The sequence below is a fragment of the Diabrotica virgifera genome, chromosome 3, assembly GCF_917563875.1.
Source record: "Diabrotica virgifera virgifera chromosome 3, PGI_DIABVI_V3a".
Classification (NCBI taxonomy): Eukaryota; Metazoa; Arthropoda; class Insecta; order Coleoptera; family Chrysomelidae; genus Diabrotica; species Diabrotica virgifera.
In genome coordinates, this window is record NC_065445.1 from 272,932,816 (window position 1) to 273,004,904 (window position 72,089).

Below are 72,089 nucleotides of genomic sequence, written 5' to 3' on the forward strand. Positions count from 1 at the left end.
CTACCGACAAACGAAGACAGGAGATTCCTCAGATAATTTTAAGACAATTTAACTCAATTCACCTAGTCCAAAAATGCTTCTTAAGGGAGCTAGAGCTCTTTGAAGATGGCGACATGAAATTAGTTTTTCTTAAATACCTCCAGAAAGCTTCTATTTAGAAAAACGAAAATTGGTATGCATATTTACTTTTTAGAGATAAATCGATTCCATCCATTGCAAATTTCTAGAACCGGTCATAGGCGTCCGTTTTGGGTAGAGCAACGGGTGTTTTATCGCATAACTTTTTTGTCCTTATCTTTTATGCATTTTTGACACCGGATTATTAAATTGTGCGGCATTCTAGTACTAAAAGGTACTCTTGCTTTAAGTCGGTAGGACACACCGTTTTCTATAAAAATCGATTTGAAAGTTTTTGTTTTTGGAATTTGAAAAAAAATTGAAAGAACTTTTCAACAACAAACGAAATATTTTACCAACATAAAGTAAGAGTAACTTTTAGTACTCGAATACCTCATAATTTAATAATCTAGTGTCAAGAATGCTCAAAAATTCAAGACAAAAAGGTTATGCTATAAAATAACTGTTTACCTACCCAAAACGGACGCCTATGACCAGTACTAGAAATTCGCAATTAATGAAATCGATTTATCTCTGGAATATAAATAAATGTACCAGTTTTCGTCTTTCTAAACAGTTTTTTTTTGAAATTTTTTTTTTAATTCAAAACGCGAAAAATTTTCAAATCGATTTTTCTAGAAAACGGTGTGTCCTACCGATTTAAAACAAGAGTACCATTTTAGTACTAGAATACTTCACAATTTAATGATCCAGTGTCAGAAATGCATAAAAGTTAAAGCTAAAAAATATATGCGATAAAATAATCTTTGCTCTTCCCAAAACGGACGCCGATGATCGGTACTAGAAATTTGCAATGGATGGATTAGATTTATATCTTGAAGATAAATACGCGTACCAATTTTTGTTTTTCTAAATAAAAGCGTTTTGGAGGTATTTAAGAAAAACTAATTATAAGACGCCATCATCAAAGAGCTCTAGCTCCCTTAGGAAGTATTTTCGGACTAAGTGAATTGAGTTAAATTATCTTAAAATTATCTGAAGAATCTCCTGTCTTCGTTTGTCGGTAGAGTTTCTGGACACCCTGTATATGTAAAAAGACAAAACTGACCGACAAACAAGGGCATAAACAAACGAAGAAATGCTTAGCCACCTGAGGTTTGCAGATGATATGGTTATAATAGCTGATAGGATAAATGAGGTCAAAGAATTTTTAAATCAGCTCTACCTTTCCTCGCTGGAAGGGGAATTGAAAATAAATATATCTAAAACACAGATGATGACAAATCTTGTAGTCAACGAAGAGATATATGTATGTATAGGAACAAGATCCATAGACCAGGTCTCTCTCTCTCTCTCTTGTCGTTTCCCCATTACTGAGGATCGTGATTTCTTCCAATATTCCTATCAATGTTTCTCCATTGGTCTCTATCTTCAGCTGCTCTAAGAGCTTCGCAGAATGAGTTTCCAGCTGAATGCTTTATTTGGTCTGACCATCTAGTTGGTGATCGTCTTCTTGATCTTCTCCCCGGAACGTTTCCAGAAACAATTAATCTCTCTAAACTGTCGTCACCTCTACGAACCACGTGACCAAAGAATTGCAGAATTCGTTGCAGACATATTGTGGACAGCCTTTTTTAATATTGAGTTGGTTTAGAATGGAAACGTTTGTCCTATGAGCTATCCAAGGTATGCGTAGCATTCTTCTCCAGCACCACATCTCAAAAGCATCAATTTTTTGACGCTCGCATGCGCGAAGATTCCCTGCTCCGTATAGAAATATTGAGAATACAAGGGCATTCACCAGTGTCATCTTGATATTTTGAGAGATAGATCTGTCTTTCCAAACTTTAGTTAGGTGACTCGTCGCATTTTTTGCCATACCAATACGTCTCCGAACTTCTGCTTCACAGTTACCATCGTTAGTTATACTACACCCGAGATAGACAAAGATGTTTACTATCTGGTATTCCTGTAATATGTTAGTCAGTTCAATAGTGTCGAATCTTTATTGCTTTTGTACTCAACTCTTCGCAGAAGATCAACCATTTCTTGCTCATTTGCTGTTATAAATGTAGTGCCATCAGCAAATTTTAAATTGGAGATTTCCCTACCAGCTACTGTTAATCCACCGGCCCATCCTTCTAAAACCATCCTCATGACATGTTCACCATAAATGTTAAATAAGTCAGGTGACAACACGCATCCTTGTCTAACGCCTCTCTCGGTCTTGAATTGGTTTGAGAACTTCTGATCTAGTCATACTGTCGCTATATTAGACTGGTACAGATTTTTAATCAGGCCTACCAGGTAATGGCCTATAAATACCTAGGTCATGAGATTCGCTTTGGAAGAGAAAACCAAACCGTTGAGCTTCTCCGTCATATAAGACTGACTTAGGCAGCCTTCGGCAAGCTAAACCATATTTTCAAATTCAGTGTGTTCTGCCAGTGTTAACCTACCGAGCGGAAACGTTGACCATGACAAAGAGTACAGTGCAACATATCCGTGTGTCTCAAAGAGCGATGGAGCGTGCTATGTTGGGCGTTTCCCTACGAGACAAGATCCCAAACCGTCAGCTAAGACAAAGATCAGGAGTTGCTAATTCAGCAGAGAGAATAGCAAAATTGAAATGAAACTGGGCAGGTCACGTACCTCGAATGACAGATACCAGATGGACAAAGCAGATACTGGAATGGAGACCAAGAGATGATGCCTACCGAAGTAGAGGTCGTCCACCAACACGTTGGACTGATGATCTAAAGCGTTGTCATAGGAATTGGATGGAAAAGTCAAAAGATCGAAATATATAGAAAATTATGAGAGAGGTCTATGTCCAGCAGTGGACAAGCGAAGGTTGAATGATGAATGAATAACCTTTGACAGTCTTACGAACGATGTCATACGACAGTCATAAGTTCCAGAGATTAACGAGTCTAGTGTGAACTAAGAAGAAGAACTCTGCACTGTTTTATTTCCGAATTACTCACATTTACTGTTAATTCAACTAAATTGTGTTTTGACTAGGAAAGCTTTGGGGTAGTTCTGATTTATTTCATTATACAAGTATTTTGAGCCTCTGAATCCGAAAATGTGGTTTGCGGACAAAATTTCGTGACGGAACATTGAAAAAATCGCGAGAAAAGCGAAAAATTTCAGCTTTTTCCCGCTTTTTTGGTTAAAACTCGAAAACTATTAACTTTTAGTAAATGGTTTGTTAACAGAAATTAAAATACTTAAAATTCTCTACAAATATCACTACTTACTTTTTTCTTCAGACGAACCGTTCGGTCTAAAATGCAAGTTGAAAATTGCCAATTTTTAACGGTCTCTACAAAACCCACTTTTTACATTTCAAAACTTTATATTTTATTATAATGCTGTCATTTGATAAATTTACAACCTTCATCCTGTGAAGAATGCTGATATCCTAACTATCACAACAGCTCTTGAGATGGCACCGTCAAATGAACATGTGACAGTGGTGGGGGAAGATATCGACCTTCTGGTCATTTTGATTGGCCTATGTAGTACTAACACAAAAAATGTATTTTTTCTGAAACCAGGAATAGGAAAGGTTTCGCAGATAGTCCTGTCGCCAGGGGGGGTACAACGGCCTCCTTAATTCAGATGGAGTTACCCAAGTTTTTTTTATTTATTTTGACCCGTAGAATATGAATTTTTTGGGTAACAGTTGATCCGGATGTCGATAAGATTGTTATAGACAAAGAACTTGAGGAATTACATAACAGTGATTTCTCGCAAAACAAAACATCTTTTTGTATTTTTTGGGTCATTGTAGGCAAAAAATGCTCTGACAAGTTTTTTCGTAGGATGCATAGTTTTCGAGATAACCGCGGTTGAACTTTCAAAAAATCGAAAAATTGCAATTTTTGAACCCGAATAACTTTTGATTAAAAAATAAAGTCGCAATTCTGCTTACCGCATTTGAAAGTTTAAGTCAAATTATATCGGTTTTGATTATTTGCATTGCTAAAAATGTATTATTTTATTGGTAAACAAAGCTATAAACACCTAGTGCGTGAGTGATGTTTTCAATGATTTCTCATTTAAAATCTAACGAGTAGGTAGAGTAGCTACAAGTGCAAGCGAGGCAATTTCTACGTAGCATGCGTTAAAACGCATGTATTAGGCACGGGAAACACTATGTGTTTATAGCTTTGTTCAGCAGTAAAAAAATTAATTTTTAGCAATGCAAATAATCAAAACCGATATAATTTGACTCAAACTTTCAAATGCGGTAAGCAGAATTGCTACTTTATTTTTTAATCAAAAGTTATTCGGGTTCAAAAATTGCCATTTTTCGATTTTTTGAAAGTTCAACCGCGGTTATCTCGAAAACTATGCATTCTACGAAAAAACTTGTAGGAATATTTTTTGTTTAAAATGACCCAAAAAATACAAAAATATGTTTTGTTTTGCGACAAATCGCTTTTATGTAATTCCTCAAGTTCTTTGTCTATAACAATCTTATCGACATCCGGATCAACTGTTACCCAAAAAATTCGTGTTGTACGGGTCAAAATACATAAAATAAACTTGGGTAAGTCCATCTGAATTAAGGAGGCCGTTGTACCCCCCCTGGCGACAGGACTAAGAGCTTCTACAACCCTCATCTGGCTGCTGAAAAAATTCTAATGATCCATATCTTATTCCTGCATGCGATGAGTCGTTGTGATACTACTTCTGCATTGTTTAATCAAGGGAAACTGAAATTTCTTAAAGTCCTGCAGAAGAACACAAACTTGCAACCAACCATTGAGGTTTTATTGACCCTAATGCACATCAGGATGAGGTTGCCACAGCAGGAAACATGTTTCTCATGGCTCTATATATAAGAAAAAGAGACCAGTCTGAACGATTTGAGATACAAACAATACATATCTTCATCATATTAAAATATGACCAACATTGCCTTATTACCACCTCTCCTACCCCAAGGCGGGTCTACATTGTTCCCCAATTTGCACATCATGCGAAGGACTGTGTGACAACGTTGAGCCTCCGAAAGATAGTTCTGCTATAGACGTAGAAGAGACTGAAGAAAGAGACAGAGGTATGTAGAATCTCACAATTTATTTTGTAATCATTAACCTCTCCTTAATATGTGATCACAAGTCAGTATCTCACTACCTCTTGTATTTTCCAGAAGAACGACCCCTGACGCTGACGATGGAGCAATCAGACCCTGAGCCAGGACATGATGCCATCGAAGAACCTCAGCACAATGCGGAAGATATGTTTAATCTCACAATATATTTTGCAATCGTCATCTCTCCTTCAGAACTGAAACCATCTCTTTTATTTTCCAGAACGAGCAGAATAAATTGGGACCCATCGCCACCGGAAAACCACTCACAGCCAGGATCTTCTAAAAGACAACGGCCCATATAATTTTATATTATAAAACATTTTGTCTTTTAATTTGTTTTGTATTTTAATTTGTAATATTAATAATCACGATATATTAAGTTTTATTTTGTTAGGGCCCTACCTTTTGTGATACGGAATTTGTACAATTTCAACCTTTTATTTATTTTTAATTATTTGTACAGAAAACTAGGGGAAATTTATTAAATGACAGTATTCTAATAAAAAATAAAGTTTTGAAATGTAAAAAGTGTGTTTTACAGAGACCGTTAAAAATTGGCAATTTTCAACTTGCACTTTATACCGAAAGGATCGTCTGAAAAAAAAAGTAAATAGTGATATTTGTAGAGAATTTTATTTACTTTAATTTCTGTTAAGAGACCATTTACTAAAATTTAATAAAATCAACAAATGAAATAGAGAATGTGGAAAAATCCCCTTACGAATAACTCACACATCCACTATTTCGGGCTGGGAAAAATTTTCTGAATAGAATCAAAGATCCAAACACCAGTTCTCAGAAATGTGTTTCGCCCTCTTCAACCTCCCTGGGCTCATCAGTAAAATTTAATAGTTTTCGAGATTTAAGCAAAAAAGCGGTAAAAGGCAAACATTTTTCGCTTTTTTCGCGATTTACTCAATGTTCCGTCACGAAATTTTGTCCGCAAACCTCATATTCGGATTCAGCAGCCCAAAAAACATATATGATGAAAAAAAAAATCAGACTACCCCAAAAACTACCCCAAAACTTTCCCACTAGGGGGCTCGTAGAGTACAAATTGACTGAATTATGTTACTAATTCTTGTACTCGTAAATGATGCCTGTGTGGCCTGCTATTCTAGGGGCCAGATTTCGGAGGTGTAAACGTTGTGAATCTCTCTCAGTTGGCGCACCTGAGATTTTCATCATTAGAGTTTACTCGCCCTCTCATCCGTAATTACTTTATTTAATTTTGTCGCTCAGGGCTCTTTCTCCATGTCTGTCATTAATTCGATGAGATTTATTTCTGCAGGAATTTAAATAAATGTTGCCCAACGGTAGACGGTAGAATCCAACTTTCCGGATTGTTTTCTCATGGTTGATTCGAGTGTTTCGTTTCGTTTAGATTTTTTCTTTTTTTTTAGGCGGAAGTTGAACTCATTAGCGTACGGAAAGTTGGACGATTGTTAAGTACTGAAAACAAACTTAGGAAGATTATGAATTAAATTTTTTACTCGAATAGGGCAATTGGTTTTATTTCGGATTTATTAATAGTCCAAGTAATGAAGATTAAAATAGGACAAAACCTCGCAATTTTTACAGAATGGATCGATTTGCTTAAAAATGTGAGAATAAGTAGTGGATAGTCCAAGAATCAAAATCTATATGATGCCGAAAGGCGCTTTTACCATGGGGGTAGTTGCCACCCCATTTGGGGGTGTACAGTGCCGGTAAAAAAATCTTGACATTGCCAAATAAATCACCAAATTTGAAGACAATTTGCATGCATTCTGTCTGCGCTTGGAGGGGAAGGTAGGGGAGGGGGGATAGCATACTTGCGATGGCAATTATCTGTAGTTTACGAACCGCTTGGCTTATTTAGGGTATTCTGCGCGTTTGCACTGTAAACAGTTGGCTTTGTGTGGGTAGTCAGTGTTAAACTTCTTCTCATTTACCGCGTAAAGTTTGAGATCGTCAAATTCTAAATCGAACTGGCAAATATGGGTCGAAAGAGACTCACAAAAGAGGAGAAGGTTCGTGCTTTAACATGACTGGGGAAAGGAGACCCTGTAATTACCGTAGCACGTAATATTGGTGCTTCAAGAGGGGCTATTTATCAACTGAAACGTTGCAGCCGAACGTTTCAGTTGATAAATAGCCCCTCTTGAAGCACCAATATCACGTGCTACGGTAATTACAGAGTCTCCTTTCTCCAGTAATGTTAAAGCACGAACCTTTGTCCTATTTTGTGAGTTTCTTTCGACCCATATTTGTCAGTTCAATTTAGAATTTGACGATCTCAAACTTTGCGTAGTAAATGAGAAAAAGTTTAACACTGACTACCCACACAAAGCCAACTGTTTAAAGTGCAAACGCGCAGAGTACCCTAAATAAGCCAAGCGGTCCGTAAACTACAGATAATTGCCGTCGCAAGCACACTATCCCCCCTCCCCTACCCTCCCCTCCAAGGCCAGACAGAACGCATGCAAATTGTCTTCAAATTTGGTGATTTATTTGGCAATGTAAAGATTTTTTGCCGGCACTGTAAATTTTTTATTATATTTTGACCGCAAAAGTTGGTAAAACCGTTAATTTTAAGCAAAAAACGTTCTATAAAATTTTTTGATAAAATTAACAGTTTTTGATTTATTCGCCATCGCCATTCGCCATAACTCCAAAATTTGTCGTTTTATCAAAACAACTTGACTTAACAAAAATGTACCTTTTGAAAAAATAAACAAAACTGTTTTTTAATTTTCTTTAAGACCAATAGCAATCGAGCTATACTTTATTATATGTTGGCTCTTCTTCTTCAAATGCTAAATATTGTAGTTTCAAAGTCAAAAGACGGGAAAACTATACATTTTTCGAGGTCAACTTGTTTAAACTAATTAAAAGTACTTAAAAATATCTATCTCCAGAAATAAAAGAAAAGTCTCTAGCTCAAAAAGTAAGTCACTTATAATGAAAAGAATGCCAGTCCCAATTTTTTCAACGAAAAAGTGATCGGAAGCAACCCTCTAATCACCGCCCTTATTAAAATTAGGCATTGACCTTATTTGGTATTTTTTATTTATGTATTTTTAACAAGCTCTAGAAGTTTGACCGGTTTATAATGATTAGTTTAAAAAAATGGAGTTAAAAGCGAATAACAAATTTTTGTAGTTTATAAAAAGTGGCTTTCTTCAGAGTAGAAAGATTAGCATCAGAGCTACGAATAAATATTTCAATACGGAAATTGTATCTTATTTAATTCCCAAGAACTTGGTTTGAAAAAATTTTTTGTGTGGCAAAAATTGAGTGAGCTATTGACAATTAAACTTGTAATAGCATGTAAAAACCACCTTTACCAACCCTTTCAAAGTACCTCTTTTTGCTACTGAGGATTGTAAAGAGATTGTATATTAATATAGTTATAGATCTTGTCAAAAACTACAAAATTCTTTTTTACCAAACTTTGTAAGATTAAAAATAAAAAAGTTGTGATTAAAAAATCAATATATTTTTTTGAAAAAAAAAAGGAGAAATCCAATTGGAAGGATAATAATTTAAGTTAGCGGTGTTTTTACTCATTGGCCTTATTCATTCTTCTTTACTTATGTATTATTAATAGATTCTAGAAGTTTGACTGGCTTAGAATGACTAGTTTTTAAAAAAACTGGAGTTTAAAGCGAATAACGAATTTTTGTAGTTTGGTAAAAAATGCCATTTTCGTCAGAATAGAAAGATTAGCATCAGAGATACGAAAAAATGTTTAAGTATGAAATTGTAGGTTATTTAATTCCCAAGAACTTGGGTTGAAAAAAAAATTTCTACGGCAAACATTGAGTGGATCGTAAACGAGTATGTATCGAAAAACATTGATTTTTTCGATATAAAACTAACACTTTCAATAGGAAATAAATCGAATACATACTATTAATTTTATTAAAAAAATATATAGAACATTTTTTGCTTAGAATGAATGTTTTTATCAACTTTTGCGGTCAAAATATAATAAAAAATTTCCACCCCCGAGATGGGGTGGCAACCACTTCCATGGTAAAAGCGCCTTTCCGCATTATATAGATTTTGATTTTTTGACTATCCACTACTTATTCTCAAATTTTCAAGCAAATCGATCCATTCTGTAAAAATTGCGAGGTGAACAGCTTCGGTTCCTGGACTATATGTAAGTTTAGAGTCTGCATTTGTCATAAAATTTCTTATAAAAATTCGATAAGCATCTAATAGATGTCCACCAAGCTTATTGTCTACAATATGACAAATTTAACCTTTTCTTGATTTTTTTTAAGTTTTTTGGTTACATAATATGTCATATTTGATGAAGAAGGCTTATGCGGACCAATCCACCGCATGAAATGGATTAAAAGAGCTCATGAACCTGAGCGACCTATACTCTACTAGAGTGACCGGTCTATATATAGTCTGTTCGCTAAACTCAGACGCAACTTTCTAGATATTTTAGTCGGTAATTTTGCCAATTTTTTCAAAATTGGCAAAAAATAATTTTTAAATAGTTAATAATCACTAAATATTTAGTAATTTTGCCAATTTTTGCAAAATTGGCAAAAAACAATAAAAATATCGACTAAAATATCTAGCCAGTTGCGTCTGAGTTTAGCGAACCGACTATACATGTCATATTTAGACACACCAAAGAGCACAAGAAGTAACAAAATAATAAAAATTTAAGTGTTACAAGATTTCGTCCGTATAATGAGACATCATGAGACGTATAACCTTATAATTCAGGTCAAGATGGCAGAAGGAATCTGCTCAGGCCGAAGAAGAATATCTTGGCTTCGAAATCTCTCAGAGTGATATCAAGAGACATCCGAGCTGCCGTAGGCAAAGTTATTAGGGCCAATATGATCACAAATGTTCGATAATCGCTTAGGGTTTTGTTCGGACAATCAATGACAGAAGAAGACGAAGAGAAATCGGTAATATTATAATTCTCTCCATTGCTCCTTGCGAAACTTGTAGTTTATTCACTGTTATTTTTGTGAGTGTTACGAGTTTCGGCATCATAGGTCATCACTGGGAAGATGTAGCACTGCTTTTCTTTTCAGACATATTGAAATATTTGATCTCAAAATATCCTTCATCTTGTCAAAACCTAGGTTTATTCGTCTCTTTAACTCGTTGTTTCGGTGACTTATTCTGATCTCATCGCCTAAATATTTGTAGGAGTCAACTCACCCGATATCCCTATCTTCAACTGAAATATTTTTGATGTGGACTAAATAGGTCATAAATTATTTTGTTCTTGAAAAACTAATTTTACGATCCACTCTTTGTGTGGTTGGATGAAGCAACTCATCAAAGCTGTCCACAATGAGAACGATATCATTTACATACTTGTTCTCCTTATTTTTACCTTTCTATCATCCACACGGGCCTGTCCCAACTCGTTCCATCAACCTCTATCCTGAGCAACATGCTTCCAATTTATTTCGGATATTTCTCTGATGTCATCTACCCATCTCATCTTTGGTCTTGTCTTGGTCGTCTATCGTCTAGCTTTGTAAGGTTTTTAATTATATATTGTGTCGATCTAACATTGGTCATCGAAGCAGTGTCGCTTGCAAAGCTCCATTTAATTTAGGAAATTTGATGATTTTTGGTTTTGATCTTACGCAGTAGCCCAAATACAATCTTTCCACAACTTCTACACAACGAAGAGATTCGTCATCATTTTTGTTTTCTCTTAGATTATTTTTACAGGAAGGAAAGGTATTGCATTATTGAACACAGTCTTATGGATCATTATAACATATTATATCAGCGAAGTTTGGCCACTTACATAGAGAAAAATCCGAAAATATGCTCAGAACAACTGAAATGGACTCTTGAAAAAAAGCTGCTGGTATATAAAGAATAGATAAAATCGGAAATACAAGAATATTGGAGATAATGGATGTGAAGCATACTATAATTGACGATATAAAACAAAGCAACTAAGATGGTTTGGCCACATACAACATATGGAAGACGACAGATTACCCAAACCCAAGCAAGTACTACGATGGGCACCAGAAGGACGATGGAAAAGAGGAAGACCTAGGAAAAGCAGGATAGAGGGAATTCATAGGGAAATTAGAGGAAGAGGATTGAACGAAAACATGTGTTACGATGGAGAACAATGACGTTTTGGGAATCGGAAGACGTCGTAGAACCTTATGAACCGATTGTATATAAATATTATTTTTAAACCGACTCTGTGTTGCTTACTGCCCTTGTAGCATAACTTTGGTTCTCATGAGTGGTCTGTTATGAGGACGGTGTCAGCGGCATATTGAAGATTATTTAGTTTCCTTCCGTCGATATTATGTAATACCAACTGAGACATGGAAAAATATTTCAGAGAACTGTACAAAGGTGGAGATGTCAATGACGAACACGATTACAATACAGAATAAGGTATATCACTAGATAAACTGAAGTAGAAGCGAGAATGAAGATCTTAAAGAATAGACGATCGCCAGGTATTGATAGAATACCGGACGAACTGCTGAAATACGGCAGTCAGAAACTCACTAATTGTCTCACAACATTGTTTAACAAAATCTTAGACAGAGCAGAGATACCAAAAGATTGGCACACTAGTATCACAATACCGATTTTTAAGAAAGGGCAAAGCTCATGCCCGGACAACTACAGAGGAACACATCTCTTAAATACGACAATAAAGTTATTCACAGGCATACTCAAGGATAAATTGGAATCACAGATAAAGAACAGAGAAGAACAGCAAGGATTCAAGGTCGACGACGGACGCAATATTTGTCATGAAACAAGTGAAAGAGAAGTCGATAGAATATAACACACCTGCATATATTTGCTTCGTAGACCTTGTAGCGTTTATAAAACCAGTGAAAATATGATCTTTTAGATTTGTATAGTTTTTACAACCCCTCCCTAGGAAGTCCAAATTTTTTTATTCAGTTTTTTACTTAAATTCAAATTACATGGAATTTCCTGAAACCGCCCCTGTGTATATGTTTCAAACTGTTGCACAATATTGACCAATTTTAAGAAATGCTTAGAAGCACAAATTTTTGATGCGTAGATCTCTATTCGAACTTTCGAAAAGAAATATTAAAAATGAGTTGATTGGTTTGTTCGAATTTGGCACAAAAATCGAAGCTCTTGATTGGTCGTGAAGAACGGAAGTCGGAAATTACGTACGACAAGATCAGAGAATCTTGTCAAGATGCGAAGAAGAGATGCATTCAAGATGCATTCTTACAAAGGTAGTGAATCAATGAACATCGATAGTCAGTAATCGGCTTTTTTGCGACGCAAAACGAATTTCCAAGTAAAATGGGATCTATCAAAGTTCTTTTGTGTTGTTAGTTAGGTGTACCATCAGTTGATTATGTAGCAGTTCTTTTTTGATGGTAAAATAAGTGGATTATACGCATTGTAAAGTTACTGCGTATAAGTGAAAGCCGGCATGGTATGAATCATGGTACGAATATTGTGGTGATGATTTAAACCCAAGCCTCCTGTCTCCTGGATTAGAAAACCTATTTCCCGAGGTAAATAAGCAATTTTCCTTTTTTTATAGTATTTTCATGGTATGGTGCAATTTCCTGTAATCTGTAATTTTCCATGGACATCCTTCGAGTGACGTATGAACTACGTACGTTCTGTCAAGTGTCATGTCAAGTTTCACAATGGTGAATGTTTTGAATTTTAAGGTATAGTGACTTTTTATTATAAAATTTTCATAAACTATAACGTTAATTTTTTTTATCAACAGAAAATAATTTTTTTTTGGAACTTAAAATATAAAAATGACAAAAGTAAATTGTTGAACAGAACAGAGAATAATTTTTGCTTCCACCATTAAAGTAATATTGTAAAAGACATAATTGTGAGTTAGTATTAAAATCATTTTGAAACCTTTTGAAATATTTAAAAAATAAAATATTTGTGGAATGAGATTTGACAGGTGACCTAATTGACAGTTGATATTATTTCCAATAATTAAGTACTACGAGGAGTAGTCAATAATTCTTTAATGTGTAAACATTGTTCCCTGAATGAATATATTAATAAATTTTGTTTTAATTGTAAATGCTATAATGTATAAGTCATAATTACGTCAGATATCAAATCCTCAACGCAATAATTATTGTTTTTCTTTTGGTGCACCATAGCCTATGTTATAGAAAATTCGATGTATTTTTTTACAGGTAATTAAAATCACTTTATGTAATCTGAAAGTTTTGTTGTCTAAAGGAATAATTTTTTAATAAATGCCATAACTGTATTTTGTCCTGTTTATTTACCACTAACCTATTAGCAAAAATTTTAACCACAACTTTAAAAGCTTTTTAGAGTCAATTAACAAAAATATTTTTACCCAGTTGTTAAGATGTTGGATCATACAAAGTAAAACTCCTGGTAAGGCGCCCTAAGAAAATATAGCCAGGATTTCTATTTAACACCCCAGGATATCTGTAAGTACCCTTGTTTAAATTGCTGATAGTAGTAAATATTTCCTAATCCCTAACTTCTTCTTAATCGAACTCACAACTCAGCTCTCCAACCAAAACACGAGCCGCCGTAGCAAAGTAGTTTTTAGAAATATCCCCTAGTTTTCTTCAGACCCCCTTGTATTTAAGTATTCTCAACCTCATACCTTTTGAGAAGCAGTATCTAAACTTTCCAAGCTTTTATCTTCCCCCTAATTTCTAAACTCTACAACCTAACGAAAGCATTTGACAGAGTCAGACTTAGTGGTATAATAAAGAAAATTAAGCAAAAAAGGATACCGGCAAACACTGTTAAAGTCATAAAACAAATGAACAATAACAACACGACAAAAAATAAAACAAACGACACCACTACGGCCAACATACCAACACCAGGAGGAATCAATCAGGGAGACAGCCTCAGTCCATTTCAATATGCTAATGGATGAAATAATAGAAGATATGGAATTGCTACAACTAGGATACAGACTCGGCCACAGAAGAATCAGTATAGTGTGCTATGCTGATGACGCAGCCCTGATTGCAGAGGACTAGGATGACCTACAAAGACAACTTTATCGATTCTATCAAGCATGTCGACGACTCAACATGAACATTGAACATATCTACGCAGAGAATAAAATGCCTTACCATTGCGAAAGACCCAATTAGATGCAAGCTAGTGGTAGAGGGAAAACCCATAGAACAGCTAAACCAGTTCAAATATCTAGGTGTAGAGTTATCAAGTTATCATGACCCAGCCAGAGACCTGGGGACAAATTAACAAGGCCGCAGTCTTGTCCGGGTGTTTGAGAGATGTGGTCTGGAATAACCCATATATGAGAATGGACAGCAAAGTTATAACTTATAAAATTTGCATCAGACCTGTTATAACCTATGCATTGAATAAAGAGAAGACACCAATAAAACCAAAAGCATGCTATTAACAGCCGAAATGAAGACACTAAGAGCAATAGCGGGGAAGACAAGAATAGACAGAATACGAAACAACATCATCAGGGAACAATGTGGCGTGTAAGATGTAGTCAGATGAGGCAGGCAATGACGAAGAGAATGGTTCAGTCATGCAAAAGGAATGGAGGAGCACAGACTACCAAGAATTGCTCTAGAAGGAAAACCAGAAGGCAAGCGTCCACCGGGGAGACCACCAGATGGAGAGATAGCTGGCAGTCTACCTCTCAAGAAATACTTCAACGTCGGAATTAACAGATCGACAGATCTACAACAAGTATAAGAAGAAGAAGATATTAATACTCTTTAAGCCTTACTCTAATCATTTAAATGTATATTATTAGTATGTTGCATTATCAATGAATGTTATAAATAGTTTCGGCGACAAAGTATCTCCTTGTCGCACCCGTGTTCAGTCATGAGATGAAATTTTAAACTTGATTTTACACATAAAAATATACTATGCAAGATTAAAAAACATTTCACTCATTCGAAAATCAACGAATCCAAATAGTAACATTGATTGAGTACGCTAATCGAAAACGTACCTATCAAAAAGCATATTGCCAGTTATACATATTCATTAGCTGCTCTCGCGTCGCGTCGCGACAGCAGCGTCGCCAGCGTCAAATGTAACGTGTGATGTCGACATCACCTAATTATTGTAATACAAACACTATCAGATAGGGGTCCAAAAGTAAAACGAAAAAAATGCCGCTTTTGTTCGGTTAACGTGTCAGCCAATCATTTTCGTCTGCATTGTTGGTCTTTTGTAATTAAAATTTTGATCAGAATTCAACTCAACGGCAAAATTGATTAGTTGCTGTATTAGCTCCTATATGTTAACCTCCATTAAGGGTTAAATTTATCGCGAGTGGTTAAAATCGATGGCTATTAATAGTTTAGTAGCCAGTCTTGATTAGTATTTAACTAAATTGTAAAAAAATGTAGTAGCTGCAAGAATGGGAACAGAAAAGTATTTATCTACTCTATCTCATATTATGCATAAGTTTTTAGTTTGTCAAAACTGTCATTATAGATAGCAGTGCGTGAATTATTTAAAGTGTGCGTGAAGTAACAAAGTATTTTAAATGGGGTCTACTTTTTCGCACTGTTTTTGGCACACTTTCATAACAAGCGATCCACAATTACTGGGATCAAAGCTAGCCGTGCAAAAAATTACGTATGTCTTGTTTTAATCTGAATTTATATCATTGATTTATGAATTAATTTTGATTAACATTATAAAACATAAAAAATCAGTCAAAACCTTTAACACAGAACTTTAATCAAAAATAAAAAGAATTAACAAAATTATAAGTAACAATAATAAATAAGATCTAACAATATGCTGTATAATATACATATTATGTCCACCACCAACATCTCTAAATAACCTAACTTTTCTTGTTAGTTGACGTACACTGCAAAGGTGAGGTAAACTGGAAAGTATATCTGAATTAAGAATAGACATGCACTGTATAGCTATCTCTGTCGTTATAATCAAATATCCTTAACTCGCGTTGTCATAGTGATGACATTTGAACAATAAATTACAACAAAACGTTTGACATTTTTGTGGTTTCAAAGAAGTTAGTATTTTTAAATGTTAAAGTTCCAAAAATTGTAGAATAGAAATGAATTCCAGTGACGAAGAGTTACAGTTTTTTTATTTTTTTTATCGTAGATAAAATATTGTATGAAACTGTGCGTGAAGTACTTTTTGCGAAAATACGCGATGTATAGTACTGGCTCCGCTGTCGCTCGTGCTCTAAACATCGCGTGCGTTCGCAAAAAGCATACTTTACGAACTGTTTCATAAATAACTATTTTGAACTGTGATCTATAAAATAAAATATTTATCTCTAATAAGCAACTCATTTTAGGTTTTATAAAGTAACATCAAAGGTTTATTAATGTACCACTAAAGAGAGAACGGGATCCCATCTGAATTGGAAAATTCCTTATGCAGTTCTTAAAACTTTGATCGGAGGCTGAAATATATGTTTTATATATGTGTAAAAATTCTAAAAAGTTAAAAAAATGAACAGTAATTAAGGCCATCGGTACATAATTCGCAAATATTTTAAGGCTATCCCTACTTTTTCTGTCTTTACACGGCAAATTACGTGTAGTCAAATTCACACTGGTATGGATATGTAAATATTACTAGAATGTCATTTTACTTGAAAATTTCATCATTAACTTTAAAGAGATAGTTTTTTAATGTTCTTGGATAACTGTTATTTGTATAATTGCAAATTATTAATTCAGTTAACAAATACACATGATTATTTCATTCATAGGAGATTCTGACCAATAGAAAGCTACAGAAATCTAAATTAAATCGATAATTTTTGATAATTGCCCGTCGTTAAGTATATTACGTAAGATGCCCTTCGTTGCTACGAAAAAATACATTCAGTGACATTAATGACAAATGTTTTAAAAATTATAAAAGTGATGACTTTCAACCGTCAAATACATGTATAACAACTGTGTGTTTAATTGTACTAATTTGTACTTACATAAATAAATTTCAATAAAATTTTGGTTTTGAACAGTTTTATTCATGAAATAATCGCAACAAATTGCACTCGATCTCTAAAATTAATATAGAATTTTTGTCCTCGTGACACTTTGACATAATTTCACTCGCCTTAGGCTCGTGAAATTAAAACTGTCAAAGTGTCACTCGGGAAAAATTCAATAATTTTAGAGCTCTTGTGCAATTACTACTGATCATTTTTTCACTAACTATGTATTCAGTGATAGTAATAATTTATATGTACCACAAAAACTAATACTCAATCGAGAAAAGAGAAAAAGTGTTAAAATTATTTTTTAATAATATATTATTGTTATTATTGAACGCTTACAATTTTGAACATCTTTAACAAAAAAAAAAAAAAACTGGAGCACAGAATGTATCCTGATGTATTCTGTGCTTGGATCTTCCATAAATAATAAACAATAAATAACTTTTGATTAAGTTCACGTCTTAAATCAATTATTTATCAACTACACTATCAATATTATTTAATCAACAACTGAAAATATTCCCGATGCCACGTCAAATATTTAAAACTGTCACTGTCTTGTCATCATATTCTATTTGAGTCAGTGCGTTGTATGACAAAGATAGCGAATGTTCGATTTGGAAAATATCACCACGGACATGGCGTTCATTTTTTCGAATCCTGAAAAAACTAATAAATTTTTTTTGAAAAAATTTAAACGCAGAATGAAAGACTAAATTATTATCGAGAGCCGAAAGTCCATTAGAATAAATAAAAAGATTCTTTTGAATGAGGTATTTGAAATTAAAAATCACACTATTCTCTTAGTTTTTCACCCCTGTAATTTCTTAAAATAAACATTATAAAAGTTTCCAGGGACTTTCAGAGAAAACTCAATTGATGATAAAATGAGAGAGCACAACTAACTATTAGACAATTTAAGCAAGATCATTTCTAAAAGTATTTATATTTAGACGGTATTATTACATCATACAAGTATTACAAGTCTTATAACAAGACAAAAATAATCAGATTGTTGAGGTAATAGTCCATTTAAAATAGAAATTCGTACAACTAGCAGTAAGTAGCTTCTTTAAAAAATTCAAAATACTCTTTACTCAATCAGCTGTAGTGATAAAGATACGCATCCAAAACTTCTTCACCATAACCTCCAAATCTTCTTATTTACCCATCGCAGCGGCCTTCCATAAAGCTGTCTCTCGATGCCACTAATACCTTTTTGGAGTGAGGAATTACGAGAAGTTTTACGGCAGTTTTGAAATTTTGTACGGTTATGTATTTCGAGGTGGTCTTTTGAATATAAAGCCCTTGAGTGAAAACTTGCTACAAACTTCTTGTAGGCAATATAATGAATTATCTGAAAAGTTTCACTTTTAATATCATAAGTGTTTGCTATTTAGATAAATATGTTGTTAGGAAAAGAACTTTAAGTATACAACAGTTTGTAAGAATAGACATTTTGGTACAAGATTAGAGATTATAAAAAGTACACAGGGGTTATTATAAATATGAGTCGTTGTTGAAGTTTTTTTCTCTGAATGAAACTTAATGATTAATCTTTGTTCAGTCTGTTTGCATCCACTTCTGAACAAAGGTATACAACAGTTTTTAAAAATAGACTTTTTGGTAAAAAATTTTTATGGTTTCAGAATATTGCACACAATTTTTTCCCTGGTAAATTAGATACGCTGTAGTTCCTTCTAGTCTACTAATTATCCTCCCTCTACAATCGAATGGACTCGTCAACTCAGATGGTGGTTCGGGTTCAGTTGTCTTAGTATTGCCCGATTGTTAGTTAAGTCAGTGTACTTCAAGTGAGATATTCTCTCATCGCGCGACTAACAATATATGTTATTATTGGGTTTACCCCAAAATCCCGACAGCCAAAATTCCGACGGCCAAAATACCGACACCCCAGAATCCCGACAGGTTTGATAAGTTCCTTTTTAACATCTAATTACATTTATTTCTGGTTTTTTGTTTATGGCCATCCGGTTTTTTATTTTTTGTTACTAAACAAAAGTATTTACCATTTAATATGAACTAAAATTCTAAATCAAATTTCTAACATGGGTTGTTCTGAAGCTATTTCCTTGTGGCATTTTTATAATCAACTATTTTCTTTCAATGGGAAATAAGCCACAATTTTACCAAAAAAATTATTTTATTAACGTTTCGAAGTCCAAATCGGGTTTCGTTGTCAAAATACAAAATACTGACAAAATAAACAATAAAGTTGTTGCTAAGTAAAAAAATTCTTCTAATAATTTATTTAATCTGACTCATTTATATTGGCAATTCAGACGTATATTATACATTTTAAAGTAGAAGACTTTAAAATGATATCGCCAATATTTATGAGTTGCGTTTCTGGGATGACTTTACTAAAAGATAGTTCATTCAATTACATGAAATCAATCCCAACTCAAGAATATCCGTCAAAAAAAAAATCATAGCATGTGATCTGTCTTTGAAAAGACAACCAAATACAACGATGACAGTAAAATTCTCGTGTTAGAGATTCCATAGTAAATCACGAGGGAAAACCAGGAAAAAACCTCGTGATATTATACAGACTTCGTAAGTATTTGGTCTTACATTTAATTTACCTTCAAAAAACTAATACCAAATTCTGACTTTAATATGTTTAAGTTATAAATAATATTATTAATACATAGATATACAATAACTAATACTAAAACATAAAATTTGTACTAACTTCATATGTTATTGACTTACTAATCGTGGAATTTTTTTCTATTGACTTCCTCTTTCAGTATGGTAACCACATCCTACTGCATTCTACCGAGGAATTTGCGACACAATTTGTTTCATTTAGCATAATCAGAGCCGCTTCTTTGATTTTTCTCTTTTTACTATCTGATTCTTTCAGGACTATACTTGAATCTCTCCATTGAACTCTATGTTCATTATCCCATGCGTGTTGACATATTTGAGATCTATCAAATTCTCTATTTTTAATATAAGACTGATGTTTACTTATTTTAACGTTTAATGGTCTTGATGCAATTCTTTGTTCTTCCTTGTTCATTGTTAGGTTTAGTTTTAGATAGAATAGATCACAATGTGTTTTTTGTTTTGAATGTTGTTGAAATGTTGAATTTATTTTCTATTGTTTTAAGTTTCTCGGATAGTCCTTTTATATATGGTACTGATATTTTCCTCGTATTATTTCTTGTGAACGTTGTATGATCCCGCTTTAAGTTATTCTGTCCCATTCGATCCAATCTTGAAAATTCCCTATTTATAAACGATAAAGGATAATTATTTTTTAATAAAACATATGTTAACAACTGTTTTTCTTCTAAAAATGAATTTTCGTTAGAACAAGTAATTTTGGCTCTATCATATAAGGATTTAATGATTCCCTTTTTAACGTTGGTGTTTTTTAACTTTAACTTTTTAACCCATTGAAAATAGTTGATTCTAACATGGGTATATGAATTAAATTACTTTTTTTGCCAATATATAGTCCAATAATATATGTATAATCAAATCCTGAATTCAAGTTTACTTTCATATAATATATATTATCATGTCTCTTACAACCATCCATTTCAGTAAGTAGGTATAGCTTTTATATTATAAAATGAAGTGTTTAATGATTTTTTCTTTTAAAATAAATAATAATTTTAGTACCCGTACTAATTAGTAAGTAATTAATTTGTGAATTTCAATACTCTATAATAAGATTTGGTATTGCATTTAAAAAGGAAACAATAAATATTCAAAATGTAGTGGTCGGGACTTTTGCTTATGCGAGGATTGTTGCAGGTCGGCATTTTGGCCTGTCGGGATTCTGGCGTATCGTTATTCTGGCGTGTCGGTGTTTTAGCCGTCGGGATTTTAGCTGTCGGGATTTTGGGCGCCACTGGTTATTATTAGCAATATTTTATAGCATTATATTATATTATATTATATTATATACAGAATGATAATTATAGCCAGAATGATAGCTAATATTCGAAACGAATAGGCACCAAAAGAAGAAGATATTATAATATTATAGCATGATTTTATAATGTACTAGCTGACCCGGCAGACTTCGTACTGCCTCAATAGATAAAAACAAACTGTTGTATACAATAAACTTAAAATTAACAAAAGGAATTCGTAATTAATAAACAAAAATGCTCGATGTGAATGAGGTTTTATTATTATTTTTAATTAATTACACATGATGTTTGAAATAATAAAGTTTAGTTAGAAGTAACAAAATAAAGTTTGTAGTGCAACAGTTACAATCTTAAATTTGTTTATCTTATAATGAATATAACAGCTTTATTATATCTACATTCAAAACAACCATCTATTTATTATTAGGTTCGGGGAGATTCCAAGTCTATAGGTGTTGATTAAATAAAATTAAATTCAATTAAAATTAAATAAAAAGTAAATGAAGTAAATTAAAATTAAATGAAATTGAATAAACGTAAATAAAAATAAAAAAAACTGAATAAAATTAAATACAAATAAATAAAATCATATTAACTTAAATACAATTAAATAAAGTTAAAAAAGAATTAAATAAAAATAATAAATAAATTAAAAAATAATAATAAAATTAAATAAAAGAAAATATAGTCTAATAAAAATAAATAAAATTTAATAAAATGAAATAAAATAAAATAAACAAAAATAAATAAAATACTTAAACTAAATAAAATTAAACAAAATGAATTAAAATTAAATAAAATTTTATAATTTGCTGCTTGTTCTTTTCGTGTGCTCAGAATTTTTCTCCTGCTTACGGTTCCGTTTAGAGATATTTTTTGAAAATTTCGCAAAATTAAAAAATTCATATTTTGCCCAATTTGAGTCCCAAAGTTAAACTGTGCCACTTCTCTTCTATGAAATTTGTCGCTCGTTCTTCTTCTGTCCTCAGAATATTCCTACGGCTTGAGATATTGTATTTCGGACACCGATTGTGCTAGACAAAAAATTTTAGTACGGTTCTGCTCGGAATTCAGCAAGGAGTCTACCTACTTAATTTCATATTTTTCACGTCATTATTGTGAGAGTTACGGCGTCATGGGCAACCCCCTAATGACATACGGGTATGAAATATAGACAGCAACCTACTCCCAGTACAGTCCAATATACCTGCAAAATTTCATAAAAATCGGTGAAGTCGTTTCGGAGGAGTATGGTAACAAACACTGCGACCGGCGAATTTTTATATAGATGTAAAATATTTAAATGGCTATTAAAAAATAACGGTCTGAGATAAAAAATTGAAAATTTAGGATTGTATGTATCTTTTGCTTCTACATCTCATAAAAATAGTAAAAAACGGTTTTTCCGAAAATTAAAAAAATATATCAGGGGGGGCAACACCCCTTATGACGTACGGGTATGAAACTCCATATTATCCTATTCCCAGACCGCTAGAATATACATGTAAAATTTCATAAAAATCTGTTCAGTCGTTCTCGAGTTATAAATGGTGTAACTAACACAACCTCGACTTTCTTTTATATATATAGATGTAAAATATTTAAATGGCTATTAAAAAATAACGGTCTGAGATAAAAAATTGAAAATTTAGGATTGTATGTATCTTTTGCTTCTACATCTCATAAAAATAGTAAAAAACGGTTTTTCCGAAAATTAAAAAAATATATCAGGGGGGGCAACACCCCTTATGACGTACGGGTATGAAACTCCATATTATCCTATTCCCAGACCGCTAGAATATACATGTAAAATTTCATAAAAATCTGTTCAGTCGTTCTCGAGTTATAAATGGTGTAACTAACACAACCTCGACTTTCTTTTATATATATAGATGTAAAATATTTAAATGGCTATTAAAAAATAACGGTCGGAGATAAAAAATTGAAAATTTAGGATTGTATGTATCTTTTGCTTCTACATCTCATAAAAATAGTAAAAAACGGTTTTTCCGAAAATTAAAAAAATATATCAGGGGGGGCAACACCCCTTATGACGTACGGGTATGAAACTCCATATTATCCTATTCCCAGACCGCTAGAATATACATGTAAAATTTCATAAAAATCTGTTCAGTCGTTCTCGAGTTATAAATGGTGTAACTAACACAACCTCGACTTTCTTTTATATATATAGATGTAAAATATTTAAATGGCTATTAAAAAATAACGGTCTGAGATAAAAAATTGAAAATTTAGGATTGTATGTATCTTTTGCTTCTACATCTCATAAAAATAGTAAAAAACGGTTTTTCCAAAAATTAAAAAAATATATCAGGGGGGGCAACACCCCTTATGACGTACGGGTATGAAACTCCATATTATCCTATTCCCAGACCGCTAGAATATACATGTAAAATTTTAAAAATCTGTTCAGTCGTTCTCGAGTTATAAATGGTGTAACTAACACAACCTCGACTTTCTTTTATATATATAGATGTAAAATATTTAAATGGCTATTAAAAAATAACGGTCTGAGATAAAAAATTGAAAATTTAGGATTGCATGTATCTTTTGCTTCTACATCTCATAAAAATAGTAAAAAACGGTTTTTCCCAAAATTAAAAAAATATATCAGGGGGGGCAACACCCCTTATGACGTACGGGTATGAAACTCCATATTATCCTATTCCCAGACCGCTAGAATATACATGTAAAATTTCATAAAAATCTGTTCAGTCGTTCTCGAGTTATAAATGGTGTAACTAACACAACCTCGACTTTCTTTTATATATATAGATGTAAAATATTTAAATGGCTATTAAAAAATAACGGTCTGAGATAAAAAATTGAAAATTTAGGATTGTATGTATCTTTTGCTTCTACATCTCATAAAAATAGTAAAAAACGGTTTTTCCGAAAATTAAAAAAATATATCAGGGGGGGCAACACCCCTTATGACGTACGGGTATGAAACTCCATATTATCCTATTCCCAGACCGCTAGAATATACATGTAAAATTTCATAAAAATCTGTTCAGTCGTTCTCGAGTTATAAATGGTGTAACTAACACAACCTCGACTTTCTTTTATATATATAGATGTAAAATATTTAAATGGCTATTAAAAAATAACGGTCTGAGATAAAAAATTGAAAATTTAGGATTGTATGTATCTTTTGCTTCTACATCTCATAAAAATAGTAAAAAACGGTTTTTCCGAAAATTAAAAAAATATATCAGGGGGGGCAACACCCCTTATGACGTACGGGTATGAAACTCCATATTATCCTATTCCCAGACCGCTAGAATATACATGTAAAATTTCATAAAAATCTGTTCAGTCGTTCTCGAGTTATAAATGGTGTAACTAACACAACCTCGACTTTCTTTTATATATATAGATGTAAAATATTTAAATGGCTATTAAAAAATAACGGTCTGAGATAAAAAATTGAAAATTTAGGATTGTATGTATCTTTTGCTTCTACATCTCATAAAAATAGTAAAAAACGGTTTTTCCGAAAATTAAAAAAATATATCAGGGGGGGCAACACCCCTTATGACGTACGGGTATGAAACTCCATATTATCCTATTCCCAGACCGCTAGAATATACATGTAAAATTTCATAAAAATCTGTTCAGTCGTTCTCGAGTTATAAATGGTGTAACTAACACAACCTCGACTTTCTTTTATATATATAGATGTAAAATATTTAAATGGCTATTAAAAAATAACGGTCTGAGATAAAAAATTGAAAATTTAGGATTGTATGTATCTTTTGCTTCTACATCTCATAAAAATAGTAAAAAACGGTTTTTCCAAAAATTAAAAAAATATATCAGGGGGGGCAACACCCCTTATGACGTACGGGTATGAAACTCCATATTATCCTATTCCCAGACCGCTAGAATATACATGTAAAATTTTAAAAATCTGTTCAGTCGTTCTCGAGTTATAAATGGTGTAACTAACACAACCTCGACTTTCTTTTATATATATAGATGTAAAATATTTAAATGGCTATTAAAAAATAACGGTCTGAGATAAAAAATTGAAAATTTAGGATTGCATGTATCTTTTGCTTCTACATCTCATAAAAATAGTAAAAAACGGTTTTTCCCAAAATTAAAAAAATATATCAGGGGGGGCAACACCCCTTATGACGTACGGGTATGAAACTCCATATTATCCTATTCCCAGACCGCTAGAATATACATGTAAAATTTCATAAAAATCTGTTCAGTCGTTCTCGAGTTATAAATGGTGTAACTAACACAACCTCGACTTTCTTTTATATATATAGATGTAAAATATTTAAATGGCTATTAAAAAATAACGGTCTGAGATAAAAAATTGAAAATTTAGGATTGTATGTATCTTTTGCTTCTACATCTCATAAAAATAGTAAAAAACGGTTTTTCCGAAAATTAAAAAAATATATCAGGGGGGGCAACACCCCTTATGACGTACGGGTATGAAACTCCATATTATCCTATTCCCAGACCGCTAGAATATACATGTAAAATTTCATAAAAATCTGTTCAGTCGTTCTCGAGTTATAAATGGTGTAACTAACACAACCTCGACTTTCTTTTATATATATAGATGTAAAATATTTAAATGGCTATTAAAAAATAACGGTCTGAGATAAAAAATTGAAAATTTAGGATTGTATGTATCTTTTGCTTCTACATCTCATAAAAATAGTAAAAAACGGTTTTTCCGAAAATTAAAAAAATATATCAGGGGGGGCAACACCCCTTATGACGTACGGGTATGAAACTCCATATTATCCTATTCCCAGACCGCTAGAATATACATGTAAAATTTCATAAAAATCTGTTCAGTCGTTCTCGAGTTATAAATGGTGTAACTAACACAACCTCGACTTTCTTTTATATATATAGATGTAAAATATTTAAATGGCTATTAAAAAATAACGGTCTGAGATAAAAAATTGAAAATTTAGGATTGTATGTATCTTTTGCTTCTACATCTCATAAAAATAGTAAAAAACGGTTTTTCCGAAAATTAAAAAAATATATCAGGGGGGGCAACACCCCTTATGACGTACGGGTATGAAACTCCATATTATCCTATTCCCAGACCGCTAGAATATACATGTAAAATTTCATAAAAATCTGTTCAGTCGTTCTCGAGTTATAAATGGTGTAACTAACACAACCTCGACTTTCTTTTATATATATAGATGTAAAATATTTAAATGGCTATTAAAAAATAACGGTCTGAGATAAAAAATTGAAAATTTAGGATTGTATGTATCTTTTGCTTCTACATCTCATAAAAATAGTAAAAAACGGTTTTTCCGAAAATTAAAAAAATATATCAGGGGGGGCAACACCCCTTATGACGTACGGGTATGAAACTCCATATTATCCTATTCCCAGACCGCTAGAATATACATGTAAAATTTCATAAAAATCTGTTCAGTCGTTCTCGAGTTATAAATGGTGTAACTAACACAACCTCGACTTTCTTTTATATATATAGATGTAAAATATTTAAATGGCTATTAAAAAATAACGGTCTGAGATAAAAAATTGAAAATTTAGGATTGTATGTATCTTTTGCTTCTACATCTCATAAAAATAGTAAAAAACGGTTTTTCCGAAAATTAAAAAAATATATCAGGGGGGGCAACACCCCTTATGACGTACGGGTATGAAACTCCATATTATCCTATTCCCAGACCGCTAGAATATACATGTAAAATTTCATAAAAATCTGTTCAGTCGTTCTCGAGTTATAAATGGTGTAACTAACACAACCTCGACTTTCTTTTATATATATAGATGTAAAATATTTAAATGGCTATTAAAAAATAACGGTCTGAGATAAAAAATTGAAAATTTAGGATTGTATGTATCTTTTGCTTCTACATCTCATAAAAATAGTAAAAAACGGTTTTTCCGAAAATTAAAAAAATATATCAGGGGGGGCAACACCCCTTATGACGTACGGGTATGAAACTCCATATTATCCTATTCCCAGACCGCTAGAATATACATGTAAAATTTCATAAAAATCTGTTCAGTCGTTCTCGAGTTATAAATGGTGTAACTAACACAACCTCGACTTTCTTTTATATATATAGATGTAAAATATTTAAATGGCTATTAAAAAATAACGGTCGGAGATAAAAAATTGAAAATTTAGGATTGTATGTATCTTTTGCTTCTACATCTCATAAAAATAGTAAAAAACGGTTTTTCCGAAAATTAAAAAAATATATCAGGGGGGGCAACACCCCTTATGACGTACGGGTATGAAACTCCATATTATCCTATTCCCAGACCGCTAGAATATACATGTAAAATTTCATAAAAATCTGTTCAGTCGTTCTCGAGTTATAAATGGTGTAACTAACACAACCTCGACTTTCTTTTATATATATAGATGTAAAATATTTAAATGGCTATTAAAAAATAACGGTCTGAGATAAAAAATTGAAAATTTAGGATTGTATGTATCTTTTGCTTCTACATCTCATAAAAATAGTAAAAAACGGTTTTTCCAAAAATTAAAAAAATATATCAGGGGGGGCAACACCCCTTATGACGTACGGGTATGAAACTCCATATTATCCTATTCCCAGACCGCTAGAATATACATGTAAAATTTTAAAAATCTGTTCAGTCGTTCTCGAGTTATAAATGGTGTAACTAACACAACCTCGACTTTCTTTTATATATATAGATGTAAAATATTTAAATGGCTATTAAAAAATAACGGTCTGAGATAAAAAATTGAAAATTTAGGATTGCATGTATCTTTTGCTTCTACATCTCATAAAAATAGTAAAAAACGGTTTTTCCCAAAATTAAAAAAATATATCAGGGGGGGCAACACCCCTTATGACGTACGGGTATGAAACTCCATATTATCCTATTCCCAGACCGCTAGAATATACATGTAAAATTTCATAAAAATCTGTTCAGTCGTTCTCGAGTTATAAATGGTGTAACTAACACAACCTCGACTTTCTTTTATATATATAGATGTAAAATATTTAAATGGCTATTAAAAAATAACGGTCTGAGATAAAAAATTGAAAATTTAGGATTGTATGTATCTTTTGCTTCTACATCTCATAAAAATAGTAAAAAACGGTTTTTCCGAAAATTAAAAAAATATATCAGGGGGGGCAACACCCCTTATGACGTACGGGTATGAAACTCCATATTATCCTATTCCCAGACCGCTAGAATATACATGTAAAATTTCATAAAAATCTGTTCAGTCGTTCTCGAGTTATAAATGGTGTAACTAACACAACCTCGACTTTCTTTTATATATATAGATGTAAAATATTTAAATGGCTATTAAAAAATAACGGTCTGAGATAAAAAATTGAAAATTTAGGATTGTATGTATCTTTTGCTTCTACATCTCATAAAAATAGTAAAAAACGGTTTTTCCGAAAATTAAAAAAATATATCAGGGGGGGCAACACCCCTTATGACGTACGGGTATGAAACTCCATATTATCCTATTCCCAGACCGCTAGAATATACATGTAAAATTTCATAAAAATCTGTTCAGTCGTTCTCGAGTTATAAATGGTGTAACTAACACAACCTCGACTTTCTTTTATATATATAGATGTAAAATATTTAAATGGCTATTAAAAAATAACGGTCTGAGATAAAAAATTGAAAATTTAGGATTGTATGTATCTTTTGCTTCTACATCTCATAAAAATAGTAAAAAACGGTTTTTCCGAAAATTAAAAAAATATATCAGGGGGGGCAACACCCCTTATGACGTACGGGTATGAAACTCCATATTATCCTATTCCCAGACCGCTAGAATATACATGTAAAATTTCATAAAAATCTGTTCAGTCGTTCTCGAGTTATAAATGGTGTAACTAACACAACCTCGACTTTCTTTTATATATATAGATGTAAAATATTTAAATGGCTATTAAAAAATAACGGTCTGAGATAAAAAATTGAAAATTTAGGATTGTATGTATCTTTTGCTTCTACATCTCATAAAAATAGTAAAAAACGGTTTTTCCAAAAATTAAAAAAATATATCAGGGGGGGCAACACCCCTTATGACGTACGGGTATGAAACTCCATATTATCCTATTCCCAGACCGCTAGAATATACATGTAAAATTTTAAAAATCTGTTCAGTCGTTCTCGAGTTATAAATGGTGTAACTAACACAACCTCGACTTTCTTTTATATATATAGATGTAAAATATTTAAATGGCTATTAAAAAATAACGGTCTGAGATAAAAAATTGAAAATTTAGGATTGCATGTATCTTTTGCTTCTACATCTCATAAAAATAGTAAAAAACGGTTTTTCCCAAAATTAAAAAAATATATCAGGGGGGGCAACACCCCTTATGACGTACGGGTATGAAACTCCATATTATCCTATTCCCAGACCGCTAGAATATACATGTAAAATTTCATAAAAATCTGTTCAGTCGTTCTCGAGTTATAAATGGTGTAACTAACACAACCTCGACTTTCTTTTATATATATAGATGTAAAATATTTAAATGGCTATTAAAAAATAACGGTCTGAGATAAAAAATTGAAAATTTAGGATTGTATGTATCTTTTGCTTCTACATCTCATAAAAATAGTAAAAAACGGTTTTTCCGAAAATTAAAAAAATATATCAGGGGGGGCAACACCCCTTATGACGTACGGGTATGAAACTCCATATTATCCTATTCCCAGACCGCTAGAATATACATGTAAAATTTCATAAAAATCTGTTCAGTCGTTCTCGAGTTATAAATGGTGTAACTAACACAACCTCGACTTTCTTTTATATATATAGATGTAAAATATTTAAATGGCTATTAAAAAATAACGGTCTGAGATAAAAAATTGAAAATTTAGGATTGTATGTATCTTTTGCTTCTACATCTCATAAAAATAGTAAAAAACGGTTTTTCCGAAAATTAAAAAAATATATCAGGGGGGGCAACACCCCTTATGACGTACGGGTATGAAACTCCATATTATCCTATTCCCAGACCGCTAGAATATACATGTAAAATTTCATAAAAATCTGTTCAGTCGTTCTCGAGTTATAAATGGTGTAACTAACACAACCTCGACTTTCTTTTATATATATAGATGTAAAATATTTAAATGGCTATTAAAAAATAACGATCTGAGATAAAAAATTGAAAATTTAGGATTGTATGTATCTTTTGCTTCTACATCTCATAAAAATAGTAAAAAACGGTTTTTCCGAAAATTAAAAAAATATATCAGGGGGGGCAACACCCCTTATGACGTACGGGTATGAAACTCCATATTATCCTATTCCCAGACCGCTAGAATATACATGTAAAATTTCATAAAAATCTGTTCAGTCGTTCTCGAGTTATAAATGGTGTAACTAACACAACCTCGACTTTCTTTTATATATATAGATGTAAAATATTTAAATGGCTATTAAAAAATAACGGTCTGAGATAAAAAATTGAAAATTTAGGATTGTATGTATCTTTTGCTTCTACATCTCATAAAAATAGTAAAAAACGGTTTTTCCGAAAATTAAAAAAATATATCAGGGGGGGCAACACCCCTTATGACGTACGGGTATGAAACTCCATATTATCCTATTCCCAGACCGCTAGAATATACATGTAAAATTTCATAAAAATCTGTTCAGTCGTTCTCGAGTTATAAATGGTGTAACTAACACAACCTCGACTTTCTTTTATATATATAGATGTAAAATATTTAAATGGCTATTAAAAAATAACGGTCGGAGATAAAAAATTGAAAATTTAGGATTGTATGTATCTTTTGCTTCTACATCTCATAAAAATAGTAAAAAACGGTTTTTCCGAAAATTAAAAAAATATATCAGGGGGGGCAACACCCCTTATGACGTACGGGTATGAAACTCCATATTATCCTATTCCCAGACCGCTAGAATATACATGTAAAATTTCATAAAAATCTGTTCAGTCGTTCTCGAGTTATAAATGGTGTAACTAACACAACCTCGACTTTCTTTTATATATATAGATGTAAAATATTTAAATGGCTATTAAAAAATAACGGTCTGAGATAAAAAATTGAAAATTTAGGATTGTATGTATCTTTTGCTTCTACATCTCATAAAAATAGTAAAAAACGGTTTTTCCAAAAATTAAAAAAATATATCAGGGGGGGCAACACCCCTTATGACGTACGGGTATGAAACTCCATATTATCCTATTCCCAGACCGCTAGAATATACATGTAAAATTTTAAAAATCTGTTCAGTCGTTCTCGAGTTATAAATGGTGTAACTAACACAACCTCGACTTTCTTTTATATATATAGATGTAAAATATTTAAATGGCTATTAAAAAATAACGGTCTGAGATAAAAAATTGAAAATTTAGGATTGCATGTATCTTTTGCTTCTACATCTCATAAAAATAGTAAAAAACGGTTTTTCCCAAAATTAAAAAAATATATCAGGGGGGGCAACACCCCTTATGACGTACGGGTATGAAACTCCATATTATCCTATTCCCAGACCGCTAGAATATACATGTAAAATTTCATAAAAATCTGTTCAGTCGTTCTCGAGTTATAAATGGTGTAACTAACACAACCTCGACTTTCTTTTATATATATAGATGTAAAATATTTAAATGGCTATTAAAAAATAACGGTCTGAGATAAAAAATTGAAAATTTAGGATTGTATGTATCTTTTGCTTCTACATCTCATAAAAATAGTAAAAAACGGTTTTTCCGAAAATTAAAAAAATATATCAGGGGGGGCAACACCCCTTATGACGTACGGGTATGAAACTCCATATTATCCTATTCCCAGACCGCTAGAATATACATGTAAAATTTCATAAAAATCTGTTCAGTCGTTCTCGAGTTATAAATGGTGTAACTAACACAACCTCGACTTTCTTTTATATATATAGATGTAAAATATTTAAATGGCTATTAAAAAATAACGGTCTGAGATAAAAAATTGAAAATTTAGGATTGTATGTATCTTTTGCTTCTACATCTCATAAAAATAGTAAAAAACGGTTTTTCCGAAAATTAAAAAAATATATCAGGGGGGGCAACACCCCTTATGACGTACGGGTATGAAACTCCATATTATCCTATTCCCAGACCGCTAGAATATACATGTAAAATTTCATAAAAATCTGTTCAGTCGTTCTCGAGTTATAAATGGTGTAACTAACACAACCTCGACTTTCTTTTATATATATAGATGTAAAATATTTAAATGGCTATTAAAAAATAACGGTCTGAGATAAAAAATTGAAAATTTAGGATTGTATGTATCTTTTGCTTCTACATCTCATAAAAATAGTAAAAAACGGTTTTTCCGAAAATTAAAAAAATATATCAGGGGGGGCAACACCCCTTATGACGTACGGGTATGAAACTCCATATTATCCTATTCCCAGACCGCTAGAATATACATGTAAAATTTCATAAAAATCTGTTCAGTCGTTCTCGAGTTATAAATGGTGTAACTAACACAACCTCGACTTTCTTTTATATATATAGATGTAAAATATTTAAATGGCTATTAAAAAATAACGGTCTGAGATAAAAAATTGAAAATTTAGGATTGTATGTATCTTTTGCTTCTACATCTCATAAAAATAGTAAAAAACGGTTTTTCCAAAAATTAAAAAAATATATCAGGGGGGGCAACACCCCTTATGACGTACGGGTATGAAACTCCATATTATCCTATTCCCAGACCGCTAGAATATACATGTAAAATTTTAAAAATCTGTTCAGTCGTTCTCGAGTTATAAATGGTGTAACTAACACAACCTCGACTTTCTTTTATATATATAGATGTAAAATATTTAAATGGCTATTAAAAAATAACGGTCTGAGATAAAAAATTGAAAATTTAGGATTGCATGTATCTTTTGCTTCTACATCTCATAAAAATAGTAAAAAACGGTTTTTCCCAAAATTAAAAAAATATATCAGGGGGGGCAACACCCCTTATGACGTACGGGTATGAAACTCCATATTATCCTATTCCCAGACCGCTAGAATATACATGTAAAATTTCATAAAAATCTGTTCAGTCGTTCTCGAGTTATAAATGGTGTAACTAACACAACCTCGACTTTCTTTTATATATATAGATGTAAAATATTTAAATGGCTATTAAAAAATAACGGTCTGAGATAAAAAATTGAAAATTTAGGATTGTATGTATCTTTTGCTTCTACATCTCATAAAAATAGTAAAAAACGGTTTTTCCGAAAATTAAAAAAATATATCAGGGGGGGCAACACCCCTTATGACGTACGGGTATGAAACTCCATATTATCCTATTCCCAGACCGCTAGAATATACATGTAAAATTTCATAAAAATCTGTTCAGTCGTTCTCGAGTTATAAATGGTGTAACTAACACAACCTCGACTTTCTTTTATATATATAGATGTAAAATATTTAAATGGCTATTAAAAAATAACGGTCTGAGATAAAAAATTGAAAATTTAGGATTGTATGTATCTTTTGCTTCTACATCTCATAAAAATAGTAAAAAACGGTTTTTCCGAAAATTAAAAAAATATATCAGGGGGGGCAACACCCCTTATGACGTACGGGTATGAAACTCCATATTATCCTATTCCCAGACAGCTAGAATATACATGTAAAATTTCATAAAAATCTGTTCAGTCGTTCTCGAGTTATAAATGGTGTAACTAACACAACCTCGACTTTCTTTTATATATATAGATGTAAAATATTTAAATGGCTATTAAAAAATAACGGTCTGAGATAAAAAATTGAAAATTTAGGATTGTATGTATCTTTTGCTTCTACATCTCATAAAAATAGTAAAAAACGGTTTTTCCGAAAATTAAAAAAATATATCAGGGGGGGCAACACCCCTTATGACGTACGGGTATGAAACTCCATATTATCCTATTCCCAGACCGCTAGAATATACATGTAAAATTTCATAAAAATCTGTTCAGTCGTTCTCGAGTTATAAATGGTGTAACTAACACAACCTCGACTTTCTTTTATATATATAGATGTAAAATATTTAAATGGCTATTAAAAAATAACGGTCTGAGATAAAAAATTGAAAATTTAGGATTGTATGTATCTTTTGCTTCTACATCTCATAAAAATAGTAAAAAACGGTTTTTCCGAAAATTAAAAAAATATATCAGGGGGGGCAACACCCCTTATGACGTACGGGTATGAAACTCCATATTATCCTATTCCCAGACCGCTAGAATATACATGTAAAATTTCATAAAAATCTGTTCAGTCGTTCTCGAGTTATAAATGGTGTAACTAACACAACCTCGACTTTCTTTTATATATATAGATGTAAAATATTTAAATGGCTATTAAAAAATAACGGTCTGAGATAAAAAATTGAAAATTTAGGATTGTATGTATCTTTTGCTTCTACATCTCATAAAAATAGTAAAAAACGGTTTTTCCGAAAATTAAAAAAATATATCAGGGGGGGCAACACCCCTTATGACGTACGGGTATGAAACTCCATATTATCCTATTCCCAGACCGCTAGAATATACATGTAAAATTTCATAAAAATCTGTTCAGTCGTTCTCGAGTTATAAATGGTGTAACTAACACAACCTCGACTTTCTTTTATATATATAGATGTAAAATATTTAAATGGCTATTAAAAAATAACGGTCTGAGATAAAAAATTGAAAATTTAGGATTGTATGTATCTTTTGCTTCTACATCTCATAAAAATAGTAAAAAACGGTTTTTCCGAAAATTAAAAAAATATATCAGGGGGGGCAACACCCCTTATGACGTACGGGTATGAAACTCCATATTATCCTATTCCCAGACCGCTAGAATATACATGTAAAATTTCATAAAAATCTGTTCAGTCGTTCTCGAGTTATAAATGGTGTAACTAACACAACCTCGACTTTCTTTTATATATATAGATGTAAAATATTTAAATGGCTATTAAAAAATAACGGTCGGAGATAAAAAATTGAAAATTTAGGATTGTATGTATCTTTTGCTTCTACATCTCATAAAAATAGTAAAAAACGGTTTTTCCGAAAATTAAAAAAATATATCAGGGGGGGCAACACCCCTTATGACGTACGGGTATGAAACTCCATATTATCCTATTCCCAGACCGCTAGAATATACATGTAAAATTTCATAAAAATCTGTTCAGTCGTTCTCGAGTTATAAATGGTGTAACTAACACAACCTCGACTTTCTTTTATATATATAGATGTAAAATATTTAAATGGCTATTAAAAAATAACGGTCTGAGATAAAAAATTGAAAATTTAGGATTGTATGTATCTTTTGCTTCTACATCTCATAAAAATAGTAAAAAACGGTTTTTCCAAAAATTAAAAAAATATATCAGGGGGGGCAACACCCCTTATGACGTACGGGTATGAAACTCCATATTATCCTATTCCCAGACCGCTAGAATATACATGTAAAATTTTAAAAATCTGTTCAGTCGTTCTCGAGTTATAAATGGTGTAACTAACACAACCTCGACTTTCTTTTATATATATAGATGTAAAATATTTAAATGGCTATTAAAAAATAACGGTCTGAGATAAAAAATTGAAAATTTAGGATTGCATGTATCTTTTGCTTCTACATCTCATAAAAATAGTAAAAAACGGTTTTTCCCAAAATTAAAAAAATATATCAGGGGGGGCAACACCCCTTATGACGTACGGGTATGAAACTCCATATTATCCTATTCCCAGACCGCTAGAATATACATGTAAAATTTCATAAAAATCTGTTCAGTCGTTCTCGAGTTATAAATGGTGTAACTAACACAACCTCGACTTTCTTTTATATATATAGATGTAAAATATTTAAATGGCTATTAAAAAATAACGGTCTGAGATAAAAAATTGGAAATTTAGGATTGTATGTATCTTTTGCTTCTACATCTCATAAAAATAGTAAAAAACGGTTTTTCCGAAAATTAAAAAAATATATCAGGGGGGGCAACACCCCTTATGACGTACGGGTATGAAACTCCATATTATCCTATTCCCAGACCGCTAGAATATACATGTAAAATTTCATAAAAATCTGTTCAGTCGTTCTCGAGTTATAAATGGTGTAACTAACACAACCTCGACTTTCTTTTATATATATAGATGTAAAATATTTAAATGGCTATTAAAAAATAACGGTCTGAGATAAAAAATTGAAAATTTAGGATTGTATGTATCTTTTGCTTCTACATCTCATAAAAATAGTAAAAAACGGTTTTTCCGAAAATTAAAAAAATATATCAGGGGGGGCAACACCCCTTATGACGTACGGGTATGAAACTCCATATTATCCTATTCCCAGACCGCTAGAATATACATGTAAAATTTCATAAAAATCTGTTCAGTCGTTCTCGAGTTATAAATGGTGTAACTAACACAACCTCGACTTTCTTTTATATATATAGATGTAAAATATTTAAATGGCTATTAAAAAATAACGGTCTGAGATAAAAAATTGAAAATTTAGGATTGTATGTATCTTTTGCTTCTACATCTCATAAAAATAGTAAAAAACGGTTTTTCCGAAAATTAAAAAAATATATCAGGGGGGGCAACACCCCTTATGACGTACGGGTATGAAACTCCATATTATCCTATTCCCAGACCGCTAGAATATACATGTAAAATTTCATAAAAATCTGTTCAGTCGTTCTCGAGTTATAAATGGTGTAACTAACACAACCTCGACTTTCTTTTATATATATAGATGTAAAATATTTAAATGGCTATTAAAAAATAACGGTCTGAGATAAAAAATTGAAAATTTAGGATTGTATGTATCTTTTGCTTCTACATCTCATAAAAATAGTAAAAAACGGTTTTTCCAAAAATTAAAAAAATATATCAGGGGGGGCAACACCCCTTATGACGTACGGGTATGAAACTCCATATTATCCTATTCCCAGACCGCTAGAATATACATGTAAAATTTTAAAAATCTGTTCAGTCGTTCTCGAGTTATAAATGGTGTAACTAACACAACCTCGACTTTCTTTTATATATATAGATGTAAAATATTTAAATGGCTATTAAAAAATAACGGTCTGAGATAAAAAATTGAAAATTTAGGATTGCATGTATCTTTTGCTTCTACATCTCATAAAAATAGTAAAAAACGGTTTTTCCCAAAATTAAAAAAATATATCAGGGGGGGCAACACCCCTTATGACGTACGGGTATGAAACTCCATATTATCCTATTCCCAGACCGCTAGAATATACATGTAAAATTTCATAAAAATCTGTTCAGTCGTTCTCGAGTTATAAATGGTGTAACTAACACAACCTCGACTTTCTTTTATATATATAGATGTAAAATATTTAAATGGCTATTAAAAAATAACGGTCTGAGATAAAAAATTGAAAATTTAGGATTGTATGTATCTTTTGCTTCTACATCTCATAAAAATAGTAAAAAACGGTTTTTCCGAAAATTAAAAAAATATATCAGGGGGGGCAACACCCCTTATGACGTACGGGTATGAAACTCCATATTATCCTATTCCCAGACCGCTAGAATATACATGTAAAATTTCATAAAAATCTGTTCAGTCGTTCTCGAGTTATAAATGGTGTAACTAACACAACCTCGACTTTCTTTTATATATATAGATGTAAAATATTTAAATGGCTATTAAAAAATAACGGTCTGAGATAAAAAATTGAAAATTTAGGATTGTATGTATCTTTTGCTTCTACATCTCATAAAAATAGTAAAAAACGGTTTTTCCGAAAATTAAAAAAATATATCAGGGGGGGCAACACCCCTTATGACGTACGGGTATGAAACTCCATATTATCCTATTCCCAGACCGCTAGAATATACATGTAAAATTTCATAAAAATCTGTTCAGTCGTTCTCGAGTTATAAATGGTGTAACTAACACAACCTCGACTTTCTTTTATATATATAGATGTAAAATATTTAAATGGCTATTAAAAAATAACGATCTGAGATAAAAAATTGAAAATTTAGGATTGTATGTATCTTTTGCTTCTACATCTCATAAAAATAGTAAAAAACGGTTTTTCCGAAAATTAAAAAAATATATCAGGGGGGGCAACACCCCTTATGACGTACGGGTATGAAACTCCATATTATCCTATTCCCAGACCGCTAGAATATACATGTAAAATTTCATAAAAATCTGTTCAGTCGTTCTCGAGTTATAAATGGTGTAACTAACACAACCTCGACTTTCTTTTATATATATAGATGTAAAATATTTAAATGGCTATTAAAAAATAACGGTCTGAGATAAAAAATTGAAAATTTAGGATTGTATGTATCTTTTGCTTCTACATCTCATAAAAATAGTAAAAAACGGTTTTTCCGAAAATTAAAAAAATATATCAGGGGGGGCAACACCCCTTATGACGTACGGGTATGAAACTCCATATTATCCTATTCCCAGACCGCTAGAATATACATGTAAAATTTCATAAAAATCTGTTCAGTCGTTCTCGAGTTATAAATGGTGTAACTAACACAACCTCGACTTTCTTTTATATATATAGATGTAAAATATTTAAATGGCTATTAAAAAATAACGGTCTGAGATAAAAAATTGAAAATTTAGGATTGTATGTATCTTTTGCTTCTACATCTCATAAAAATAGTAAAAAACGGTTTTTCCGAAAATTAAAAAAATATATCAGGGGGGGCAACACCCCTTATGACGTACGGGTATGAAACTCCATATTATCCTATTCCCAGACCGCTAGAATATACATGTAAAATTTCATAAAAATCTGTTCAGTCGTTCTCGAGTTATAAATGGTGTAACTAACACAACCTCGACTTTCTTTTATATATATAGATGTAAAATATTTAAATGGCTATTAAAAAATAACGGTCTGAGATAAAAAATTGAAAATTTAGGATTGTATGTATCTTTTGCTTCTACATCTCATAAAAATAGTAAAAAACGGTTTTTCCAAAAATTAAAAAAATATATCATGGGGGGCAACACCCCTTATGACGTACGGGTATGAAACTCCATATTATCCTATTCCCAGACCGCTAGAATATACATGTAAAATTTTAAAAATCTGTTCAGTCGTTCTCGAGTTATAAATGGTGTAACTAACACAACCTCGACTTTCTTTTATATATATAGATGTAAAATATTTAAATGGCTATTAAAAAATAACGGTCTGAGATAAAAAATTGAAAATTTAGGATTGCATGTATCTTTTGCTTCTACATCTCATAAAAATAGTAAAAAACGGTTTTTCCCAAAATTAAAAAAATATATCAGGGGGGGCAACACCCCTTATGACGTACGGGTATGAAACTCCATATTATCCTATTCCCAGACCGCTAGAATATACATGTAAAATTTCATAAAAATCTGTTCAGTCGTTCTCGAGTTATAAATGGTGTAACTAACACAACCTCGACTTTCTTTTATATATATAGATTTGCAATATAAATCGTGCAAAGAGAATATTAGAACTTTCACTGTTGGAAGAAGCATATGAGAAGCATAAAGGTGCTGGAGCAAATTTTAAATTTATTATTTTAAACTGAACAAATTGAAACGGTGGTGGTTGATGAGAATACATCTCTTTCACTTCAGTAGAGTGACAATAACGTAGATAACAGTTTTACGAATTTATTTAAGAACTGACTACTGTACAATTTTACAAAAATGCGTGACAAAGAACGTGTTTATTCTCCACAGTCTCGAGGCCAAGTCATTATACATAAAAATAAAAATATATGAAAACCGGCTGGTTCGGTACTAGATTTTGGATCTATATGTTGTGACAAAAACAGTCCAGGCCCGTCGCAGCGGGATTTAAATAAATATTAAATAAAATATAACAAATTAATTTAAATCGTAAACATGCCCCCCACCTTGAAAGGGAAAGCTTTCAATAAATTAAAAATGAAATTAAACGTAATATATTACAGTCAATAAATAATCACTGTCACCTGGCGACTTTTATTCACTTGGAAGTGGGCAAATGTTCACAACTGCTACACGAACGAGTCCTTTAGCTGTTTTAAGTGTGACAACCCTTGAAATGTTGTCAGCCCCTGGATGCAACTGTTCCACACGTCCCAGGGACCACTGGAGAGGAGGTGCGTCCTTACTTTTAATTAGGACAAGAGCACCAACCTTGATTTGGAATTGATTCACCTTCCACTTTTGTCTCTGCTGCATCTCCGAAACGTACTCCAAAGACCATCTTTGCCAAAAATGTTGATGGAGTTGCTGAAGATGTTCAAATCTTGATAACCGAAGAGGGTTGACATTAGAAACGTCTACTTCTGGTATGAAATTCATGGACCTCCCAATCAGAAAGTGAGCCGGGGTTATAGGTAAAAGGTCTGAAGGATCGGAGGACATAGGACTTAAAGGGCGTGAATTTAGTATACCTTCCACCTGAGTGAGCACAGTTGAAAAGTCTTCATAAGTTAAATGAGATCCCGTAACGATTCTTTTTAAATGCGATTTCATAGATTTTACTCCCGCCTCCCATATTCCGCCGAAATGAGGGGAATGCGAAGGAATAAATTGCCAATTGATTTCATCATTGCAGCATGATTCCGCGATTTGTTTTTCATTAGATTTGATAAACTTACCGAGATGCTTAAGCTCGTTACGACAACCTACGAAGTTCGTGCCATTATCGGACATAATTTGAACTGGCTTGCCTCTTCTAGCTATAAATCGTCTTAAAGCAGCGAGGAAGCAAGATGTAGTTAAGTCTGTGACCAGTTCCAAGTGTATCGCTTTAGTAGCTAGACAAATAAAAAGACTAACATAAGCCTTGTAAGTACCTGGGTTTCTGCCTTGTCTTGTTTTGAGAGTGAACGGGCCTGCATAGTCCACTCCCGTGATTGAAAACGGAAACGATGGATTTACTCTAGATGCAGGAAGATCTCCCATCATGGGTGTACACTGAGGAGGATTGGCACGAAAACAGCGTATACATTGACGAACAACCTGTTTCGCAATAGATCTACCTGAAATAGGCCAAAAACGTTCACGAACGACGGACAATAAGTGCTGAGGACCGGCATGCAACAACCTTAGATGCTCCGACCGAAAGATCATAGTCGTAACAGGATGATTTGCAGGAAGAAGTATTGGATGTCTTTTATTAAAATCATATTTAGAGTTGCGTAATCTACCACCAACTCTGATTACTCCATCACTATCCAGAAATGGATTTAAAGAAAGAATTTTACTTTTAGAAGACAGCGATTTTCCCTTGGAAAGGTTATGAAGTTCCTTTGGAAATATCTCTGCTTGAACCATCTTTGCAATACATATGACAGAGGCTTGAAGCTGTATGGTGGTGAGAGGATCGGAAACTCTGCATCTTGACCCTGAACTATTTCGGAAGAGACGCAAACAACGAGCAATGACTCTTGTGAGAAACGAGAAATTGCTGTAATTCTGGAATGGAAAGAATTGCACGAAGCTTGTGACCAAAGAATGAGTAACTTTCTTAGTCTCCGGAAGATCTTGCTCAGGCTGAATGATTAGGACCGGCCAACTACTAGGAGATTCCATGAGGAAGGGAGGACCGTGCCACCAAATTTTTGATGACGCAAGTCGACTGGGTTCCACACCTCGGGACAATAAATCCGCAGGATTATCCTTGGTACCGACATGTCTCCAAGCGCTAGACGAAGTGCTGGATTGAATTTCAGACACTCTATTAGCCACGAATGTTTTAAGAATATGTGGCGAGGTTCTGATCCACCCTAAGACGATAGTGGAATCTGTCCAAAGAACAATATCATGAAATTGAAGACTGAGCGATTCTGTGACTTTCTTCACGAGCCGTGACAATATCAAGGCTCCACAAAGTTCCAATCGAGGAAGGCTAATTTTTTTTAAAGGAGATACTCTTGTCTTGGCACAAAAGAGACGCACCGATATATTACCTCGGTGATCAATACTTCGAATATAAATAACGCCACCATATGCAGCTTCGCTAGCGTCAGAGAAGCCATGCAGTTCAATAGTTGAAGCATTTGCAATGATAGCATGTCTAGGAATTCTTACATTGTTTAAATGGCAGAGCTGATCCCGAAATGAAAGCCACTTCGTGTGGATGTCTAGAGGTACAGCTTGATCCCACTCCAAGCCTTCCAACCACAGCCGTTGCATTAAAATTTTTACAATGATAATTGTGGCGCTAAGAAGACCAAGAGGATCGAATATATGGGCTATCCCAGAAAGTATAGACCTTTTAGTAACCGTTCTAGGAAGAACGTCAGAGGATATATGATACTGAAGAAGGTCGGATTTTGGACACCACTGCAGTCCCAGAGTTCTTGTAATTTCAAAAGAACCTAGCGAGAAAGGAAGATCTGAAGGGACCAAAGAATCCTGAATATCTGTAAGAAGTGAAGGGTCGTTCGAAACCCACTTTCGAAGAGGGAAACAACCTTTTGATAATATATGATTAATTTCTTGACAATGTTGAAGAAGCTCTGAGGCTGAATCAGACCCCGTCAGGAGGTCATCCACGTAGAAATCATTTTTAATAATCTTTGCAGCTTGAGGATACTGCTCAGAATTTTCATAAGATAATTGAAGCAGGCATCTTGTAGCAAGAAAGCTGGCAGAGGCAGTGCCGTAAGTTACCGTGTTCAGAGAATAAGTTTGCAAAGGCTCCTGAGGATCCCGTCTCCACAGAATTAGCTGGAGGTTTCGTTCAGAAGGACAAACGAGAATTTGCCGATACATTTTGGCGATGTCAGCAGAAGCCACATAAGTGTGTTGCCTAAATCGAAATAGAATTGATATAAGATCATTTTGGACGACTGGTCCGACCATTTGAAGATCGTTAACTGAAACACCTGAAGTGGTAGGGCAAGAACCATCGAACACTACACGCAGCTGAGTAGTGAGACTATTCTCCTTAAGGACTCCATGGTGTGGAAGATAGAAGTGAGCTGGGTCTGTAGGCTCCTCAACCTTAGACATATGACCCATTGAAATATATTCGTCCATAAATAAAACATACATATCCTTCATGATAGGATTATTCTGAAGTTTTCGTTCTAGATTAAAGAATCTTTTTCCAGCTCTGCTCCTAGATTCACCCAGAGTATCAGTCGAATTCTTTAATGGAAGACTGACTACAAAACGACCATCCGAATTTCTTTTATGAGTCGATTTAAAGTGTTCCTCGCACTCTATTTCCTCCTTTGAAAGAGGTGGGAGAAGTGGACACTCTTCTATTTCCCAGAATCTTGATAGATGATGACATTCATTCTGCTGTGCGAAATTGCAAGTGACGATTTGATGATCGTACCTTTTGGGCAGTGGGCCAGAAATTACCCAGCCAAATTTGGTTTTTTGTAAAATGGGTTTCTGAGGACCCAATTTGATTTGTCCAACGCACAGAAGATCCCAGAAAAGCTCTACACCTATAAGAAGATCTATGCCGGAAGGAATATTGAAATTTGGATCAGACAAGCGAATATTTGATGGAATAGAGACAGAGTCTACGTCGATCGGAATACTTGGAACATGACCACAAATTGAAGAAGTAACAAGACAGTTTAAGGTTGTCGAAAAAGAAGAATATAACGAATATACTGACAACTTACTCTTGTGCTTTATCCTTGAAGATATTTGAGTGACACCGACCACTGAAATGTCGGCAGGTTCCTTGGAGAGACCCAATTTGGAAACCAGACTATACGTGACAAAATGTGACTGAGAACCACTGTCTAGAAGGGCTCTAAAATTATGCTTAACTCCAGACCTATCTGCAATTTGGACTGTGACAGTTGACAGCAGTGCAAACGAATTCTGAACTGCATGAAATGACAATGTTTGTGGAGTTTGATTATCCGAAGAAACGGATTGAGTATCATTTGGAGAATTGCTATTTTCTGCATTAACGTGGAGAAGCGTATGATGCTTCTTCCCACATTTCTTGCACTTACCATACTTGCAACTGGTATTTTGATGTCCTATAAATAAACAATTAAAACACGCTCGTACCCTTTTGACCTCACGCATGCGCGCATGCACATCTAAATTTTGAAAAGAAGTACAAGTTGACATTTTATGAGGACCATTACAATGTGGACACAGATCTGAAAAAGCTCCATTATTGATGAATGATTGACTTGTATGAGTTTTGGACCTATGAGATGAAGAATGAGAATGATCTTTGGAACTAGAACCTCCCTTGATAGATCTTGCTTCGAACTTTTCTAAAGTATCAGCTCGATGCTGCAAGAATTTTAGAAGATCGTCGAGAGTAGGCTTTACCGACGTAGGGGCATTACCTCGACTCTCCTTGTCCCAATCTTTGACAGTTTCAGGATCAAGTTTTTCTAGAATTATAAAAATTATTATTGAGTCCCAAGTGCTTACTGGCTCCCCTAAGGATTCTAGAGATCGCAGATTACTAGTTAATCCATCAATTAGATGTTGGAGACACTTAGAACTGTCACGATTAACTACCTTTAAATTAAAAATGGACTTGATGTGATTATGGATTAGTAAAGGCTCATTAGAATACCTGTCACAAAGAAGCTTCCACGCTACTGTAAAATTAGCTGCAGAAACCTTAATAGAATTTATTATCTTTTCAGCTGTCCCCGATAGGGATGATTTTAAATAATGAAATTTCTGAATGTCACTTATATCATTATTTTTAACGATTATTGTATCGAAGCAATCATGATAATCTAACCAGGTTGAATAGTTCCCGCTAAATTGACGCAAATGAAGGGTTGGGAGCTTTATCCCTGAATTGAATGAGCTATTACGATCAGAAACTGAACTTTGATTTGCATTTTCGTTGCTAGATATAATAGGCTTAGGCTGCAGAAGCTCTTTTGCCTTTGCTATAGTAGAAAAATAAACATTTTCAAAATCTTCACGATATTTTATTTCAACTGATACATCATCTACTAACGCGTCTATTTTACCCTGAACAACTTCAAATTCCTCTATTATTGTTTCAGCCCGATCTAATCTGACTGAAAGTTCGGTGACCGGCAAATTATCCGACGACCCCGGTATAGCTATTTTATCAATGTATTTTGCGAAGGTATCGAGACGATTTCTAACAGATTCCCTACTTTTACGCAACTTTTCGGATTCTTTCGTTTCTTTTGATTCCGGCATTTTATTTTAATTAAATGAATGAAATTTATGCTTAATATCAATCCTATTCCGAAATAATTCAAATACTATTAATTAAATGAAAGCAATTTATACCAAAAAACCGATTCTAATTTTAAAATAATTCAGGTTTCAGTTTATTACAAATAAAATTGTCATACTCATTTAAAATATAAAGTTCAAATATCATTAAATATAAATTTGAATAAAAACTGGCTCACACAAAGCGAAAGATAACGAAATATTTAAAAATATTGGTTAGAATAGGAATAAATCAATAAAAAGGAAAAACTCACATTTGTACAGCGGCAAAGTTCTTCTAAAACCTGCTTGTTGTTGACGATCGAAAATTTCACTAACTTTTTACCGTGATGATATGCCGTCTTGAACTGGCTGACTGAATTTACTGGTAATAATAAAATTTAAACTGGTAATTTATTATTGACGCTGAATTTCAATAATCTTATGCACTATCCGGCTCGAAGGACCATTGGTTGATGAGAATACATCTCTTTCACTTCAGTAGAGTGACAATAACGTAGATAACAGTTTTACGAATTTATTTAAGAACTGACTACTGTACAATTTTACAAAAATGCGTGACAAAGAACGTGTTTATTCTCCACAGTCTCGAGGCCAAGTCATTATACATAAAAATAAAAATATATGAAAACCGGCTGGTTCGGTACTAGATTTTGGATCTATATGTTGTGACAAAAACAGTCCAGGCCCGTCGCAGCGGGATTTAAATAAATATTAAATAAAATATAACAAATTAATTTAAATCGTAAACAGGTGGTCTCAATAACCACCTTGAAATACGTGATCAACGAGAAAGTGATCGGAAAGAGAATATGAATTCGTGATCATGATACAGACAGCGAACAGTCAGATTGCGAGACAGTTGGAGATGGATTCGAGCCAATTTAAAATGAGTTCCAGCTTCCTGAATGTGGCTAATATAATTCTGTAGGAAGAATTATACAGCAAAAATAGAAAAATAGAAAAGTTAAAAATAATTGTAATTTTTGTCAGCGAATAATTATTTGTCCAGAACATTCTTGTTATACAGTATTTCTCATGATCATCTTTCAGTGCGTCACAGTTTTTCGATTTCTTTCTAACGCATTAAATTGTATGTGACAGAAAAAAAGGCACGTCGGTGATTACATTTCGTCGGTGACATTTTTATAACATTTCTTCTAGTTATTCTAGTTGTCGATAGATGGCGTAATAATAAAAAATATTTTTTTTTAATTAGATCATAATATTACAAATATAATCTGTATAATTTATAAGACTATACAAATCAAAGAAAATACCATTTTATAAATGCAAGAAACACATTTGATTTGTTTTTATTCCAAATTGAAAATAAAATGTGACAACTGTCAGATTTAACTAAAATGTCATGTTAGAATAAATGTCATAAATGTGTATTATCACGGACTTACCCTTTTTCCTATCATTTGTTACGCACTGAAAAATGATCATGAAAATGACAATACCTAATTGTCCAAAGTGCGTTCGCGAATTATTATGAAGATACGGAGATTGATTAAAAATGTGGATTTAATTCCTGATATTTATTTTTTGTATCGTCCATTTTATTGGTTATTAAAAAACGTTTAAAATCTATTTTGAAAATTTTATTTCGTAAAAAAAGCCAAAAGTTGTATATTTGATACAAAATGTCACGCGCGATCACTCACGTAAAGTCACGTATTCATACAAGGGCGAACCCCGCTCTGTGTAGCAGCTCGAATGGATACGCTATGAGCTCCCCTACATACAGGGTGTCCCAAAAGTAGTGGAACAGTCGAATATTTCGCGAACTAAACATCGGATCGAAAAACTGAAAAATACGTGTTCAATCATTTTCAAAAATCTATCCAATGACACCAAACACCAACCCCCACTACACCCCCTGGAGGTGGGGTGGAGGGTAACTTTAAAATCTCAAATGGAAACCCCTAGTTTTTCTTGCAGATTTGGATTCGTTACGTAAAAGTAAGCAACTTTTATTTAAGACATTTTTTCGAACTGTGGATAGATGGCGCTGTAATTGGGAGAAGCGATTTATCCTGATACCATAGGTAAAATTATAGAAACGGTCTAATATCTCACGACATACACTTCCAAATGAGAAACCAAAAAGAAGGTTTTTATTACTTTTCGAAAACCTATCGAATAGCACTAAACATGACCCTCCAACCCACCCCCTGGAGGTGGGGTGGGGGTAACTTTAAAATCTTAAATCGCAACCCCACTTTTTATTACAGATTCCGATTCGTCATGAAAAATTAAGCAACATTTATTCGAAACATTTTTTAGAATTGTTGATAGATGGCGCTTTAATTGGAAAAATACGATTTATTAGCGCCATCTATCAGCAATTTTAAAAAATGTTTCGAATAAATGTTGCTTAATTTTTCATGACGAATTCGAATCTGCAATAAAAAGTGGGGGTTGCTATTTAAGATTTTAAATTTACCCCCCACGCCGTCTCCAGGGGGTGGGTGGGAGGGTCATTTTTGGTGTTTGTTGATAGATTTTCGAAAAATATTAAAAACCTGTTTTTTGGTTTCTCATTTGGAAGTGATTCTCGAGATATTAGACCGTTTCTATAATTTACCTATCGTATCAGGATAAATCGTTTTTCCCAATTGGGCCATGTTAAACAAAAAGCAACCAACCCTCAATTTGTAAATTAAGAGAAAATTAACTTTTTATGTTTTTCTAAATATTTAATTTTCCGTCGTATTTTTTTAAACGATAACTTCACTAATCAATAGTTTAATTTTAGAGCAATTTTATCATAGTAGTATCAAAATTATCCTAATAAATTTTTACAAAAAAAATAGCCATATTGAGGGTTGGTTTCTTTTTGCTGTTGGAAATATATCTAATAAAATGCAATCTGCAAAATCCAACCAACCCACAAAATCCATGAATAAAACCGAATAATTTCAGTCAACTCAATAATACCATACAGTAGAATTTCTACTATTAAACATAATATCAATACAAATAAAAAATATGCGATAATCAGTCAAAACAACAAACCATAATATTTAAAAAGTAAGATAAACATAGCCTTAATCCTAAAACTTACCATTTTCTGCAATTTCGCGAGCCGCTTTAATTATTTTAACAGTTCTTGATTTAAACATATTTTTCGCATTAAAGATTCAAAGATTTCTTCATAATATAGTAGATATAACACAACAAATATTTTAATATTTAAGCACGAACTAATATTGGTCAGTACCTACACGTAAAAACAAAAAGATGCAACATTCCAGGAACCGTAATCGGCATAACAATATCAACCCACTTGGCTGGTACTTTTCGACAGTGCAATGTAATAATATTTTCAGTCCAGTGATACACACAAACAATCCAAGTGGGTTGGTTGTCTTATGCGAAATCTTAAGTGAACTATTATTAAACAGAAATAATTTGGAGTAGTATTTTTCATGGTTTAATATTTGGAATGGCTTGGTTGCTTTTTACACAATGTAGAATACACATTTTTAAATCGATATGTGACATTATCTTGTTTTCCTCAAAAATGTGGGTTGGTTGCTTTTTGCATAACAAGGCCCAATTATAGCGCCATCTATCCACAGTTCGAAAAAATGTCTTGAATAAAAGTTGCTTACTTTTACGTAACGAATCCAAATCTGCAAGAAAAACTAGGGGTTTCCATTTGAGATTTTAAAGTTACCCCCACCCCACCTCCAGGGGGTATAGTGGGGGTTGGCGTTTGGTGTCATTGAATAGATTTTTGAAAATGATTGAACACGTATTTTTCAGTTTTTCGATCCGATGTTTAGTTCACGAAATATTCGACCGTTCCACTACTTTTGGGACACCCTATATAAACCGCAAACCGGTTGGATCGAAGAGGGTGAGCGCCGAGCGGGGTTCGCCGACGTATCCACTATGTGGAGCTGCTACACGGAGCGGGGTTCGCCCTTGTATGGATACGTACCTTAAAACCAACCTAGCGAACAATGCCGGGTTAAGGAAACAAAATAAAGTAGTGTACCGAATTTAAAAATTTGAAGACTATAGTGCAGTCACTGAAGGTGGATAAGAGCTATTACCTCCAATTTCGTTGAACCTCCATCGATTTGCATGAAAATTGGTGAGTGGTTAGAGGATATCTCAAGGAACAAAGGAGACATTGTGCCAACTTACGCTTTTACCCTGTGGGTGGATGCCACCCCTTCTCGGGGTGAAAATTATTTTATTAAAAATAACCCCATAACTATATAAAGGGACGAATTTCAAGCAAAATTTGTTATATAAAATTATTAAAATAAGTCAAATCTTTTTGAGTTATTAAAGATCAAAAATTTTAGTTTTTCCTGAGAGAAATGCATGCTTTTAACCGATTTTTCTTAAATAACTCAAAAACTATAAGTTTTTACAAAAACGTTATTATTACTAAAATTGAAGCCAATAAAAAATAAAATAAACTCCTTACTAGAAAAACCTTCTAATGTTCAATAAGAGTGAGTTATAGGTAATTGAATATATATTTTTTTCGGCGAGTACCCAAATCTAGTATTCAAGCTAAATTACGGGGAAATGATGCATTTTATAACATATACTTATTAAACATTTGTCAAATATCTATCAAATGAGCCCCCTAACAAGTTGATAGTATTAAAATTTATGCTCCAAAAATGTTTCAAAATTTATCTTTTAAAAATTTTTCCAAAAATGTATATTTTTTAAAATTAACTCCGTTAATTTTTACGATATCCGGTTCACTTAAAAAGTATTTGAAAGTTAGTTCCAAGGGTTATTAAACTACGTTGAATTTTATCTTTTAAACTCCTTAGTTTTTTTAAAATAAAAGGTTAAATGGCCCCGCGTACATGGTTTTCGCAGAAAAATTTAAGCTTTAAACGTTTCTATCTCGGTTATTTTTTACCTTACAGAAATAGTAAAAAAGGTAAAATATTTGATAGAGAAAAACTAAAATTTGGTTATATATAATTTTTTACGTATATTGAGTACTTTCGGAGTTATTATCAAAAGAAAATAAAAATTACGATACTTAAATATTTTTTTTTCAAAAATATGCATTCAAAACCGGTCAAAATTCTTGAAATCATTACGTATGCTAATATAAAGAGATTATTCTAAGGATTACTATAAATTTTAATTTTTGTTGAAATGGCGTATGTTTTATTTTTCACTTTTCCTAACAAATTCGAAGTGGTTCTTTTATTTTCATCATAACTTGCTTAATTTTGATGCTATTAACTTTTTCTGGAGTTCAGTTGATAGGTATTTCAAATTACTATGACAAAAATACTTAGTAGGTATATTTTATAAAATACATCGTTTTCCAATTATTCAAGCTTGAATACTTATTAAGTACTCGTCGAAAAAAATATGCATTAAATTACTCATAACTTTAATCAAAAACTAAATACTCTGTTTTTGTCCTACTAAGTTTTAAACCTTTTTCCTCCAGAGCTTGCCTCCACTGTTCCAGTTTTTGTTCTAAGTTTCTTTCACTATTTCCTACTAACACGACATCATCAGCATACATTAAGCACCATGGAATGTTAAACGTTACCCCGTAGTTTCGCTGTTATCTGGTCCAAAACTAATGAGAATAAATACGGACTAAGCACAGAGTCTTGGTGCAATCCTACTTTCACATGAAATTTATCAGTCTCTCCCACACCTGTCCGAACACTAGTCGTTACTCCCTCATACATGTCCCTCACAATCTTTACATATTTACCAGGGACTCCTTTCTTATTGAGTGCCCACCAAAGAATCTCTCGAGGAACTCTATCATATGCTTTCTCAAAATCAATGAATACCATATGAGCGTTTGTGTCTTTACTCCTGTATTTTTCCATCAACTACCTTCTAATTTCACTATTATAGGTATAACCGTTCAAAAGATATGAAGGGGGGTACGGACTTTTGACTAGCACTGTATAAACGTATCAAGATAATATGGATATGGTAAGTACTTCCTTCCGGGTACAACAGTCGCTATCTAATATTCAGATTATTTGGTTTACTTTAATATACCCCTGCGTTCACTATTAACATTTAGAGCTTACGCCTCACAATTCCTACATCCCTATACCACAAGCACGTTTATCATCCCCCCAGTGCTCGTTGAGTTACCTCAACACCTAAACCCTTGCAAAAGCTTTTTTTCGCAGTGTATTACCTTCCTTGTTTATATAGTGTGAGAGCTAGCAACCTTTTCGAGAAAGAATTTTAAGAATGCTGGTTCTTTACTATAATATTCTCTATGCTCCCTCAAACAGCGTACCGGCTACCTGGCTGCTGGTACAGGTTACGTTCATTACTACACAGCAGACCCGTACAGCTAAAAATATTGAATTTAAAATTATTTCAAGACGATAATTTTTTTAAGTACATAATATAAATGTGAATTTGTAATTGCCAGACTTATTTGTTGATAACAATTGTGAGCCAATCGGTACTTTTTATCAATAGACTATTGATTATGCTCAAAATAAGAGAACTAAAGGGAACTACAACGTTAACGGGATTTTATTATCTCATATGGTCAATGGACCTCTATATTTGAAAAAACCGCGGAGTGCTACCATTTCAATGGGTGCGTTTTTGAGAAAGGGGTGAATTAGTCCCTAGGCACAGGGTGAATTATGGTGAGTTTCATGCACTTTTTGTACAAACACGTCTACAGTAAAATTGGTCCAGGTTAAGTTTACTATCAAAATATCACAATTTAAAATCAAAAATATTTTTTTTACAAAAATATACTTAAAAGAAAAGCAAGAAAAAAACAAGAAAGAAAGCCGTTTTGTTTTTTGCCACATAACTTTTTTCCATAGTTATATAAGTATAGGCATTGTTTTAGCGAGAAATATCTTCCATGCTTCCTCTTTAAATGAAGTTTGGTAAAAGTCTCTAGGATTTAAAGTTCGCCGCTTACAGCATTTTTGGGCCATTTTCCCATTATTTCGCAAACATGGTTTTGTAACTTTTCTACGCATTTCTAGGTATATGCAATGGTACATTAAGTAGAAAGAGTCGTGAATTACCTTTAAAATGGTCTATTGTTTAAGGTAATACGGCTACTTTTAAGCAAGTTATGTTTTTTTAAGGTTTTATACTTTTAATGATTTTTGATATTTTTAACGATAATTTTTTAAATTTCCCAGTATGACTTTTTTCTTGTACATTAAGGTATATACATTGTGGAATAAAAAAAGTTTATTTTCTTTATTTTAAAACGGTATATTGCAAAAAATTCTAAGACTATTTTTAAACAAGATATCCGTAGGATATTCAAGGGTATCCGTAATTTGGGAACATTTTAAATTTTTTAATTTTTTTTCGATTAGAAGAATATAATTGCATAATATAACATAATTTTTAATTCCAAATATCTTTTCTTAATAACACTTTTCGATATTGTGAAATATAAAGGTACTTTACTCTTGAGCGAAATTTATATTTTTAACATACCTCGTACACTATTGATAAAATTGTATATCTGATGATTGCATCTCAGGTTTTAGACTATGCAGAGCATTTTATAAAAAATAATTTTTTTCATAAAGTTAATAATAAAAAAGTTTGCATATGGTTCTAACTTAGTGAGACCTATTGCATGTGTATATGTCACATTTTGAAAAAGCATATCTTATTTAAAAATAGTTCTAGATTTTTTTTACAATGCACTATATATTTTTCATTTGTCTTTGCCGAGGTAACTGGTAAAGAGTATCACGTCACACTCCATCGGATCTCGGCTTTAAAGTCCTTGTTTTTCTGACGTTCCCAGCTCTTATTCTATTACCCACCTAGTTTATATGACATCACGTCTGTGGTACGGTTCCTGGTTCGCTCCTTTTAACCCTTGCATCCTATGTAAACAGCCAGGCCTAAGTGACCCGTTAATTTCGCTAGTGGATCGAAATAAACCAATTTGCTTTACTTATTAAAGCCCTTAGTTTCAACCACAATTTATAATGGTAGAAAAGTGAATTAACTCGTGAATTTTCTTGCCGACAGGACGGGACGGGTTCGTGGCCGGCATTCACAAAAGATATTGTTACAGCTGAAGCTGGAATTTTGAAAAGGGTGGGAATTTATATAAACCTTATTTGTTATTCTGGAATATTTGATGAGGTCAAGATTTTTTCACTCTTTACTTTGTTTAATTTTATATAAAACAAGCTGAAAATGCGACCATTATCATAACCAAAACTTTGTTTATTTACGTATTTTAATTCATAATATGGAAAACTGCTATTATGAAAAGTTGTTTAGAATCAAAAATTATGTTTTAATGTGCAATTATATCATTCTAATTTAAATGTTGTGAACTATAAAGGTACTTTACTCTTGATCGAAATTCATATTTTTTATATACCTCGTAAAAAATTAATAAAATTTGATATATGATGGTTGCATCATAAATCTTGGACCATTAACAGCATTTTATGAAGAATAACTTTTCTTCGTCAAATTAAAAATAAAATAGTTATAAATGAAAATATTGTTGGTATCCATAATTTGAGAAAAATCTTCAAATATTTTTTTCCATTAGAAGGATGTAATTGCACATATCAGACCATAATTTTTTACGCCAAACAATATTTCATATAGTCGGTTCGCTAAACTCAGACACAACTAACTGACTAGTGATTTTAGTCAATAATTTTGCCAATTTGCCAAAAAAAAAATTACTAAATAGTTAATAATTACTAGCTGCAATAATGAAAATGAAAATAATGAAGCTGCAAATAAACAGGTAAAAAAGAGTGCTAGAGGAGACAAGAGAAAATGGGCTGAGGGAATGGCTCGAGCAGCAGAAGAAGCAGCAGCAACAAATAACCAAAGAGAATTATATAGAAACACCAAGCGTTTGGCAAACAGGAACTCAAACAATAACAAACCACTAAAAGACAAAAGAGGGCAAGTTCTCACAACGACAGAAGAACAGACCCATAGATGGCAAGAGTATTACCAAGAACTCATAGCAGAGCAAGAAAACGAACCGTTTGCGCAAGAAGACCATGCAGCAGGACCAATTGAAAACTGTTTAAAAATAAATGCAGAGAGCCCAACGAAGAAAGAATTAGGTGAAGCAATCCGTCACCTGAGGAATAACAAAGCAGCAGGAATTGACGGTATCCCATCCGAATTGTGGAAAGCTGACATTGAGGGAACAGTGGAGTTACTGGCACCATTGCTGATAGAGATATGGAATGAAGAACACGTACCTACAGAGTGGAATAATGGAATCATAATAAATCTCCCAAAAAAAGGTGACGCGCAGCTATGCGAAAACTGGAGAGGGGTAACACTATTGTGTTCTATAAATAAAATGCTACCCTATATTGTACATCAAAGAATTAACGCCGAAATCGATAAAAATCGTCGCAATGAACAAGCGGGTTTTAGAAGGGGAAGATCCTGTATTGACCAGATTGCTACATCACGTATCATCATAGAAGAAATTAAAGAAAAGAATGCAGCACTGATAATGACGTTTGTAGACTTTGCCAAAGCGTTTGATAGTATAAAACACAAAGCTCTTTGGAACATTTTAAGCCACGCAAAAATTCCACCTAAGATCATTAGAATAATACAAATGATGTATAACCGAACAACATTCCAGGTATTACATAAGGGTCAAATGACGGACAAAATAGAAATAGAGAAGGGGGTAAAGCAAGGCTGTATACTCTCACCTCTACTCTTCAATATATATCTCAACTACATTTTACAAAAAACCATAGACAGAAAAAACGGAATCCCTTGGAACTACTTAGATGGTAAGAAACTGGCTGATATGGAATATGCAGATGATATATGCCTGTTATCCCATACAATAGATGATATGCAGAACATGCTAAGTAAACTGGAGAAAGAGGCGGCAGAAATTGGTCTCCGAATAAATGTCAATAAGACAGTTGAGATGAGAATAGGCCAACTCCGACAGAAAAAATTATATATCAGTAAAGAAGAAGTAAAACAGGTACAAGAATTTTGCTACCTAGGAAGTATACTTGGCGTACATGGTGGAATCGAGGCGGACATTAAACATCGACTTAGAAAAGCACAACAAGTATTTGGAACACTCTCGAACATATGGAGGTCAACACAAATTAATCAAAACACCAAAATAAGACTGTTGAATAGTAATGTTAAAACAGTATTACTGTATGGATGCGAGACCTGGGCAATAACAGACGGAACTGTCAAAAAACTCCAAGTATTTGTAAACAGGTGCCTCCGAAAAATTTTGAAAGTATATTGGCTCAACATCATAACAAATCAAGAACTCTGGAAGAAAACCAAACAAGAGCCAATTGAAATTGCAATTAAAAGGAACAGATGGAATTGGCTGGGACACACCTTGAGGAAGGACAACTCAGCAGAGTCCAATGGAGAAGCTTCGTGGATGCCCTATGCTCCTTTACGGAGTAACAGGAAATAAGTAAGTAAGTAAGTAAGTAATAATTACTAAATAATTAGTAATTTTGACAAAATTGGCAAAAAACCAAAAAATTATATACTAAAATCACTAGTCAGTTGTGTCTGAGTTTAGCGAACCGACTATAATAACAATTTTCATTTCATAACAAATGGACCAAAGTTATTAATAAATTATTGCTTTCAAAATATACTCAAATTGTATATTTGAACATCTTATACATCAAAATGTATAATATACATCTGAATTGCCAATATAAATGAGTCGGATTAAATAAATTATTATAAGAATTTTTAACTTAGCAACAACATTTTTGTTTATTTTAGTAGTATTTTGTATTTTGACAACGAAACCCGATTTGGGCTTCGAAACGTTAATAAAATAATTTTTTTGGTAAAATTGTGGCTAATTTCCCATTAAAAGTAATTGATTATAAAAATGCCACAAGAAAATAGCTTCAGAACAACATTTTATTTATTTTATATAATAATTAAATTCACTATCAAATGTCATTGATATTTTATTAATATATACTTAATTTAAAATTTAGTTTGACTTCACGAAGTGTCAAACTCAAATGTAAATAACGTATGCTTTACTTAACAAATTCAGATTAAAAAACTAGCCTACTTACTAGCAACGATTTCAGCTGACGTTTAGTGTGTCGGCAGAAAATAAAAGGATTTTGACGTCACATTTTAGATTTTGAGGTCGATTATTTCGAAGGCGGTTAGAGATATCAAAATGCCGTTTTCAGAAGACAAAACTACATAGGAATCCATCGATAAATCTGCTCTAAGTATTGCAGGAGCTGCAACGCAATAACACACAGACTTTGCGAATTTATAAACGGAAAGTTTTCGTTAAAAATATGTGTTTATTAAAATCCTCGACATTGTAATCAATGATGATGGAATGATATTATTTAGTGGGGCATTAGTGTAACAAAGTCCAATTACTCGTTTGTCGTAAGATATACGAAAAAAAGTTATTTGAGTAAAAGTTGGGGCACAGATAGTTACCATAATTTTAGATAGGCGCCATAATTTTAAAATATTTTCAAATATACAGGGCCGCTCGTATATTGACAGGATGACACAAAATTAAGTTTTTTTAATGGAACGCTCTGTACATTTTTACATTTTTTGATTTTCCTCGATGTCCTATTTCTTCAAATATGAGCTTTTGGAATATTATGCGAGCTAGTTTAAAGTACGTATTACGCTTTTTTGTTAATTTAGTAGCAATATACACACCCTGTAGAATTGTAGTGATTTGAGAAAAATTCACAAGGAAAAACTTTCCTGTAGCTGGCTGTATACCATTAATTACGAAAAATTGAAGATAAATCTTCTGTATGAAAGGTATATTTATTTTAAAAACCATAATAAAGGGCTACAATTACAAAACAGAACGTTTTCGCTCTAAAGAGAGCATCATCAGTGTTCTTTGCCTAAAATAAGTATAACCATGATTAGTGAAAACAAAGGTAAACTTCTTTTAAAGTTGACCAAGATAAAATATTAGTTTATACTCACAAGCTCTACATGCTAAGCCACCAAAAATACATGGGTTAAAACCCTTAAAATGTCGACTAAAAGTCTTACATTGAAATGTTATATACTATTATTCCACGAAGTCATATGTCTTAGGGTATCTATTATTGTGTTTTCAATTTTATCAATCAAAGGCAAAATAAAAATTAAATTAAATTTTTTTTTAAATAACGCGGGCATATAAATTTGATACACCCTGTATATTGAGCTGACTTTTGTGAATAATTAAAGTGAAAAGGACGATGTATTTAGATTTAAAATGAAAATAGATTGTTTATTACGAGAACTATAGAATCCACAGGTAGATGTAATTATCACTTTCTGGGAAAGTGGTTTAAAAAGAAAGTTTGAAATTTTAATATCTTTGTTCAACACGAGTAAATGTTGTAGAGTTTCCCCGAAAGTAATTAGGATGGTCGGAATAATTTTGAAAATAAATGTTGTTTGTCGAATGGAAAAGATTGTTTCTGATTCTTGGCAAGTTGGAAGGGGAAAGGTAGTTTGAATGATTGAGAGAGTTTGAAAAAGAGGTCATTATGTTTTTGGCATCGCTGAAGAGCAGTTCGACGTTTTCGTGGATAGATAGTTAGCAGATACCAGTGGCTGTTTGATAGTGGAGAATAGTGTTGAAAAGTGGAACGAGAGACAGATCAAATTGAGACGAAATACCTCTTTGATTCTGTATTATTGTGAGAAGGAGAGCAGAGAATTTTTGGAGTTTTGTTTGAATCGAGTACGTGTCAAAAGAGGCCCGGCTTGTTGGAGAATTGGTGCTGGTATGCTGATAGTTTTGAAGCTGGAGAACGGAGAGGGCTTTGATGAGTAGCCTTTGACATAGTCAACGAGGGAGAGCTGTTTTTGGGTCACGAGAAGACATCAGAATGATTGAAGCAAAAGGTCAGTCAACTTATGTGAAAAATATTTTTATGTTCGGAAACTAAAATTTTGAGTAAAAAGCATATGAATTAAAATTCCAATATTTCTAAAAGTAAATAGGAAGTATAGCTAATCTTGCGAATACATGAATTTGTTTTGTTTAGTTTGTTTTACCAAAGTCATCGGGAACAAACCGATAAATTTTTTTTAACTATAATAAATTTAAGTGGTAAAAATTTCATTCGGACATCTGTGTCCACAGGTTTTAGATTTGATAGATTTTAGAGTATTGATTTTGATAAATAAAAGACAATTCTGTATGTTTATTTTAATATTTTGCTTTATTTCTTTTCCCTATTTTTTCCCGATTAGGATCAACTAAGAGATACTGAACCCACGAGAGAAGATAAGTATAACGTGAGATAATTTAGTTTTTTTTATAGTATAAAAAGGCACCCTGAGATTTTTTATTCATTTTTATGTATGATTTGCAACAATTAAATAATTAATCAGATAAATAATAATTAATATAAAATTAATAAAAAGCAGATCATAACACTATATTAATTTCATCCATCGCATCGTCAGGATTTATTATATAACATTTCAATCAAACTTCAGTCGTCTTCCACCTCTTTTAACATAATGACCTAATTAATTGTTACCTAGTAACCCACTTACCACGTGTGGGAGTCATATGTTGTCCTAAGGCCATATTAATAGGATTTATATCCATTCTTTGGATTTTACTATGCTTACACTTACATAAGACTTTTAGTCTATTTTTAAAAGGTTTTATCCTTTGTATTTTTGGGTGGCTCACCATGTTCTTGTGACACTGATGATGCTCTTGTTACAGAGCGAAAACGTTTTGTTTTTATATTTGTAGTCCTTCTAGGGCTTTTTAAATTAACATACCTTTTACCAAGACGAATTTTCATTAAATCTATTTGTAATTTAATGGTGTACAGCCAGCTACAGGAGTATCTCTGAGAGAACATATATGATATGAGGACGTGAGAATCAGAACGAAGGTGGAAGATGTAATTGGAAGAATTGGGCAAATGAAAAGGAACAATTAGGACACGTGGCATAGCAAAACAACGAAAGGTGGACGAGAAAAATTGTATATTGGAGACCTCGCGAGAACAGTCGTAGTATAGTCCAAGTAATGAAGCTTGAAATAGGACAAAACCTCGCAATTTTTACAGAATGGATCGATTTGCTTGAAAATTTGAGAATACGTAGTGGATAGTCCAAGGATCAAAATCTATATGATGCCAAAAGGCGCTTTCACCATGGGGGTGGTTGCCACCCCCTGTTGGGGGTGGAAATTTTTTATTTTATTTTGACCGCAAAAGTTGGTAAAAACGTTCATTCTAAGCAAAAAATGTTCCATACATTTTTTTGATAAAATTAATAGTTTTCCATTTATTCGCTATCGAAAGTGTTAGTATTATATCGAAAAATGAATGTTTTTAATTAGTTTTCTGCTAATAACTCCAAAACTTTTCGTTTTATGAAAACAAACTTACTTAACAAAAATGTACTATTTGAAAAAATAAACAAAACCGTGTTTTTTAATTTTCTTTAAGACCAACAGTAATCAAGATATACTGTATTATATGTTAGCTCTCCTTTGTCAAATGCTAAATATTGTAGTTTCAAAGTCAAAAGACGGGAAAAATATGCATTTTTCGAGAATAACTTGTTAAAACTAATTTAAAGAACTTTAAAGAATTTAATAGAGAAAAATATCTATCTCCAGAAATAAAAAAGAAGTCTCTAGCTCAAAAATTAAGTGACTTATAATGAAAAGAATGTCAGTCCATATTTTTTTCAGCGCAAAAGTGGTCGGAAGCAACCCCGTAATCACCACCCTAAATAAATCTAGTCATTGACCTTATTTGGTCTTATTGATTTATGCATTATTAATATGTTCGAGAAGTTTTACCGACTTAGAATGATTCGTTTTTAAAAAAATTAAGTTTACAGCGATTAACGAATTTTTGTAGTTTGGAAAAAATGGATTTTTCTTCTGAATAGAAAGATTAGCATCAGAGATGTGAAAAAATGTATAAATATTAAATTGTAGCTAATTTAATTCCCAAGAATTTGGTTCGAAAAAAATTTTTCTATGACAAAAATTAAGTGAGCTATTGACAATTAAAACTTGTAATAGTATGCAAAAACCACCTTTACCAACCCTTTCAAAGTCACCTCTTTTTGTGACTAAGGATTTTAATGAGATTTAAGATTAATAAGCTTGTAGATCTTGTAAAAGCCTACAAAATTCTTTTATACCAAACTTTCTAAGATACAAAATAAAAAAGTAACGGTTAAAAAATCAATATATTTTTTAAAAAAAAAAAAAGGAAAAATCCAATTGTAAGCATAATAATGTAAGTTAGCGGTGTTTTAAGTCATTGGCCTTATTCATTCTTCTTTATTTGTGTATTATTAATAGATTCTAGAAGTTTGACTGGTTTAAAATGATTAGTTTTTAAAAATCTGAAGTTAAAAGCGAATAAAGAATTTTCGTAGTTTTGTACAAAATGCTATTTTCTTCAGAATAGAAAGATTAGCATCAAAGATAAGAAAAAATGTTTAAATATGAAATTGTAGGTTATTTCATTCTTAAGAACTTGGTGTAAAAAATTTTTTTCTACGACGAAAATTGAGTGAATAGTAAATGAGTATACTATAGAAGAACATTGATTTTTTCCATATAAAACTAACATTTTCGATAGCGAATAAATCGAAAATTATTAGTTTGGTCAAAAAAATGTATATAACATTTTTTGCTTAGAATGAATGTTTTTATCAACTTTTGCTGTCAAAATATAATAAAAAATTTCTACCCCCGAGATGGGGTGGCAACCACCCCCATAATAAAAGCGCCTTTCGGCATCATATAGATTTTGATCCTTGGACCATCCACTACTTATACTCAAATTTTCAAGCAAATCGATCCATTCTGTAAAAATTGCGGGGTGAAAAGCTTCGGTTCCTGGACTAGTAGAAGAAAACCACAAAACGATGGCTAGACGACATCAGAGCAAAAATGGGGAGAAACTGGCACCAAGTAGCAAAAAACAGAGAAGAGTGGAAAAGAAATTTTATTCTAAGCATTTCAAAAAATTGTTTTTTATAAGTTATATGTTAATGACAATTTCGGACCCACTTGGAAAAATAAAAAAACACATTTGAACTTTGAAAAATACACTAAGCACCAAAATTAACGCACCACCTTAAAAATGGGACATTTTTGATGTCTCGTATTTCCTAAACCGGTTGTCCGATTTTAGTGACTTTTTTAGTATATTATAGCTTTGCTTTTCAAGAATATTAATGTAATAATATTATTGCTGAAGAGGTAAGTGTCGTTGTATACCGGGTGTAACATTGATAGTGTGTTTTTTCCTCAAAGTTTGGAACACCCTGTGGAATATTCTAACGTATACAAAATACTGAAATTAAAACTCGACTGTAGCCCTACGCTTTCTTAATATTTTGCTTTTTGACTCATTCGCTCATGTTGGATAATAAAAAAGTTAGGTCATAGCCTAGCCTAATAATTAGGTTAGTTAACAACTAGCAATGTTATTCATCAATACAGGGTGTTTCTAAGTAAATGCGACACACTTTAAGGGGTAATTCTCTAATTCTGCATGAAAAAATAATGACCGTTTGCTCTATAAACATAATATGTCCGCAAATGCTTTGTTTCCGAGATACGGGATGTTAAATTTTTTCTTACAAACTGACGATTTATTTATTGCTCTAAAACCGGTTAAGATATGCATATGAAATTTGGTAGGTTTTAAGAGGTAGTTATTGCGCATTTTTTGACATAAAACTAAGAATTTGATATTTATCGTTGGCGTGTATACGGGTATAAACATTTTAGATACATCCCGTATGCACGCCAATGGTGAATATGAAATTTTTAATTGTATGTCAAAAATGCGCAATAACTGCCTCTAAAAAAACTACCAAATTTCATTTGCATATCTCAACCGGTTTTAGAGCAATAAATAAATCGTCAGTTTGTAAAAAAAATTCAATATCCCGTATCTCGGAAACAAAGCACTTGGGGATATATATTTATAAAGCAAACGTTCATTATTTTTTATGCAGAATTACCCCTTAAAGTTTGTCGCACTTATTTAGAAACACCCTGTGTTGATGAAGAACGTTGCTAGTTGGTAAAGTACCTTACTTTTTTATTATCCCACATAAGTGAATGAATCAAAAAGGAAAATGTTAAGAAAGCCTAAGGCTATAGTTGAATTTTAATTTTAATATTTTATATGTGCTAGAATATTCCACAGGGTGTTCCAAACTTTGAGGAAAAAACACACTATCATTTTTACACCCGGTATACAATGACACTTACTTCTTTAGCAAAAGTATTATTACGTCGATATTACTGAAGAATAAAGCTATATTATACTAAAAAAAAAAAGAATGTGTGTGTACTTTGTACGCACGTAAGAAGTTATACTTCTAGTATATGATTTAAACCAGTGGTTCTCAACCTTTTTCGGCCTACCGCCCATTTTTCCAAAAACAAAATACTTAACGCCCCCCTTAAAAAACTCTTCCATTCTTAAAATTAGTAACGCACTTTCATTCACAATTGTTTTACCTTTTTTGTGTCAAAGGCTACCTTAAATATGATTCGACGGCCCCTTAACTAATCCAAGAAACAACAAATTAAAAAAAAATGTTTTATTCAAAAATACAGTATTCATGTATTGATCAAACTTTAACTTAAATACATATCATAAAAAACAATATAATAATAATATAACATTTTTAATGAGAAGGCTGAGCTTGATGTAATGATAGTAATCTGTCAATATTTGGTTCCATACTTGTCATCAGCAATCTTAAATCACCGCGCTCCACTATGGACAGTCTATTTCTCTTCTTTGTTAATAAATTGCTGACTATGCTAAATCCTCTTTCGGCTAAATACGATGAAGGAAAGGCAATGAAAAACTTCTTTGATGCAGCCCATAAAGCTGGATATAATACTGAAATTTGACATTGCAGCCAAAATTCTTGATATCCATTTTTAAATTTCACTTTTAACTCTTCATTTGTTGACAATTCTATCAATTCCTCCTGTAGTGATAATTCTGCTGTTTCTAAACTTGAGAACGGTTCTAGCACCCAATCTGGAATAATCAGACCAAGGATATCCTGAAATCTATTCCTAAAATCTTCTTGAAGTGCTTCCAAGTGCTGGCAATATACCAGAATGTCTTCATCATTTGTCTCCACAGAGGAAAGATTTTGAAACTGATGAAATTGTCTCCGACCCAAATTTTGCCTATACAAATTAAGTTTTGACACGAACGAGGAAATAGTTCCTTTTGCTTTGATCAAATTCAAATTATCACCTTGTAGCTGTAGGTTTGTTTCATTAAATTTATCGTATAAATCAGTTAAATAAGCAATATTGCTCTTAAATTTTAATAAATTGTCTCTCAAAGAATCATCTTTGCTTTCAAAAAACTCTAAAACTGAGTCAAAGAGATCATAAAATCTTTTTAGACAGGTACCCTTCGAAAGCCATCGAACTTCTCTGTGCAACAATAAACGATTAAAATTCTCGTGGTTTTCATCACACAGTTTTCTAAACAATCTATCATTGAGAGCAGTGCTTCTGATCTTGTTAACTGTAGTAATTACATATTGTAGTGAACAATGAAGGCGATCACTAAGATTTTTTGCAACTAAATGCTGTCTGTGAATTACACAATGCACGGCGAGTATATTTGGTACCGCTTTTTTCAAATATGCTATCAGTCCGCGGTGTCGTCCAACCATTGCCGGAGCACCATCTGTAGCAACAGTTATGACATTTTCCAGAGGTATACCTTTATCTGTAAAATAGTGTTCCAGAACATCAAATATCGATTTGCCTTTAGTATCTGTTTCCAGTGTTCTTACAAATAACAGTTCTTGACAGATTTTTTCACTTTTTATGAAGCGAACGTACGCAAGAAGTAAAGACTTATTGTTTGGCAGAGTTGATTCATCAAGCTGTGAAGAAAACTCAGTAGTCTTTAAATAATCAGTTAGAGAACGCTCCACATCCCCAGACATTTCATCAATTCGTCTCTGTACCGTATTATTGCTTAATGGAATTTTTTTAATAATATCAGATGCCGGATGGTGCAGTACAGTCCGCAAAACTTCACTTACAGCTGGCAGTATTAATTCTTCGCCAATAGTATGGGGTTTTCCTGATTTAGCCATAAGTAAGGAAATGTTATAAGAAGCACGTAGCCCATCATCGTCTTGCTTTGATACTACTGAAAAGATACTAGCTAAAGTTGGACGTTTGAAATGTTGTTTTTTGGGCATTTCAAAATATGATAAATTTCTGTCTTTTCTGTCGGGATGTATTTTGGTCAAATGTTCTTGTAATCGTGAAGGTTTCATGGCTTCATTTGAGAAAACTCTCTGGCAAATTAAACACATTGGTAATGCCTTATTAGAAGGCGACTGAATAAAACCATATTTCAAATATTCGACATTGTATTGTCTGCACTTTTTCTTTGGATCGGACATACTGTAGGTATATCTGTAAAAATAAATATGCTGTAGCCACCGCTTTAATTTTAAATAATAAACTTTTAAATCTTTTTTTAGTTAGCAAAATCAATATTTCAGAGTGGCGGAATATCCAAGCAAGTAGTCGAGAAATTTAAAACATGCCACAAGTAAATAAATATACACTGAGAGAAGAATTTGAGGAAAAATTACAAAACAACTTATTAAAAATTACCATACTGTACACATATTATAAAAATAACTTTATCTTCAGTAAATAGTTTATTTTTGGCAGTCTATGATCAGATTACTATTAAGTATAGTAAATTTTATTAAGATTTTTTGTAATTTTTCCCCAATTCTTCTGTCAATGTAGGTAGGTCCTAATTAACTTTTTACTTTGATCCAGTTTGTGCAAGTTGGTACTTTTTGAATAGTTTACAATAACTATACATATCAGGAAACAAATTTAGATTTATTACATTTTTACAAATACCTCGTAAATTACGATAGGGAAAAATAATAAAGAATTATAGTAAGTGATATAAATGCCACGTAGATACTTACCTTTGTGACAAATATGTATTACAATAAAATATATTTCTAATAAATGCACTGCAACTTTCTGCAAATAACACACAGAAAATTCACCACCCTGCTTTAGCGAAACAATCTCGAATGATTAAGTTATGCCTGACCATGCCGCTGGGCGAAGGAGGAGCCAAAATTCACTTAAAGCAGAAAGGTTCTACTGGAAGTGGAATTATACTAACCAAACTGAAACGTTCGACTGCAACGTCGAAATTGTTGCAGTGTTGGACTGAGTGATAAATAAAAAATTGCACGGTGCATAACCAAAATGCATTTTGTGCATTTCGTTTATATTTTCGGATTCACCTTCTCTATTTCTGTGTGAGAAGCGAAAAGCAAAGTTGTTAGAAGCAAAGAAGCAATGAGTTACTTTAGGGGGGCGGCAGCTGTTCCTCAACGCCCCCCAAATTTTCCTTGGACCCAAAAAGCCCCCTTATCTCTCTTAAACGCCCACCGGTGGGCGGTACCGCCCCCGTTGGGAACCACTGATTTAAACGAAATTAATATACTTTTTATTTATATTTTGTTTAAATATTAAACTAATTTATACTTACTACTTCTCAAACATTTTTATTAGAACAGTGCCAAAAATTAAAATAATAAAAGAATAAAACACACACAAACACATTAAACAAGCCACAAATGATGTCTGAACATTAATTGTCGAAATTTTTTTTAACTAAATACGTATTTTCTGAAAATACAATTATATAATAAATATACTTACAATCATAAAATGTATTAAAAAAAAACAAAAAGAAAGTTTCTATTGGGACTCGAACCAGCGCTGATAAGCGCGGTTGGTATTGGAATTCATTCGCCTTCAACGCTTAGCCACGTACACTATGTGTCATTATTTACGAAGATCGACTAACTAAACGGATTAAACTTGTGATATTTTGATATTTTGAATATTGATCAAATTATTTTAATTTTGAATTGAAATGATTTAGAATTGAAAAAATACAACAAAACATAGAGTAAGAAAACAATAATATATTAGGTGAATATTGATAGAAATTTTGATGGTAATCAAATTATGTAAATAAAAGTATTACATACTATGTATTTTGGCAGATCAAATACAGTCGGAAAAATGAAAGAATACCCATGAACGAACATATAAAATACGCTGTATTTTCCTGTCACCGTGTCACAAAGAAAATTGTCCAGTGCAATTACATGTAATAATAATTATTATATGTACTTGCGCTGGCCAATTTTTTGTGTGACACGGTGACAGGAAAATACAGCGTGTTTTATATGTTCCTTCATGGGTATTCTTTCATTTTTCCTACTGTAGGTAGGTTTATACCCATGATACATTAACAATTATTACGTACCTGTTGCTTTTAAAAACTATTTAAAAGTCACTACAATATTATAAACTTTTTTGTTTCTGTCCTCACAACAATAAAACTAATATATTATACATTTGTTTACCTTTACCTCCAAACCACAGCTGTCCTACAGCTGCCATATGGGATAATTTTTGACATGTCATTTGAACATCCAATCAGAACAAAGTTATAATGCGCATGCGCCGGGCTGATAGGTTTTAACATATAAAAATTCACCCTCTATCGCCGGTAAAGAAGTATAGCTTCAAAATCACTCAAATCGGACAACAGGTTTAGGAAATACGAGACATCAAAAATTTCCCATTTTTAAGGTGTTGCGTTAACCTTCGGATGACCAAGCGGGGGAAATTGTGACCACAGCGTATGTTTTTCTTTAATAAATTCAAAAGTATTTTCAATTTTTAACCCATTATTTTTTTATTTGACTTTAATGTCATTCTAGATATCCTCATATTTTGTAATAAGAAAAATTCCCTATATTTTACGAATAAAAAATATTTTCTAAAGTTGATGTTTAGTAAAATACCGTCTATAATGTGTAATTCCAAGTAGTTTTACGCTAATGACGTCGACTTTGCACAGTAACAAGACACTTACTCAACATACACACTACACATGACACTAATACTCATGTTGTGACTGGCTGAATGACATTAAGTCCATGCCATAAAAAAAATAAAAAAAAAACTTCATTTCTTTGTTAAATGTCATTTTTGACATTTTTGACCTGGGGTCATTTTTATTGGTCATCGGAAGGTTAATTTTGGTGCTTAGTGTATATAAAATCAAATAAAAAAAATAGGGATTGAAAATGCAAAAAAAAAGTCGGTATATTCCGCCTCTAAGCGTGTTTTTAGGGGTAAACCACTCGCCTATAACAAGAAGTCGACTTTTAAATAGCTTGCCAAAAAAATGTTTTCACATAAACTCGAATAAAATCTCAAAATAAATCAAAACTAACAACATAAATCAATCACTCCTAAAGAAACCGTATCTCAATTTTATTTTCCAATAACGTTCTCACTAAGAACTAGTTAACATGCAAAATTTTCTCTTTTACGTTTGTAAGTTTTTCGTGAGAACACGCCGGATGCAGAAAATTTCTCGCCGCGTCTAAAATACCTACATATAGATATCGATCTTCCACGCGATCCGTTATACACTCCACCATGACCTAGGCTTTAATCCTTTTGGAGCAAAGATAAATTCTATATTTATCTATCAACCACCGGATATTTATTTCGGTACACCCAAGTTGCTCTGATTGCTCATTCACTAATGAATAAAGTTTTTCACTATATATCAGTAGAGAAATTTACTTCCAAAGAGTATAAAAAGGTAATAAGGAAAATAAATGTCTACATACCCTGAACCATCCGTTAAAAACAAAACTTATTAGAAGAAAATCTAAATTCTAAAGAAAAGGGTATTTAACAGTTATATTCTGCCAGTTATTACCTATGGAATGGAGACGATCACACTAATACAGGCATCAGCCAATATATTGAGAACGACACAGAGGGCGATGGAACAAGCTAGGTTAGGAATATCCCTGAGGGATACATCTTGTGGCAAATTCTAGTTATTGTAGCTTGATTAGGAGCGCGAGAAATATGCTGTTTAAACTATCGAATATGAGCATTTTTTCATTTGGTTGACTGCAAACTGACGAAAATGGTTATATTCGATACTTTTGTTTTGTATAAATATAACTAAAGGTATATTTGTACAACGCTAAATGTCGAATGTGTTACATTCGTTATATTGTGTTGTAATTTATTCAACAGTTATTCAATTATAATCTGTAAACTGTCGAAAATGCTAAACTGCTGAGAAGAATAAAATGCACGAGTTTACAATTTGTGCGAATTTTATTTCAGTATCGCTTTCAAGAAATTCTTGTGAGGCAGTTTATGATTTCATTTTAACGGATTTTCATTATTTGATTATACAGTTATTCGCTATTATACATTCGCTACTTTGAATCAGCGGACCGAAACAAATCTTTGATTAATACAAAAAGCAAAGTAACGAATGCGATTTATTGGAAAGAAAAAATGATAAGCAGTTCAAATTTGTTATCAATCTAACCAGGATTAAAAATTACATACAAAAAATATAGAAATTTTTCCATTTGTCAATGCACTGATTTAGGAGTATCTAAAAAAGAGTTATTTTGCTCTTCTGAAAAGTACCACTTTTCACATTCGATAGTTGGAAATGGCAGGGACGATATATGAAATGAAGACCTGCGAATCAGAACGCAGGTGGAATATGTAATTGGAAGAATTGCGTAAATGAAATGGAACCGGGTAGGACACGTGACATGGCAAAACAACGAAAGATGGGCGAGAAACATTGTACATTGGAGACCACGCGAGCACAGTCGTAATGGAGGAAGACCACAGAAACGATATCTAGACGACAGCAAAGCAAAAATGGGGATAAACTGGCACCAAATAGCACAAAACAGAAAATAATAAAGAACTCTTGGGGAGGCCTTTGTCCAGGAGTGGATTCAAACAGGCTGAAGAAGATTAAAATAAATCTAAATATGAACCCAATATAACGGTTTTAATAAGCACAGAGAATTAGGTGTATGAGACGTATACAAAGAAGAACATAAAATATGCCGAAACTAAAAAGGCATTAGAGGAAAAGAGGAATAGAGAGACACAGAGATGGAAGTTAGAAACTTGGGCGCACCATACTGATGACGACCAAGTAGTCAGAAATACCGTTGTCTTCCATCTTATATACCATTTTTTTTCTTTTTTACGAGATATGCTAATATCCTTTACCTTTTTTACTACTCACTTGCTTTAACCTTCAGTACTTGCTTTAAATGGTCTAGATTACGCTTGTTTGTGAATGATTGCACAGTAGTGTATTGTTACGCTTCTTTGGAATCAATTTTATGCAAACCAAAAAGAATGCAATACTTAAACTCAATGACAACTTTTCACTTCAAAAACTGAATTACAACTGTTTTCTAAAATGTCACCAAACATTTCTTCTAGATTATTCTATGACATCTAGAACATTCTCGTACATGATTTTTTTTTCAGGTCAAGTGAGTTTTTCTATGTAGGATCAATCTACGGAACTGCCATAACACTGTCTCCTTCTTTACAGTTATTTGCCTCGAATAACTGGTCTATCAGGTTTTGGTTAAAGCCGTAGATCAGTTCCATGATAGGCGGCTAATCTCTCGATGTGAACTACCTTGGAAGTACTTCTAGCTGAAAACTGGATGCGGTAGACTACATCGTTTATTTTCTTTAAGACAGTGGGCGGGCATTCCCAGTTTCGAAGTTTCGGACAAAGTTGCAACGCCTCGCCGCTCGTGCGCGGACGCTACGTTGCTACACCGGCTGTCGGATGACAACAAAGGCATAGCCCGCTATGCTCTAGTGGAGATGGGGGGGTTCGTTGAGACTTCTCTTTTAACCTGAAATAGATATTAACTGGGCGCCAGGCAAGTTTGCCCCACGGCCCACGCCTAAAGTAGACTGCAACTCCAAACCTACCAAATTGTTGCAGTACCAATCATGTGGTGTATGGAACAAATGAAATTAAGCGATACCTCACGTAAAAATTATCTATTAATAATAAGTAAATAAGTAATAAATAAATTTAGTCTGTAAACATGCAGTAATTAACAAAAAAATAATAAACTGAATCACAATAATAACATAATACTGAACAACCACAACAATAACCTACAAAGTAACTAGATGCGACGAAGCAAATAGGGTTTCTAGACCTCAAAATTATAAGCGTCACGTGAGCTCAGGCGCAACCGCTGTAAAACAAAAAAAAAACAACCGAAATAGTAAAAAGTATAACAAACCGAAAACACACTAGGTACTATTCACAAATAAACTAAAATTAATAAAGGCTAATGAACATAAACGCATAAAAAAATAAATTAATCAAAATCCTTATCTTTATTTTGTAGTGAGGTATCCAACGATGTCTCCAATTCCAATTAGAAGAATAACCAGTAACATATCATCGACGTAAACAAACGATTTCAAACACAACAAAACTAAATACTGAAAGAAGAAATCGGAAGTACTTAATTGGAAGTAAACGGAAATAAATCGGAATAAATGAAACTAAACGGAATAAATGGAACTAAACGGAATGACGTCAGAGGAATAATTCTATTTTAGTAGCAACGTCAAATAAGAAAAAAAATGAAAACTGTAAATTAATGTAGATTTCTTCAAAATGACGTCAGAGCAACGATTCAAATTCTATATCAATCAATAAATAAGAAAACAGTAGAAGATCTTATACTAACCTTTGGCCAGAAGGATTTTCAATGGGGTACAGACACAAATATATACTCTTCTACTTCCCACAGAGTATTTCCACCAATAAATACTAATTACCCCTATGTATTCTGTGGTTAAAGGCCAAATTACTGCCTCTCAGAGAACAACTCTCAGAGAAAGTAATAAATAAAAAGCTCAGAAATCAACAATGCACATATTGCAGTGCTTAAGAAATCGAATTAAGACATACCTGATGTTCTTTTCCTTCAGAATGGCTTCAGGAATCGTTACAGCGTACCTAAAATGGTGCTTTGAAAATAGGTCCTGTTTCATACGGTGTGAACTTGATAACTACACAAAATGTAACTACAACACTACAATATGCCAAGTTCAATTAACATAAATTCAGGCCGATATCCCCAATGAGGGTGATCTATCCAAGATCAATTGCCTGAAAACTTATGTTCCAAGTAGCACCCCAATTTTAGAATTCGACGACTGTCAAAGTGACATACCGTAACGTATCCATGACAACCTTTGCCAAATTCAAAGTCTGCTATCTATTCGATTATTTATTTAAGAAAATAGGAGAAATGTGGGAAACGATATGAAAGAGTGGAATAATCTTATTAATAAAAATAATATATAGATGATTGAATTTTTAAAACGTAACAAAGTCCTTTCTTGCCTGTGGGATTGTATAAACATAATCGATCGTCTCTTTCGAAAGTTGTCCCAGTAGCATGCATATCGAGCCTGGACTTAGCTCTATCACATTAGGCTTCAAACTTTTATGATCGAATTCGTAGACCTTTTATAATTTTTCTCTTAAGTTTTCAACGTAACTATGTCAGGAATGAAAGTTCTTCGTAGGGAGGCAATCTTCAGAAAATAAGATTTTGAGGAAGCTTCATTTTTCTTCCGGTGATAATCAACGATGGAGAATAACCGGTTGCTTCATGTTTGGACCTTCTGTACGCTAACAGGAATGAGGCATTAAAGTATGCCAATCTTTTTGATTATCAGCAACAAACATTGAAAGGTATTGATAAATAGTTCTATTATGTCTTTCGATCATTCCGTCTGATTGTGGATG

At 32.7% G+C, this 72,089-nt stretch overlaps 1 protein-coding gene across 1 annotated transcript; it reads right to left on the bottom strand.

Annotated features, from left to right (window-relative positions):
* Positions 1–5,735: 5,735 nt before the first annotated feature.
* Positions 5,736–45,270, bottom strand: LOC126882755 (uncharacterized). Its single transcript, XM_050647749.1, has 2 exons — positions 43,734–45,270; positions 5,736–5,782 (listed from the first exon to the last, which is right to left on the bottom strand). The coding sequence occupies exons 1-2, from the start codon at positions 45,268–45,270 to the stop codon at positions 5,736–5,738; spliced, it is 1,584 nt and encodes a 527-aa protein (XP_050503706.1).
* Positions 45,271–72,089: the final 26,819 nt, after the last annotated feature.

Bases quoted from the DNA above. Each gene is read 5' to 3' on its own strand.
- LOC126882755 (XM_050647749.1), bottom strand. From the start codon at position 45,270: ATGCCGGAATCAAAAGAAACGAAAGAATCCGAAAAGTTGCGTAAAAGT. The intron at 5,783-43,733 runs GTAAGTTGTCAG...TTTTTTTTTCAG, and splicing joins TTCAAGGATAAAGCACAAGA to ACGATCCTTTCGGTATAAAG.